Source organism: Phragmites australis, chromosome 1, assembly GCF_958298935.1.
Source record: "Phragmites australis chromosome 1, lpPhrAust1.1, whole genome shotgun sequence".
Taxonomy (NCBI): Eukaryota; Viridiplantae; Streptophyta; class Magnoliopsida; order Poales; family Poaceae; genus Phragmites; species Phragmites australis.
Window position 1 is genome coordinate 6,208,944 of NC_084921.1, and position 59,534 is coordinate 6,268,477.

Sequence of the window (59,534 nt, forward strand, 5' to 3'; positions counted from 1 at the left end):
GATGAAGTTGAGGAGGCTGAGCAAGGCGAGCAGCCAGAAGAAGTAGTCAAGGTGGCCAAGGTTGAGGTTGTCCGGGATCCACCCGAGCTTGCCGTGCCTTGTGGTGATGCGCGTCACGATGGTCACCAGCACCGTGCTGAGGTAGTTGCCGAGCGCGACGGTGGTGAGCGACAGCGCGGAGCACATGCTCCTCATGGCGTCGGGCGCCTGGTCGTAGAAGAACTCGAGCTGGCCGACGAAGGTGAAGACCTCCGCGGCGCCGATGATGAAGTACTGCGGCACCTGCCAGAAGATGGAGATGGGCACGATGTCCTTGCCCCCGTACAGGCCGTGCCGCGCGACAGTGCGCAGCCGGACGACCTCGAGAGCGCCCGCGGCGAGCATAGAGAAGATGGAGATGACGAGGCCAATGCCCATGCGCTGCAGCTGCGTGAACCCGCGCGGCCGCCCCGTGACGGAGCGCACGGCGGGCACGATGAGGCGGTCGTAGACGGGCACCCAGACGATGACGCTGAGCGTGTCGAAGATGGAGAGCGACGCCGAGGGGATGCTGAAGTTGGGGCCCATGCGCGGGTCCATCGTGTTGCCCTGCAGCACGAACATGGTGGTCATCTGCGAGTACACCGTCGCAAACACGATCCCGCTCGCCCAGATGGGAAGCAGCCGCACCACGCTCTTGAGCTCCTCCACCTGCGTTACAGTGCACAGCCGCCACGCGCTAGCTGCGCGCTCCGCCGCCTTGTCCTCCGCCGTCTCCACCGTAGCCTTGTCAAGAAATCTGAACTGATCGGTGTGCTCCAGCTTGCGGCTCCCTTGGATGCCAGACTCCTTGTCCACGGTCTCGTGCAGCAGCGACTTGTCGGCGGGCACGGTCACGTTCCACTTGCGCGCCGACGCAACGAGCACCTGCGCGATGCGCGTGATCGGGCTGCCACCGGACCGCTGGTGCCGGTACAGCGGCGTACCGAAGAAGAAGCTGGCGACGGCGATGGCCATGACAACGGCGGGTATGCCGAAGCCCCAGCCCCAGCCGACGTGCGTCTGCACGTACACCAGCACCGACGACGCCACCAGCGCGCCGATGTTGATGGAGAAGTAGAACCAGTTGAAGAAGGAGCTCTTGCTCTTCTTCTCCCTCTCGTCGTTCTCGTCAAACTGGTCGGCGCCGAACGACGACACGCACGGCTTGATCCCGCCCGTGCCCAGCGCGATAAGGTACAGCGCCACGAACACCGCCGCCGTCTGCGGCTCCGTCGGGTGGCACGTCCCGTTGTCGCACGATGGCACCAGCCCCTTCACCGACGACGCCATTGTCAGGAGCGTCAACCCCTGCAGCCAACCGATGAAACAAACACGATAAGATGATATTTTCCTCTTCTGGCTGGCAATGGGGGCAAGAAACCAAGAGATCATCATTGGGCTTGCTTACGAATATGTAGATTATCATGAAGCTGGCAATGGTCCAGTATCTCCCCATGTAGGCGTCGGCCAAGAATGCACCGATGAGTGGCGTGATGTAGCATGTTCCCCCCCAGTTGGTGACGTTGTTGGCGGCGACGGTGTTCTCCTGGCCGAGGCGGGTCTTCATGTAGTTCACTAGGTTGGTGCTCATGCCGTAGTACGCCAGCCTCTCGCAGCACTCGTTCGCTGAACCATATACGCATTAGTTGCCATCAGTGGACGACAGCAGGCAGAGCATTGGAGCACGACGAGCAAGGAACAGAGGACTGTACCGAGGATGTAGGGGCAGGCGCGCCAGTTGCCGGTGCCCTTCTTCACGGCGGGGTTCCCCTTGATGTCGACGGTCCCGTCTTGCGTGTACATGTCTGCTGCAACCTCTCCCATGGCGTTGCTCCGATGCTGCTGCAACCTCTCCCTGTCCTGCAAGCGTACAACGATTATCTTACTGAAGATGTAATGGGATAAAGATGGTTTTAGATGACTGTGAAGGGAGCAACTAGCTGTGCATGAGATGGAATTTGTGTTGGAATTTCACAGAACACCAAGAGGACCAACAAGTTCTGGATTATCTGATATAGCAATAGTGTTTTGTATGATCGATAGACTTGAATACATCAGAATAGAAACGGTACAGGCTACTTCAGACAAATACCTGAACCCATTGATAATTCAGCTCAGAAAATCGTTACAGCGCACTTAGGTGGAGAGAAAAAAGTAACTGCATTGCTGAATTTCACTGTATGGCACTTCAATTTCCAATTTTCCTCACTAACACTTGAGATTCTCTAAATTCGAGCTGAACGTGCCTCAAAGAGGAACTGGTCATGGAGTTATGAACACTAAAGAACAGCAGACACATCTGCATCTAGGACCTCCCATTACCTAGCAGAACTGCCAAGATAAATCTTTTCTGAAATTTAACTCACCCACGAAACGAACATTTAAGGAACTAAACTACAGCAATCATTGATTCACTAGAGCGAACTACAGCCAGGAAATTACACGCATGCCAACAAAATAGGGGAAAATAAACTAGCTATCAGCTGTTTCAGAAGAGAGAGAGATTCAGAATCGCTGGATTATCCACTCAATCTGCTGTTGCAGATGCAAGGCTGGAATCAGGAAGACGTGAGGGCATTTGCTCGTACCTGCTAAAATGACTACGCCATGAACCAGACGACTTCGTCTTCTAGAGAACGAGATATCCAGCCAAGAAGAACAGACATCCAAATATCCAATCCAGCCAGGCCACCAAGAACTTTGGGGCCAAAGCCAAAGGGCCTCTTTTGATGGCTGCTTTCTACTTTTCCACTAAAGAGAAGGACGCTTTGCGCAAAGCTTAGCCGCGCAGGGCAGGCCTTGAGGGATCTTCTTCTCCGTCCAGCAGCTATGGCGACTGGTGTGGCTGGGTGACAAGAGATTGGAGAACACGTGCAGTGGCAGTACAAAAACACCTTTCCTTTTGGCGGCGTAGAAGAACCGGGAGATCGGTACAAAGGTGGCGCTCGCTTGGGGCGTGGGATCTTTTGATTGGAATCCTCAAAACGAGATGAGGTAGGTCGTTGTGAGTGACCATCTTTTCTTCCTATCATTGTTACTGGCTTGTTCCAGTTTCAGTGACACTCGTGTTCACGAGCGACAGAACTGAAAAGCTTCAGTGAAAATCCATCTGAGGAGAAAATAATGGTGCTGGCATGGTGCATGTGGACCAGTCACGTGATTAGCATCTTCATTTTTTTTGCCGAGCATTTGCATTTGAAAGAAACGCGCACTTCTTTTTATGGTTTCTTGGCAGGAGTATTTTGGGTGTACTGACTAGCTGATATTGTAGTGTTGTTCAGATTGTAGGAACAGTCAGAATACTACACTCATCTTCAGACTTCAGACCACGAGAGAGACCATGGTACAGGTGTCTTTTTTTTGAAAAATAGATGATACCAGTGGAGTCGAAACTCTGGCATATTTTAAGGCTGATAGATCTTGGCAGTGACGACGGAATGATCTAGCTCTTACACTGCTGTGAGCTAACTTTCGTTGTTATAAAACGCGGGGAGACGCCTGATTAGCAAGAGGAGGATTTCTTATATAACAACTGGCCAACTACTACGTACTGCAAACGGAGAGAACGCTCACGCAACGACACCCAAGATAAACAACGCAGTCTTGGTTCCCACAGCGAGAACGACTCGGAAAACGATGGACTTCGGACTGTGACTCGTTGGAAATCTTTCCTTGGAAAATTCTTCATGTCCTGTAAGATCCAAACAGAAAAACTGACACGACCACGACGCCGGGTCCGGATCAACATCGGATGGCGTCTCACGTGACGGTTGATTGGCAATACTGTTATGTAAGAAGTTCTTCCGTTGGCGATCGAGGTATGAGGTGAGCCATCCAAGAAAACAATCTTTTTCTTTTCTTTTCTTTTCTTTTTTTGAGAGAGAGAGTTCTCAGAAAACAACCTAGCCTTGCTTTTTTAACACCCAAAAAAAGAAGAAAAAAGAACGTAGCGTACATCGATGGTGAAGGGAACCTTTCGGTCTATCAATAATGCAGGCTGTGGCCAACACTCTTCTTTCTTTGGCTTGAGCACTTAACTAATGGTCTTTCGCTGCCGGATTGCACGCTGGATTAGCATCTAAAATACGAGATTCTGGTCCATGCATGCATCAGGTGAACAGCGAGCAGTACCAAGAAAGCAAGCAACACGAGGCGACCATTTAGGGGGGGATATGTTTTGGTCACCCTGACATGCATATGATGGAATTGATTAAGATTCAGTAGTGGAATACTACCAGTAGATACAGACAATGGTGTGGAATAAAATGTGTGATAGTTGGGCGTGAGCAAGAACGGCTGGTTTGTTGTTGGACAGCTAGAGAAGTAGAGATCGATGATACCCAACCCAACCTTAATATGCACCTGGATACCGACAATGAAGTACAACTGGAGTGATTCCCATCTTTAACTGAACAAGTAGATGCAACCAGAATCTGCACCTCCCCTGTACAGGCGTAGAGCCAGCCAGGTTCATCGAACATGGCTTGGCTGCATGCAATGCAAGTGTGGTCTGTCAGTCTCTGAAACGACTACACGTGCCAACAAGAAGAAGAGGATGTTTCATGCTGACATCTGGATACCACTATCAGGATCTTTGAGTATCCAACACATATTAGGACGACAATCGTTCATCGACGCGTGCAAAGTCTCAACACACGGCTGAACTGGCACCAAATTAATCGCAACCCAAAAAAGAAAAAATGTCCCTCGAAAAGAAAACGTCCCAAACGAAAAACGCGATCATCAGAGAGCAAAGAAGATGAAAGATAAAAGATGACACTAGCAATGCGTTCGAACGGTGTAGGTAGCTATCTGTCCGGGCCAAGGCTTCTGGGGCATGCACGGAGGACGAGAAGGATCTTGTCCCGAGTCACTCAGGACCGACGCAGCGCATGAGAACGGGATACGAGAGCAGAGGAAGGAAGGAGGAACCTGGGCGTACCTCGGGTTAGGCGAGGTGGACGGCGCCGGCGGCCCCGCTGCTGGAGTATCTCTGTGCCGACTACTCGTTTGTACTTGAATCTGCGGTGGTCTCTCTGTGTCGTCGGCAGGGGAGGAGGAGGAGGAGGAGGAGAGGAAGACGGGCGAGAGGAGCGCACCGAAACGTACAACCGCCGGCCTTTGACCCCGTATTTATCGGCAGAGCGCGGCGGCAGATCGAACCGAGCAGCCGTGCCGCTCGTTCGGTCCGCGGGCGAGCCGAAGCGCGCGGGCGGATGGATGGGCGTCGCCGCAGCCACGCCGTGGTTAATTTTCGTTGGGATGTGGGACGCCAGAGGCCAGACTGGACCACGGCGAATTGGAGTAACTGCGCACGCTAGACTCCCATCTGTTTTGTCGTCCGCAGTCCACCCGGGGCCGGGGCCGGCACCAGCCGTGTTCGTTCGTGGCTTGTGCGCCTGCCCTGCCCTAGGCTATCGCTGTTACCTCGTGGCACGCCTTCTCATGCCTACCATGTCTAGGCGTCCCGGGTGCTCAAGGCTCATTTGGACACGCGGATTTTTCTCCAATTCATATACTAGTTGCTTGTGAAATTTCTAGGTTTCCCCTTAAGCCAGGCCCGGCTACCACGTAGAAACCGGTCGTTTTCGGCTAACCAGGCTTCGCGTATGCAGGGAGGGTGCGCAGTAGCCGAACTAATGCAGCCTACATCCATCATGCGCCCCGCTAGACGTGCGAGGGTTACTTAGATGAATGCCGTGTGTTTCAACAGGGCAATAATCATGCATGCAATGCACATATTATTGTTAAATTTGTAGATGATTGTGTATAGCATCACACATGTGCAATGTGCATATTCATGCCAATCAAAATATCTAAATAAGTTAATGACGTATATGGCCTACCTTAAAAGTATTTTATATTTATCATCAATCAAGCTATTTTACCTATTTATCATCAATCAAACTATTTTACCAATAATAATAATAATGAATGGTGCTTACGCAATATACTTAACTGAATTGGAGTACAAATAAGTATTTGCAAACATTTTATAGTTTAGTTATATGATACAAAGATAATACAAATTTTTTAATTGACTGAACTCGTAGAATGACTGTGTGTTGCAATGGCTCCTAAATTTAACACACAATACCGATTTTACTTCTCACACGAACAAATTAAACTATGGTGTTAAAGAAAGAAGGCATGTACTTACACAAACATGTTTACAAATAATCTTGTGACTAAAACTCCGAAAGAGATATAGTGGTGAGACATCGGCTTGGTGGCTCATCGTGCTTGATGCCTTATCTCGGTGACTTAGTATCTCAAGAGTCCTGACCAGAAAAGACTTGATGATCAAGAGTATATCCTTTGTGAAGCTCCAACGTGGACTAGATGTGGCTTATGTAACACCGATACTACAGTATAAAAAACTCTTATGCTAAATTTATCTTTCTACCTTATTTACGTTTCCATATTTACATACTTACAATTTATCTTACTAGAGTAGATTACAATCCTCTTAAGCGGTAGAGTAGACACACAAAATAAATTTAAAACACATTTAGATAAAAATTAAGATATATTTATCTTAGTTTTTAAAGTTATTAATTTTTAAATATCCTAATTCACCGCCTCTTAAAATGTTACCATTCCTCACGATAAGTTTCTTCTTTACATCTTCACTATTGTTGAGCGAGGATAGCTTTTGGCATGGTCCTTGAGACATCGAAATTATATTGCCCATACATCATGAACAAAATTATTCTACTCACAAAATTATTAGCCTTGCAATGAAGTTAGACGTGGATAATGTCAGCTGATGGAAACCATATAAACAGTGAGGGAAAAATTGACGCACCCAAAATTCAGCTTGAATTGTAGTGCAGGATGACACAGGACTGCTATAATAGGGTATACATTGGATACGGTAACATAAGCCAAGAACGAGTCGTTGCATGATCTGCACTTCAGAGGCGCGCGGCAAGAGCAAGTCAGAAAACACGCGTTTGCCGCCGCCGCACCGTATTCCTGACTCCTGTATATGCATCGAAGTCACAGCTGGTACACTCTGGAGTCTAGACCGCGAACTGCAAAACATCGCAGGTATTCGACTCAGGAGTGAGCATACTGCACCATGAATCTCCAAATATCTTACTCAAGGTCAAGCACAAATCTTAGCTCCGTCGTTGCAATGATTTACATAAATTTATCAGAAACAAAACTCCGAACTAAACAAACGTGTTTAGATTTCGGTATATCAGTTACCCCAGCAATCCTGAGGTGACAGCAGATGTCATACATAAGCACCAACACACGTTTCAGAAAGAAGCAATTAGCCACTCTGATTATTATTCTGGGCATGCAAAATCAACAAACCATCTATTAGTTCCAACTATTCAAAACATTCTATGTTACGGACTCACATAACACAAATACAAAATTACCTAGATCTTTATATAGTAGAGATTTGAGCAAACAAAGCAGCATGATGCCATGATGTTATTGCAATTTCTGGCAAATACGATCTACAGATCAATGGTGCTATGTGCTAGGACCTGCACAATCATTTTCTAACTATCATTCTCAGCAAGCAATACAAGCAACAGGACAGGTCTAGAGCAGAACTGCTGGAAATTCCTCACTGGATTTTCTCCATTCCGTAGGTATCTTCAGCGCCACTGGCTACCTTTCTTCTTCTCTCTGCTATCATCTCGGTGTATGCCTGGTAAATCAAAAGTCAGGTGCTTGTGAATTTAGTAATTGCTACCCCACACCATGCAATGTGAATTTTTTCTGGAACACGCAGGAGAGCTACGTGTCATTATATGAAGTAAAAGAGCCATCCGAATACAAAACCGTCCCAACGGCCGGGTTAGATTTTGGTTACATGTGCGCCATGCAAAAGACTACGACCTCAAACAGAAAACTTAACCTAGCAACAAACTCAACCCGTTCGCTCCTGTCGTTCCCTAGAGGCGGGCCGCTACGAAAATCTCAATGAGAAGCAGCGTTACCCCGTTACCCCGTTACCCCGGGACGACCACCGTCAAAGACACAGCGGTTGCGATGTTTCCAAATGGACCATATCACCATGATAACCAAAGAATTGAGCCCCTTCCAAGCACCCTTGGGAGTTCCACGTTGTGCGTTCCACCACCAATCTTGGAAGCTGTATTCAAGGTCATGTGGCGCCAAAGACTGTAAGCCGACGCGCCAGAGCGCCTTGAACCACACTTCCCTGGAGAACACACACCCAACGAGCAGGTGTTGCATTGTTTCGTCCGTCTGATCGCAAAGCGGACAACATGCTGGGTGTTGTAGGCCTCGGCGTGCAAGACGGTCCACCAGCATTTGTTGAGTGTAGCTAGCTAGAAAAAGAATTTGGCCCGCAACGGCGCCCAGGTCTTCCAGATCCTCTTATATGGCTCGAAGACGATGGAACCCGTAAAGAACCAACAATAAGTCGATCAAGTCGAGAACGTGCCTGAGGCTGAAGGCAACCACAGATGTTGGTCGGGGCGGTCCTCCGTCAGGACCATCCCCTCCAGAGTGTCCCACACACAGAGGTAGTTAGCCAACGCCGGTAAAGATAGATTGGTCCGGATGTCACGAATCCAAAGCCGATTCTGAAGAGCCTCATAGACTGTGCGTCTTATGATGGCCCGCTTCGCCACAAACTGCATCTAGTGTGGCGCCAAATCCAGCAATGAGCGGCCGTGTAGCCATCGATCCGACCAGAAGAGAGTGGACTTCCCATCCCCAACAAGCGAGATCACAGAAACGGCAATGAGCGCATGAGCATTTGCGTGGACCGAGAGGGCAAGAGCCGCCCATGGCCGATCCGGTTGCACCTTTTGCTGCCAAAGCCACCTCATCCGGAGCGACCAACAAAGCACCTCCAGGTTATGAATACCGGGTCCTTCGAGCTCGCGCAGCTGACAAACACGTTGCCAAGCCACCGCACAGTGGCCGCCTTGCATGTTGTGTCGCCCCTTCCAGAGAAATGCCCGCCTTCGTTTATCGATGGCCTTGATTAACCCCTTCGGTATCTCCAAAGCGAGCAGCGTGTAAATGGGGATTGCCGTGAGCACCGTGCTAACTAGGACCTGTGTTACCCGGACACCCGTGTCCAAAATTTTTTGATTCCAAGTGGTATTTGGCGTGTCCCAAATTTTTTTGCCGAATCGGACGCCCCGACACAAGTCGGACTCCGAAACCCGCACCCGTGTCCATGTAACATAGACTTGGACGGCTCTACCCGCGAGATTCAACGACCACGCCTTCCAGCTAGGTAGCATATCGGCGATCTTGTCAAGAATCGGTTGAAGGTCCGCCTTGGACAGCTTACAGATCAATAAAGGAACCCCCAGGTACTTGCAAGGGAAGCTCGACACCACGCATGGAAATTCCGGTCGCACCAGGTCCAAGTTGCTCTCACTGCATCGAATTGGGATGACAGAGCTTTTGAGCATATTGGTGCACAAGCCCGATGCCGAGCCAAAGCGGTCCAGGATGCCCTTGGTGATTGTCAAATCCTGGGACGACGGGTGGATGAACAGCACGACATCATCCGCAAACATGAAGACCCGCCTGCGCGGCTTTAGCAAACAAGGCATTCAACACATCCATGACCAGGATGAAAAGTAGCGGAGATAACGGGTCACCCTGGCGCAGGCCGCAGCGGTGCTCAATCACCTCGCCAGGGCATCCATTGAGGAGAACACGGTCGATAAGGAAGCCAAGAGGTTGCACAACATGTTCTTCCACCGAGGTCCGAAATCCAAAATGTTCGAGCACCTCAAGTAAGAACGACCAAGACACAGAATCGAACGCCTTCATAATGTTAAGCTTGAGCAGGATTCGAGGCTTCCCTTGTTTGTGTAGGCACTTGGCCATTTGAAACTTTGCATACAGGTTGTTCCTACTTTGCATATAGGTTGCGAGGTAAATCTGCTTCAATTAATTTCGAGAGAACAGGAGTTTTGCTTGACCAAGTAAGGACCAAAAGTCTTAAGCTACAGAACCCCGAAGCAATTTGACCGACACAATAAACATTCTTTGTGCTGAGTACAATGCTACTACACAAGGTGTATTTTTTTTAGCAAATGAAGAGGATATAAGGGTAAGAAATTTAAATTTGGCATTGGTAGCTTGAAATCACCCCATGCTAAAGCTGATGCATAGTGTGATATTTCCTTCTTTTAAATAAACTAAGTATGATATTTCTTGCAACTAAAACTATGTCAGAGAACATGCTGTAGCTACATGACTTGCCTAAGTAACGAGGTACATTAAATCAAGCAAAGGTATCATCTTCCTTGATTAAAATTGAACATTTTCATGATTTTGGAAAGAAACTAAATTGAAGCCTTTGTTACAAAAACCTTAGGGTATGAGTATAGAAATATGTACCACCATGCACATATTACAAAAGAAACTCCTGCAGTAATCACAATGGATTGGAGTACCACCCAACTACAAGCAGCTGCGACAGTTCCAGAAAGCAAGATTGTCCAAGGTTGACACCTGAAGAGGGCACAATATAGTTGTGACAACCAGACTCGAGTACAGCCAAACATACGGAAGATAGAGCTGTAGTCGCAAAAGTTAGCTGTAAATGGTAGACAAAAAAAACAACACGAGAAGAATTGAGCAAATCCCAATAAGTCCCTTTTAAACTTGTATCTGATACAACTTGCCTAGCTCCATAACATTATGTTTACTTTTTGAAGTTGGAAAATGTAAGTGTACCAGGAAGGCAGCAAGGAAGTAGTAAGAAAATTGAACAGCTGGCACACACCAACCAATTCATGACTCGTGTACAGCAAACACGGAATCAAAATTTGACAGGTTGGAGCAGACTCGCTTACAAAATTCAGTGTACCATTTAAAAATATCTTCTACATTGAACACAAACATTTACAACAGTAGTAATGTATCCTACATTACTACTCCTTATAAAAGACAATTCACAACAATAAAGATACCAGATTTGGTTGTTCTTTTTTATTTATTTGGGCTGTGTGCATCTGGCTAGGAGCGAACTCTTATGTGGTTGTATCAATTGTTTGCGCCATAATGCTCGCCAATTCTAGTTTCTAAAGTTTTTGCTCAGCCCCAATGGCCCAATCTCTCAACACAAACTGAAAGAAACGAGGCGAAACAAAGAGCAAAGAAACGGACCAAACAGGCTTGGTGTCCCAGACGGAGTCGTACTCGAGGGACAGGTAGTCGAGGTACTCGTCCATATCCTCCACCACCCTGTCCTCCTCAAAGAACGCCGCTGCACCGCTCTTACCCGCCTCCCCGTCGCCCCCATCACCGGCGGCCTGCGCCACGCCGGCGCACCTCCGACGGGCGCCTGAGAGCGGCAACTGCGTCGCGGAGGGGGACGGCGAAGGTGCAGCCGCGAGCTTGAGTGTGCCAATGAGTCCAGCACTGCAGGAGCAGCATGGAAGGGTGGGCGGGGGCAGACAGAGCGGCACGCCCATGCCTTGGCCTCAGGGTTCCGCTCACTGAGGCTGTACGGGCGGACGGACGGTCCCCTCTTGATGCGTCCTGCTGCCGCTGCTCCCTCCGCGAGCTTGCGTGCGAGGCAAACACGGACGCAGTGAGATGACTGAGATCTGGGCAGGTGGAGAGCTGGGAAAGGAGGGCCACGAAGCCCCTTCTGTGATCGCCTATTTGCAACCATGATGTTGAACAAACAAAGCAGCATGATGCCGTGATGTTGTTGCAATTCTGGCAAATACGATCTACAGATCAATGGTGCTATGTGCTAGGGCCTGCACAATCATTTCCTAACTATCATTCTCAGCAAGCAATACAAGCAACAGGACAGGACTGCAGCAGAACTGCTGGAAATTCCTCACTGGATGTTCTCCATTCCGTAGGTATCTTCAGCGCCACTGGCTACCTTTCTTCTTCTCTCTGCTACCGTCTTGGTGTATGCCTGGCAAATCAAAAGGATCGGTTCTATCATTCTGTGCACATCGTTCAGACCACAACAATTTGGCAAAGAAGAAATGCTCAGTGTCGACGTGTATAACTTATATGCACCAGTTGGAACTGATATCACAGTCAATGCTCCTAATTCTATAGCCATTTTCAGTTTAAAAGGAAAAAAAATCAAAGTCTTAGAAAAGAAATTGTGCCTGTGAAATCATCTTTTAGTGACGGATTTCTTATGCATATAGTACAATAACTTCAACACAATAATAGCATAAGAACTACGAAGCCACAATGTGCATTCTAATATCATCCAAAAGAGCTTATAGTATGTAAATGAAGCCAATTTCTTTTAAAAAATATATATCTTTACAGTTTACACCACCTACTGGACACGAAAACCTACATTCGGAATCTACTGCTAAAATTTCCCATATTTCGAGCAAATCTTTGCAAACTATCTGAACCAAGTAAGAGAATTCGGTCGTGTGAAGAAATTCCTAAAGTTACAAGTTGCATTGATCGTACAAAACCTAATAGATGTAATAATCTGGCCTAAGAAAATAGCACTGATAATCTGAAATTTCAGAGAGAGAGAGATCATATCAGCGACCTGTTTGTGCAGTAGATCGCCGGCAAGCGAGTAGAACAGTAGCCACCAGGCGTCCATGCCGACAGCCACTGACACCCCCTCCCCCCCCCCCCCCTCGGAGACGTCCTTCCCGGCGAGCGGGACCCACTCCACGGCGGAGATCCGGCCCTCGTCGGGCCCCAGCGCGGGCTTCACCGTGACCCCGCCGTCTCTGCCCCCGGATACCGGGACGATCACGAGCACCGACCGCGCCGCTCTGGCCACGGTGAGGGCGCGCGCGCGGAGCCCGAGCGACGGGAGAACGGCGGGGTCGTCCAGCCAACCCTCCCGCTCGCCGGTGCGCGCGGCTGCGTGGTCCGCCGAGGCGGACTCGAGGAGGGCCACCTCCGTCAGGTGGTGGCCCCGCGGTGCCATGGAGGGAGGGAGGCGAGAGGAGATCGTGCGACGGTGATTTCGGCGCGACGATCTGGGAGGGCGCAGAGCGGTGATTTAGGGATCCGGATCCCCTGACTTCAGACCTCTGAAGTCACGAGTGAACAGTAAAGTGTGAGTAGGTGAACAGTTCTCTGATGCCAATTTACTGTAGCAAAATACTGTAGCAACGGTTACGCCAATTTACTGTACCTTTACTGTTCCGTTACACTGTAGCAGTACATCTGATCCATCCATCCATTATCCAACGGTGCACGGAAGTTTGAAGTCACCTGACTTCACCCGTGGGTGAAGTCAGAGGATCCGAATCCGTGATTTAGGGGGATGGAAAATCCTCTGATTTAACGGCCGGTGTGAACAGTAATGTGACTTCAAGTTTTATAGTACAATGTATCATCGTAAAAGTACTGTAGCGGTATTGTAGCATATCTGATCTGTTTATCTCAATTCTAACTGTTCACGTTAATTTAAATTCACCTAACTTCACCAGTTAGAGATCCCATTCTGATTTAGGAGGATGGAGGCGGCGGGGCCGGGTGGTTGGGGAGGATAAGTCAGTCGATTTTTATCTGTTCTTAATAGTTTTGTGTAGGTTTTTATCTTATTTTTTATTAAACAATATAGGAGAGAAGGTAGCTGAGAGATAATATACGATCAACTCCGATTTTATATAGTAGAAATTTGTCCTCTTATTTGCGCCATCTCTCTTACAGCTCTCACTCTCACCGTCTCTCACTCTCCCATCAATTCTAATCCGTTAGATTTGGCATACCGCATGCACCCATGTTTATCTAAGCTAGTTGTTCGATCGATACACGCTGGTTCTTGTTTCTGCTCGATCTGTTACATCTAGCAAACGGAATTGATAGTCTCCTTCTCTGCTCTTCCTCTTCGTTCACTGAGCCCTCTTGCATTTCTAGCGTTTTTTGCCTTTACCTGGTACAATTTTACCCTCTCATATTGCTATTTGCTATGTTCTATATCTTATTCTTCATTCCATATGAACTTTTCACATGTTTCTAACCATGTGAACTTATCATACTTCTTGATACTCTAAGTACCATGCTTGCACATTTTTATTGCCTATACTTGTATATTTGAAAAGGATTCACGTATTATTGAAGTGATATAGTTATGTTGAATAAACTTTATTACATGATCGATAATGAATATACTTATCGCTGGGAGGCACATCTTATGGGTGTCGCAGTCATGACGATTTTTTGATAAAGTGTAGCTAATATCACAGAACAATCATCGCAACTTGTCACTAATAATTGTGCCTTAATTTGCTTATAGACATGGATTTTGTATTGTCATGTTTAATGCTTGGACACCTTATATGCGCTAAATATTTTTGTGTGATGTTTTGGGATTGATGCATGTGTCGCTATTGTTGTTGTCTATGATGCTTTGATGTTGTGACGAGGTACACAAATCTGATGCAACATGCAGTAAAAATATCAATGATACGAGGCTTTGCATGGTGCAAATGACTGTATGTTACTATCTTTAAAAAATTAGAATGTGGGATAAAGTCCGATGTCAATAGAAACAAGTATAAACTGATTATGCATTCATGTAAGCTAAGCATGTAGCAATATGTTGTTGTGATATTTTTTATGCCATCGGCCTAATCACCTTAACCATTCGTATCACACCTTGTTGCCTGGTAAACTAAACTTATTGGTGGTTTGTTTCAAGTTTGCATTGCGCTTTGATTTTATTTTTAGCCACCAGATGTCTACTCTTGATGCCTTGTGTTGCCTTGGCTACCAAACTACATGCTTGATAAATGCTCATAGAAATTAGGGCATGTGATGTTCTTATGTATGATTGAGGCTAACATCTATAAATACACACTACTTTATTATTATTTTTTCTAGCTTGAATTGTTACTCTTACTGGTTAGCAACATCTAGCCAGTCTTGATGATTGGAGGTGTCTTAGTGAGCTCTTAAAGTTCTTATAGGAGCCTCAAGAGGAAGCTTTATGCTTGGTTTGAAGTCAGCCAATCCGGAGATAGAGAAGTGGCTATCACTATGGAGCACTTGAGTCTTGGTGACTCAAGGGGGAGCGATATCTTTAGTAGATGATCCAACAAGAATTAGAGGGGAGTGCCAAATTGATATCTTGAGAAAAAATTCGGTGTCTTCTTGCACATCTCTTTACTTCCCCGTATTTACTTTGAGCATTTACTTTCTTGCAAGCTAATATTCCGTAATTCTCTTCTTGTTGTAGCTTGTATGTTTTTTTTGCTTAGTATTCTATCAAATTTGATTGTTGTAGTTGCTTTACTATTCATTTGGGATAAAGCTATTTACTTGTTCTAGAGTTCGCTTAAAATAGTTTTAGTTAGGGCACAATTTATCCTTCCCTCTTGAGCCATTCGATCCTTACAGTGGCCATCAAAAGGACCGGATGACCCTCCCTTCGAGTCACACTTATCTGGCTAGGTTGAACCGATCGAGCGCACCCATCATTGAGTTCTCCTAATCACTCCTCTCTCTTTCGAGCCCAGCGACAAAGGCAATGGCAACCACGAACGCTCCCTAGCCCGGCGACCAGCACATGTTAGGAATCAACCTTCTCTCCCATTTCCATTTGTCTTTCCTGTTTGCCTCGGTCTTGAAGCATTTCCCATACTTGTTTGATGGGTGAAACCCTAGCTCTATGATGTTTGCGGGGAACAATTCATGAGCAGTAGCTAACCGGCTAGCGGCATGGACCTCGACCTAATGTTTTCTGAATAATCTATCTGATGTACCCAATGATATGTTTGTTCAGTGTCATGACTGTTATATTTGTTCACTGTGATGTATTTTTGTTTAGTGTATTTAACTGAGATGTGAACTCAGTAGTACTAAGAAACCTACTTGTATGGATGAATTTCAAACTCCTATTCAATGAGATATGAACTCATTCAACATTAATTTGGGGTTGCTATTATTTTTGTGATGTCTCATTCACCATGTTGCAAATGGCATACATTGCATTTCATTCCATTGCATTGTCAGAAAATAAACATTGCAACTACTTTTCACAGCATACATTGCATTCCATTCCATTGCATTGTCATAAAATAAACATGGCAGTGGTCTGCATTATATCACACAATCATACATTTTGCACCCAAAATGCTTACATTACTACCTAATTTTCACTTGACAAGCATCACTAACAGACCAAGGATATCAAGCACAACAATTACTACATTGGTCAGCACCAAAATCTGCCCCAGCTTGACCATTCCATTGACCATCAGATTGAGCCAAAAAGCTCCCCTATGATATCTGCGAAGAGGGGAGGCATGGTTGCCAGGTTTGGGACAAAGGAGAACAGACGAAGAGAGAGAGATGCGGTGGGGAGAGAAGTGACTCGGTCCAGCCACTCGGTTCGACCCAACCAGGTAAGTCCGACTCAAAGGGCAATTTAGTTCTTCCACGGGGTTGCAGAGTTGAAAAGAAAAGGAAAATGAAGAAAAAAAGCTAAAATGGCAAATTATCAGAATGTCAAGGAAGAGTGTGACATTTTAAAGTGTGAGTGACAATTTGCAAAGCCCATTGCCGAGAGGGGCAGTCTCAGTTTCCACGACCCAATTACAGCATAACTGGTGTTGACAAACATGTGGTCACGCGTTCAGAAGAATCCTTCGTTGAAAGCATATACAGAAATGCACCGATTAGATTATGCTAATTACATGGCACAACGAAACTTGACGTGCATTGGAATTGCAGCGCAACCAAATTAAGTACTGTTAGTACAATTCCAGTTTCAAGATCTATGCTACATCTAGAATTTGTATCATAAATAAAATAATTTAAATTTAAATTTTTAATTTAAAATAAAAATCAGATAGCTCAACTAAATACACTCAATTCATCCACAATTCCAAATTTAAGATTTCTTGAAGCTATATTTAACCAACTTTAAAAAATCTTAGAATTAGAATAATACCAAACGGGACAAAGAAACGGGAGGCCAAAGCTGAAATAGCCCTTGCCGCGTTCTTGGAGCTCATGCTCAAGGAGAGGCCAGTGCATAAACAAATGAGCACGGCGACCCAGAGGAGATGTGCAATTGTGCGAGCTAATCAGGAGAAGAAACCCAACTAATGCAGCAACTTGCATGCAGTGGCTCATGGTGCATCGAAGAGCCATATATTCCTCCTCGTCCCTCTGAAAACGCCCCTATTGGTTCTATGACCCCTAACCCATGTGCGTGTTCAGGCCTCAAGTCTTGACAACACTACTAACTGTGTACTTTCCTGAATAATTGTGAATTATATTTACTTAAATGGTACATGCTAGTACAGTTGACTCAGGTTACGTTAAGTTTGTGAGTCAAATAAAACTGTTTGCTCTCCCAAAAAAATAAGGTCCAATGCCAATTAATATACCATAAAAAAGCTGAATCTGTGGCGATTTGCGTGATCACATCTAATGATTCATATAGCTGATGCAACATAGGTAAAGTTTGCACCCCAAGTTGAGTAGGTACGGATTTGTATAAATTTAAGTTTCTTTTCTTTTCACCTGAATAGTTTATTAGAAGATGATCATAATGAAATAACCAGAAACATCGCCACTTGCAGATGAAGCAAATATTTATGTCCCTGAGAACCATCTCTGCGCTTTTCTATTAAAGAACGAAAACAACTATATTAATATTTCAAGGGATATAATTATAAAACAACAATATAATGTGTAGTCTCTTTTGCACATCCGATAAAACTGGAGCGGCACACAGCACGCGGAAATACATCGTTGTCATATTTGCGTCCCTTTCCTTCGAGATTCCACAGCATTTCTCCTGCCCATGCTGCGTGAATGCATGATCGCTCAGGGGCATCAGGTGAGTAGTATTGAACTCTGTAATGCTAGTAGCTTCCTGACAGCCTTGCTTGAATCCCAAGCGAGGTGATTTGTTTAATTCAGATCATAGTTACATAATTCCCGAATCGGTAGGGTTAAGAAATGGGATCAAGAAACATGGTATGCTACATGCAAAATATTTTAACAAGACGGGAATTAGATTATTCCTACGTTCCTGAACGAGACGACATTCCTGCGACAAAAAAACGCGAGATGGTTCCACGTTCCTATGATTCAGATGTGCTGGTTCCCTCTTCTTCTGCTACGTGGGGTGGAGATCTCGACATGCCTGCGGGCTTTGCATGTTCCTCAGATGCAGAAAGCTCCCCCTCCTCCTGCTGCTGCTTCCGTTGTACTTCCGTAGTATTTTTTATGGTTCCTGCTCCTGCTTTTGTGGCTAGCTCATTTTGGTTTTGCAGTCAAGCAAGCATGTGCCACAAACTAAGAAATGAACGAAATAAAAAAGGGAAGTTTGTACTTGTAGTACAAGTAGAGAAGAGTAGGTCAGCTCTCGTCTGATTCAAATTGAACTGCAAATATGGATAAATTACAGGCCGATTAAGCCTAGTCAAAAGAGATGATATTTTATTTTTGTCTTGGGAGAATCCAATGAAAATAGCCTGTCAAAACAGCGGGACAGAACTTCTGCTTCACTTCATTTTCTTCTCCTTTTGCTTTCAAGATGTCACGTGCAGAGATTCTGCAACAAAGTCTGCAGCATGAGGGTGCTGCAGTTTTCAGAATTTTGTCACCTTGTGAAAGCAAGGCAACATCTCAACGAGCATGAAGTCAAAGGAGCAATTTAAACCTAGCTAGTGACATAGGGTAATGTTATTCAGCAAAAGGATATGCTAAATAACATTTCGATAAACTCAAATACGAGCATTTCAGGCCCAATCCCTTTTGATGTATTTTATGAACTTTGAACAATGGAATGTGGTCTCATCATGGAGCAGATGTCATGCGTGAAACGATCAGGCGAGATGGTATGGTGCGGTGTGCAGCTCCAATCATTCTGGTCAATGTTTTGAGCCTGACAAAATTCAGACAAACCAAGAAGAAACCCACACCAGCTGCCAGCAGCTCGGACGACACTTACTGCAATGCTTTCTGCAATAAAACAATGACCGCCCGATCCCTGGCCAGCAAATCATGTGTGCGCATTACCAAACGGCTGATAGCAACAAGAGAATGAAAAAACCGAAAGCCATGCCCTGATGGCCACCCCTCTCCCTCTGCTTGTCAACGGGGATCAATCATCCCTATCTCACTCTGCGCAAACAAACTATTGATGCCACAGCTCGACCACTTCCAAATCCCAACTAATCAAAACCACACAAGCAACTAAAGCACACAGCAAGAAACTATTACTCCTTCTGTCCATATATGTAAGACATATTTTAAAATGAAAAAAATCTTCAAAAATATACTTTAATATTTAATTTCTCTTATGATATGTTATCAAGTGTTACAAAATTAACATCATATTATAAAACTTTGAAATATGAATCTATTGATACAACTTTAGTAAACTAAACATATATATAATTTGACTAATTATTGGTTAAACTTTACAAAGTTTGATTTTTTTTTTAAATAAGATTATCCCTTATATAGATAGTCAGAGGGAGTATTATTTTTAAAATTTAGTTGAACACCCAGCTACACTTAGATTAAAAAATAGCTTTAAGAAACCACGAGGAGTTAGACACAACCAGGTTTTTTTCCAGGTAAATTTTATTTATCGGAGGTCACCAGTAAACATGATTTATTAGATATATCGGATAAAATTTAAACAAAATTCAAATAAAATACTGGTAACATGATAGTTTTGTTGGATAGAGGGATCCAATTTCTTGTTTGATTGGATGGATAGAACTTGGATGGAGTTAGTTAAAATTTTATGGGACTGATTTTTTATATATTTTGTTTTTTATCAAAATATAATCATGTGAGATCTTGTTTTATTGATTTAATTAAAATGAATACAATAGTACAATCAGGTCAAAAATTAGATAGACAGTTTAGAAGATAATATCATTTAAAGTGTGCTAACAAAAAGTATATTTACTCTAATCAACCAGAATATAACACATCAGCAGACATAAAAGCTCATTCAAAACATAAATGACTCCGTATAGCATTTTTTTTGATGAATGAGCTCATCCAACATCTCATAGAAATATTCTCCCAATCTAGCCATCCCATCCAAACTACCCTTCAACCAAACACTTAAAAAACTGAATGATCATATCTCATTAAGTGATATCTCATGAACTAAACACACCCTGAACAAAAAACCTTTGGGCCAAGTTGGTAGTAGTTGAGGTGAGACCATCTCTAACGTTTTCTCTTCGCGAGTCATGTTCCCTTCGTAGAAAGTATTCTCGTTCTTTTTAGCGCTTCAACGAATTCCCTTCACAGTTACTTTCATGAAAAGATTCCCTCTCTCATTCCCTCCACCTCGGAATTCTCTCTTATTTCTCTTTACAAATCTCTTTGAAGGAAAGTTGTTAGATATGAGAGAAATAAAAAATATGAGAACAAAGAAAAGAATCAGAAAGAGAATGAAATAAAAAAAATATGGTTGAAGATGGTCTAAAAGCAAAAAGCTAAGAACACCTCCAAGTATGCACACATATATATAGGTACCATTTGAATAACCTACGATTTCAGAGCTTCTAGTTAGCTAAGAAAATAACTGTGACGGTTGAATTTTAGTTGTTGATTTTTAAATAAACTTTTAGTTTCTTAGTACACCAAAAATTAGAAAAGCTCATCCCAACATATTTTTTAACTTTAATTTATTTTAACTACACCCACTTTATCAACCAATCAAAAATCACTAAAAATCATAACTAAAAAGCCGCTCTTAAGACCATCCAAACGGGATATACGGCCTAGCTACGCGGGTATGCTTTGCTAGTATATAAATATCGCAAAAGTCGGCCACAAGCTCCCAGCCACGCCCCAATCGCCGGCTGGCACTCTCAAGAACCTGCCTCCCTTCGGATCGCTATCTGCCTCCCTCTGGATCGCTATATCTTTTCTAGTGCTCAGGGAAAGCTAGAGCTGGAGAGGCGCGAGAGACCAAAAAAAAAAAAAAAAAAAGTCCTTACAGAAGTTGAGCAAGAACCGAGGTAGATCGCTTTTTGTCCTCGTGCCAGGGACTAGCCTGCTTCAAGAGATCAGGTGAAATTTTGCTTCTTTTGGGTGGGTTTGGAGCTTTTTGTGCCGTTTGGCGATGCAATTTGAATTGGGATTTGAAGGAAAATAGCTGCTTTGCTCGTTTACGTGCGGTGGGTTCGTTAATTTTTTGTTGCGGTGGTTAAATTGTTGGGGGAGATGTGATTTTGGGGCCACGTGATTCACGATTCTGGTTGTGATTGGGGGCCAGCTCGCAGGTGTTCTTGAATCCAATCTAATTTGTTCTTAAAAGTGACTCCTTTTCAGGTCGAGTAATCAAGCTCTTTGCAATCGATTCCAATTTTTGCTCATAAAAATTCCACCTTTTCTCCAATATACTCTCCAATCCCATGCTCATCTTATTTGATTTGCATCGACAGGAATTCCTATTCTGAAAAAAACTCCCGAGCTGTTACAGTGTTCTTTGAATCTTATCTTGTTCCGAGATGCCCAAAAAAATCTCACCTTTTGAGTCCTGCAATTCCCTACAGTGATTCGAGCTGAGCTGAGACAAGAAGAACGTCAAGGGAGCCCGAGGTGATGCGGGAGGCGTACATGGAGGTGCTGCCGCCGATGCAGCACTACGCCTCGCGGAGCAACTGGTTCCTGGCGGCGGCGCGCAGCTGGACATCGGAGGAGAACAAGCAGTTCGAGCGGGCGCTCGCAGGGGTCGACCTGCGCTGCCCGGACTGGGAGAAGGTGGCGCGGGCCATCCCCGGCAGGACGGTCGGCGAGGTCGTTAGCCACTTCAAGAACCTCGAGGTCGACGTCCAGCAGATCGAGTCCGGCATGGTGCCCTTTGTCTACGGCGGCGGCGGCGCCAACTCCTTCACCCTGCAGTGGGACGGCAATGGCGGCCACGGCACCGGGGACTTCAGGCACGGGTACCGGTTTGGCGGAGGATGCGGGAAGCGGCACCCCGGCCGCACGCCGGAGCAGGAGAGGAAGAAGGGCGTGCCATGGACAGAGGAGGAGCACAAGTGAGTATACGACTTTTGAGTTTTGAGAGCGATTGCTCTGCGTCATGTAGAGGACTTAGTGAGATTTTCGTTCTTGGCTAGTAGAATTCACCATCATTCAATAGAGTTTACATCATCTGATGGGCATGGTAAATTTGCAACTTGCAATTATTCAACTATCAACAATTAATTGCATTTAATCCTGGAAATTTTCTTTGTCCACTAGGATCTAACTATCTAAGACAGTCATGTAGCTTGATGTACGATTGCTTTAGGTCTTAGTAGCTAGTATAAATCAACCAAGGTGAATCAAAATTTGATCAATAATTACTGAACAAGATCAAATTTTTTTAGATAATGGAAACATTGTTTCTGGCCTCTGCACCATGCGGTGCACAAAGCCTTGTTCATTATTACGAACAGCGAACATCATATGAATTGGAAAAGCATAAAGATAACACTGTTGCATAAATATTGCGCCATCAAGCGCTGCAAAGTCTAGTATTAGTTCGCAACCCATTCTTGGCGAAGATTTCCATTGTAACGGTTCCAATTGTTGGCATGCCCTGTGCAGCACCCCTCTCTCTTTTTCTTTCTACAGTAAGATCCAGTGCTCAAGCCAATATGCCCCTCTGAGGAGTGCCTGTGAAAAATTAGTACTTGTTTTATTGTTAAAAATAATATCATTACGGCATAACCATACAACCCAATATAAAGCTGCCACACCAACAAAGATGTGATTCTTTTGTTTTTGCCCAACACCCTGAAGCCAATTACCCATCATGTGCGTAATGTTTACTGGTGCGTTTATATTTAGGGCTATTTTGACCACTCGCCAGACTGATTTAGCAAACGGACAATCAAAGAAGAGATGTTGTATACTTTCGTTGTGATTACAAAAGCAACACTTGATATTGCCGTTCTGATTCCGTTTTGCTAGGTTGTCTTTGGTCAGGGTGACCCCTTTGACCATGTACCATAGAAAGATCTTTATCTTCAATGGAATTTTCAGTTGCCACAAAAATTGTTCTTTTGCTCAGGTTGTTCCTCTTAGGCCTGAAGAAGTATGGTAAGGGAGATTGGAGGAACATATCGCGCAACTTCGTGCAGACGAGGACGCCTACGCAGGTGGCCAGCCATGCGCAGAAGTACTTCATCAGACTCAATTCTGGTGGCAAGGACAAGAGGAGATCAAGCATTCATGACATTACCACGGTTAGCCTGACGGATGACCGGCCACCCTCGCCATCCCAGTCCTCTTTGATCACCAACCAGTCCAACGCATCAGCTCCGACTGCTGCTGTAGGCCAGTTCTCCTTGACAGCCGATGCAAAGCAACACGGCGCTGTGAATTTGCCTTTCAATTCGCCAGGCCGGACTCCTGGGATGCCGACTTATGGGATGGGTATGCAAGATCAAGGTCTGCAGTGTGGTCCTCTACATGATCAGTTGGTTGGCAACCTAAGCATGCTGTTTTAGATGCAATCCACTCTGCACCATGGATAAGATGTCTAGTGTATAATACAGTCCCGCTGTAGCTTCAGTACCTGTATTGAAGTAATTAGTCATGTGAATTTTTAGGAGCGTGACAGAAAGGGATCTTTGTGCCTGGTGGTCCATAATTGTTGGTGATACCTATAATGTTACGAAAAGAACGTCAAGAATTTGATGCCTTGGTATTTTCAGACGGTTACTTGAGTGGTAGCGCTGAACACAGATCATGCATTCTATGAAGTGGACTTACATTATCATGGATCCAACTTTTCCTTGAGGTGGCTTATCGAATTCTAGATTCTTCTGGTCAACTGATGTATTGGGAACCTGCATGACCATCTGATTGTAAGGATGATGCCTAGTATTGAGGGTTTCAGATCATGCTGTACTTCAGACATTTATCCACAGTAATCAATTTACCTATCGGTGCTCGCCCCATCTATGTTTGGATGAGTTCTATTTTCTTGGATAAACGAAAATGAGTTTGCAACGAGTCACTCAGCATTACATGTCTTGCTCATATAGTCAACTTTTTCTTGATTGCAGATTCATTGTTTTTATTAGAAGAAAAATACTTTTAAATCTGTGGATTGACCCTGCATTGTTTGTGTGCAATTCAGTCCTACGTGGCATAGCTGTATTGATGATGTTAGTTCCACCAAAATATGAGATTGGATATGAGTCAGAGTTCCACTACCTTGGCATCTCATGCTTTCTCTGTCTTCATTTCCATCAGCTTTTACAATTCTTTCCCCTCTTCTTTTTGGCCCTGTTCTTTCCCTTCTTCAGAAACCCATCCACATGTATGAGTCAGATCCTTGTGACAACAGTACTCCGAACCCAATTGCAGCCAACTTCTGTGGGTGCTTGTGCTTTTCTATGTCCTGCCTCACTCATCACTTTGCAAATCGCAATGCAAAAAACAAAGGCCACTCACTGATGGAGACACTGTTGCATAGATAGAAGCTTCTGGTGTGATGTGGCTGCTGGCTTGCTGAGTTGCTGCTGCTTCAAGCCTCCCTTGAGTAGTGTAGCACACTAGCACTCTGCGCTTCAGGCTTCTTGCCATTCCATGACTAACAGATTTGGTGACAATCCAGTTTATCAACATGAACAACCTAAAGTACATGGTTTTAATTTTTGTTGACGGAATGAACTTCTGATGGCGAACTTTTTGACCGTAAGACATGTATTTTCTGTCATGTAATTTGTCATTTTCCAATAGCTTGAGTACTACGGAATCAAGAACACATTGGTAGACGCCGTGCCGAACATCCCTTCGTCTTGATTCAACTGGAAGGGACTCCAAATCTTTTTGCATACACTTAATCGGTAAGTTTCAGATTTCTTTTAGCCGTCATAGTCTTGACAGCTCATCAGAAACTACTCTGGAGTGAGTCGGTAAAACATTTCTACACAACAAAAATGGCAACCTCTTTTTCTTTTTGTAAATTCAAAGATTAAACTGGTATAAAGAAGTTGGATGCTGCACAACACTTTAAGTGCCTCCTTACAAATTACAGTAGTTAGGGTACTGCAAGACCTCCCCAGAAATGATCTTCAACTTGAGAAGAAGAAAAATAAGGAAAGTGAAAAACTGAAACAAATGAGAGATACAAAGCGCAGAGAAGGCAACACTGGTCACATACTTATCAAGTTCTGCAACCTCTACTGATCCAAGAATAGCATAGTGTCGTTATCCATCTAGATGAGTTTAATAAGAACAAAATTGTCAAAGATGGGTACGGTGATGCTCTGAGCCTCTTAGTCACGGACCTGTTTGGAAATATAGCACTTTCAGATTTAATATAATTTAATTTCTAATATAATATAAACAAGAACTACAAATAATCAATTCTGATCAGCTCCAACGAGTACCGACTAGATTTCTGACAAGCCTCGACTAGATTTCCGAGTAGAATTCCAACAAAGTATCTACTATATAATAGATTACAATGTACGTACCCGAACGACAACATAAGTCGCAAAAGCCCCTATGATGGTGATACAACAGATGATGATGTCATAGATGAAGTAGATCACGATGATGTAGAGGAAGCAGATCGTGAGCGATCGCACTGAGCGTTTTCAAAAATCTTATTCGTCCTCTCTCGGTGCAGGATCCCAAGAGTGACGAGTTTCGGAGACATGCTCTCCCGTTCGTCGGTGTACGCCGACATAACGAGATGTAGTAGACTACATGCGACGGTGCAACAAAGAGAAAATAGATAAAACTCTAATTCGTATATCTTCTTTGTGGTAGCGGCAGGTAGATATATACAGAGAGAGAATTGCGCGTTTGAGACACGCCACGATCGGACTCTATTACGTGCCACAGTTGAATTCTTAACCGATACGATTTTTATATATTTATCAGTTTGTCTATGCAGCAAAAAGAATAAAACTGCAAAAGGAGACTAGACATGCACAAGCAATTAGATCTGATTTCGATATACCATTCACGTAGATGCCGTGCGCCCCTGATGTGACGAGCGAGCGTAGGCATGTTCTCCTAGCCATCTCATTCTTACATGCTAAATGGATAGAATAGACAGTTTATTATAGTTGGTATTCTTTCACCTCCATTAACAAAGTGTGATTAAAAGATACATACCCACCTTCACTTGTTGGACCTTTGAGATTTATTTGAATTTTTCTCAAATATATTACGCTAAACCGTATATCTAGCAGAACCGCAGCAGCATCACTCAGATTTCATAGTGTGTAGCTGTTAATCTTTTGCTGTTTGCTGCCACCTTTCAAGGCAACATTTCCTTGCCGTCCTCTTTCCATAGACCTCTATAGTCCTTGTTCCTAGCTGCTCCCTCCATCGCCATTAAAATTGGTAAAGGCAGTCTCAAACTTTTCGTTGGTGACGAACAGAGAACAAGACAATCTACAGCACAGAAAAGCGAAATTACTGACAGGCTCTCAGAAGATGTTGGCAGACAGGCTCAGTTCTCACTGTTCTGCTGCCTCTGTGCCGAGATCTAAGCCTGATTTCAGCATCAACAAAGTATAGAAAAGAAGAACAAAACACAAGCCGAGAGATAATTTCTAATAACATGTAGTGGCGACGCATGATTGAGCAAAGCTAGAGAGAAGATGGATTTGCTTTTCCTTGGGCCAAAAAGGGGCAACTTGGAAGGCCGTCTGGCTCCTCCCGAGATTAGCCTTATCGGGAAAGGCGAATGGGCACCACTGTCGCCTGACAGAACTGGAAGAAGGAAGGAATCAAAGTAAGTAACCGAGCATAATTAAACAAGTGTCAGGCCATCGGCACTTTGAGCTTATGAATTTGTTTTCACAAAGTCTAAGTGCAAGGCGTCATGTGCTGGTCAAACGTCGCAGGCGCTAGCAGGGGGTGGCGGTTGAGGGAACCGGATCCCAAGGAAAGTCACCGGTGAACTGTGCAAATATATCATACATGAAAATATTGTAGCGATTGTACTGTAGCACGGTACTGTATCAGAACTGTAGCGATCGATCTCATTGTTTATTTCCAATCCGACGGTTCGCAGAGGATAAAGTTACGGATACTGTTCATCACGGATACTGTTCATCAGTGACTTCACCATGTTAAATCAGAGGATCTCAGTCCGCGGTTGAGTCGGCCCTTGGCCGTGGTCGGGGTTCCAAACAACGAAAACGGTCACGGCCGGGTTCAGAAATTGGCTTTGCTGATTCTGATTCACCATGTGCAGGGTGCAGCTGCAGCACCGTTGAGGTGAAGGAAGAGTGGATACCGGTACTGATCGATTACTGCATAGCATCACTTGGGATCGACTAAACACGTCAACTGATTCGTTTTTCAGATCTACGACTTGTTTCTGGCCACGATTTCCTTCTTATTGCAGAAAGGGAATAGTACACAGCTCTTAGAGGGAAAAAGAAAATACTCCGTCCGTTCAGGAATGTACCGTTTAGGAAGGTAAGGTGTATTTTTATTTTAAAAAAAATTATCAAAAAATAAACTTTGACCGTTAATTTCTCTTACAATAAGTTATTGATTGCTATAAAATTATATACTAAACAAGTATGAAGAGAATACTACGCATGATTTGCACGGTCCAGTGCATTCCAATTCAAGCGACTACCAGAGCCAGTTCAGGTGCAAATAGTACACAGCTCTTACAGGGAAAAGAAAAAAAAGAAGAGGAGAGGGAGCAAAAATATCGCCCCGTTGCCGGGGATCGAACCCGGGTCACCCGCGTGACAGGCGGGAATACTCACCACTATACTACAACGACTTGATGCTAATATCTTATTTATAATTCTAAGTCTGTTGAGGAGTTGATGACAAAAAACAGAGCGTTGCTTGTACGCAGATCAATAGTCTGTGCTTTTAATCTATAGACTTGTAGGGCTGTAAGTTTATTATTGCGAGTGTAAGAACACCTTATATATGTGCTACCGCATGTGCCAAAGAATCAAACATGCTAAACGCCATCAAATGCCCGTGGTTCAATCAAACAGGCAGCCAGCAGAATACATGCATCGTAGTTGAATAAAGACCATGGCCATCAAATGCCCGCCCAGCGAGCCAACGCAATCGCTGCCAAACCAATCCAGGAGCGATCCCCGACATCTCCAAACACTAACACAACCCTAAACGCACGCCAACCAGATGGAGTATTTTAGTAAAAATATGTTGCATATGGTGTAGTAATATCATGTGAAAATGTAGTGGGTTGTTATATGAGAAATCATTTAATAGTGATGTCACAAAATAAAATATCCCTTAAAAATTACAAGCCCCTGCACGCGCACGAGTTGATAGACTAGTATGTACAATGTACTTGTGCCACGGTATTTTGGATCTATTTGCGTGGCTTTCCGCCTTGGGTAGAATAATTTTGAGTGTGCAAGTTTTATACTGCCGCTGCTGTTGAGAGTGTTGTCGAACTCTATAGCATGTCAACGCAGCCGTGTTAATGGTTTGAAGATGGTGCTTACTCTTTAAAGCGTTTGTAGGAAGGAAACAAGATGATGCCTTTCGGCGCCGGGCAGAGGATGTGCCCCGGGTACGCGTTGGGCATGCACCACGCTGAGCACTTCGTGGGGACCCTCGTGAGGAGCTGCAGTGGCTGCTGGCGGTGAAGGGGGAGGCCGTCGGCATTGCGGAGACGATGGATTTCACCACCGAGCTCCGAGCTCGCATCGTACCAAGGAGCTCCGAGCTCGCATCGTACCAAGGAATCGATGGCTGTCATGTTTGCAACTGAGCTTTCATGCATAATTCCACGAGCTGATTAGTAGGGCTGGCAACTGGGCGGGTCAGACCCGGGTGCACCAAGAACGTACCCAACCTGAATAAAAAACCTAACCTGCTCCCGAAACATTTAACGGGTGAAAACTCAGCCCCATCCCGAAACGCCTAATAGGTGAAAACCTAGCCTTAGTCCTGAACCCGGTGGGGACCCAAAACCTGACAAATCCCCGCGAGTGGCACGCAGCGACGAGCGCACAAGGTGGCAGGGGCGGGCAGCGGCAGGAGCGCGCGGCAGTGGGGGGCAGACGGTTGTGCGAGCGGCGGCGGGAAGGAGTGTCAGCCGTGGGCAGGAGGTGGCGGGAGCACACGACGACAAGGGCAAGCAGGAGCGCGCGGCGGTGCAAGCAGCTGCGGGGTCACGATAGGTGTGGATGGCGACGCAGGACGGCAGTGCTGGCGTGTTGCTGTTGGCCCATGGTCCTCGATTTGCCCATCGGTGCAGGACGACGGGGCCATCACAAAGCTTCCGCGAAGCTTCCTCATCTTGCCCCAATGCTGGCAGGCGGGCAGGCGGCCTGACTTTTTGGGCACCTGTGGGTGCTCGCGGGTGAATATGAGCCCCCAGCCCCGACCTGAACCTAAATCGGAGCCCCGACACAGGACCCCACAGGGCAAAATTTGCTCTAGCCCTACCCCCATAGGTGTAAAACCCACGGTGACCCGACTTGGCCCACTTTGTTGCTAGCATTAATGATCAGCTCTTGATTTCATGCACAACAGCATCATCATGCGTTGATGGCGTGATCATAATAGATACACAACAGTTTAACGTGCCTGGTCCATCACGACAACACATGTAACACCTAAAAGTTGAGACGTCGTTTTTTTAGTCGTTCGGTTTTCCAGTTCCTAACGGATCAGGTAAATAAATTAAAACAAAATAATTCTTTCATTAACTAGCAATTGTACACGTGTTCCACACACGTGGAATCAATTCAGGATAAAGCAATGTAAAAGTAAATATTAGACGTCTAGATATGAAAGATAAATAATAAAAGGTTGAGTGCATTTTTAGAATACTAGGTGAATGCCTGTGCGTTGCAACGGTATCAAAAATCTGCACGAGATAATATCGTTGACTTGATGAAGCATGTGCAAAATAATGACAGGAGATAACAACCATCTTTTCCTTGACTCGGAGGTTGTATCTACTCCAACATTTTGTAGAAGACCTTCAATACAGAAAAAGGTTTGCTCTTAGCATTATATTCGTTTGCTCAAATTGATTAAATGGTTACGTTCTAGCAAAAAAATTAAATAGTTAATTGTTTATTGTTATAACTGAATGCTCGTTCTTTGCAACGGAATAATAATCTTGCATTCATGTGAGTGGGGGCTATAACGAAAATCAATTCATGCGAAACGATATCCATTATTCAAATTTATATTGACAGCATCGCACATGTTCTGTCTTCATATCAGCCAAAACATCTAAACCATGAATATTTTCTGCCTAAAAAATATTTAAGCAATAGAGATAAGACTTAGTTTTTATTAAAACAACAATCCATACAGTAGTCATTACAAACACAAGTGTAGTCTACATGAACAAAACATAAATCTCAAGGTTTAACACAGCCAGGTAACCCCATACCAAACAGCCAAGTTCTGAGCTAAAAGCAATAAAAGACTCAAGATTATAGACCATCACAACTAACTAAACTGAAAAACAAAAGCACATGTCACAATCTCATGAGATGTTTTATCAGAAGTAGATCATCCATCATGTTTTAATGATCGACCCGTCAGTCTTCTATGTAGGGATTGATCCGTAACGATATCTATGAGGCAATTGCTGAGCTTGAAAATTTCTTTAAGGAAATATGTGCTAAAATATTGAAGGTGGATGCTTTGCATAGACTAAAATATGAAATTCCAATAATTCTATGCAAATTTAAGAAAATTTATCCATCTGTATTTTTTAATGTGATGGTACACTTGGTTTTACACTTACATGATGATGCACTTTTTAGAGGGCCAGTTCAGCATGGTTGGATGTACCCTATTAAAAGGAGACTATGTACCCTAAAGCATTATATGCGAAATAGGGCAAGACCTGAAGGTTCCATTGTAGAGGCCTACATAGTTGATGAGTGCTTGACTTTTTTCTCAAGATATTTTAGTGATGTGGAAACAAGATATAATAGGCAGGGAAGACATGACATTAATATAGACAAAGGGGTACCAGGAGATGAACTATCTATTTTCAAACATACAATGATGCTGAATATGACAAATTGGTGTGGTATGTACTCAACAATTGTTCATATGTTGATGAATACAAGGAGTATGTTCTCACATTCACGTTGATCTTCTTTTTCATATTTGTTTCTTGGCTGCACTTTTGATCTATCTATTAATTAATTGCAGGCTATTCAGAGCAGAGTTGGAAAGGGAAAATGCACATGATGTTGACCAGAGGCTCGAGAAGGGTTTTGCAAATTGGTTGAGGACCAGAGGCTCGAGAAGGGTTTTGCAAATTGGTTGAGGAACTATGTTAGTTCCTGAACACATGTAACAAATTATGCATTTTTCATATGTTTCTTTCTCTGCATAACTTGCTTTCTTTGCATAACAGATTGCAAAGTTGATTTTTCACGTAGTGTTTGGATCCCAGGACATCTCATCAATTCCCTGTTCTTCTGTCTAGTCTACATTATGCTGAGAGCAAAGCAAATTAATTGGCTAGACCTATCTCATACTAGTCTTATTGTTGCACTGTAAACACAGAAAGGTCACCCCACGAACCGGTTCTTAGATTCGAGTAAGACTATCACATTCCAAATCGTACATCCCGTATCGATCTCCTCATACCAGATGCTCAAATACCTATGTCATGTTGCTACAAAATTATTCTATTATATTTTATTATTATTGCATAGGACCACTATCAAGTTCGTAGAGCTATTATCATGATCACCATCCAAAAGCAACACTAAGCATCATCTACCCTTCCATAACTCAAAACCATAACTAAGGCAACAAGGATGATAAGGGAAAACTAGGGTAAAACCTAACTCTTGAGATTCTCGACAAAATTATCAGCATGTATGTTTATAAAACAAAATATTTTGAAAACAAGGATAAATATGATCTAGAACACAACTTGCCTTCACTGAATTCAGTTGGGTCTTTGAAATCTTGATCGCGTCTACTTGCAACATACGCGAAAAAAGGTAACACATAAACACTAAGATCCAAAAAGAACCAAATATCACACAACAAACAACATCAAATACAAGATCACACTTTTTCGAACAAACCGGCAAAAGAATAGATCAAAACAGAGCTATGGTTTCCCATCACAAGTTGCTGTCAGCAGCACTGGCGCTACACCAAGGGGCGCTTCTACTACTGTATCAGGCACCAGCGCTACACCAGGGGGCGCTTCTACTACTGTATCAGGCGAGGCAGGCCTTTCTCCTGCTGCCCCTGTCGGCCTCTAGCCACAGGTTGTTGCCAGCAGGTCACGGCCTGGCCGCCCACCTAGTTTTCCCCTTGGCTGGCCAAACTCACATTCCTCCAACCCATCCAGTGGATGCTTACGCCAGCACAACTCGGTTTGGGCCGATCGCTACCACGCCCCAAGATGTCAGCCCAGTTGGTGGCGCTAATCCACCTTTGGCGCTTGTGTCGAACGAGCTATAGGTGCCCACGCCTACTCAGGAGGTCGTGCCTGTTTCCCATCAGGCGCCAGGTCCTGCGGCCCCTCTTTCTGGTTCAGCTACCCCCGTGACTCGGGTTGCTGCCAGTCGAACCGACAAGGAAGTTGCTATCTCCATTCCACCGGTGGCCAACCAGCACCAGGTGGTCACTCGCGGCAAGACCGGGTTTCATTTCTCGGTTAATCGCATGAACCTTCATGCCTACACCCTCTCACCAATTCCTAAGACATACCATGGCGCTCTATCGGATCCTAATTGGCGCGCTGTTATGACTAAAGAATTTGAAGCTCTCCAGGCAAACAACACTTGGGATCTCATTCCTCGACCTCCAGGCGCAAATATTGTCATCAACAAATGGGTCTTTTGTCACAAATTTCAGCCAAATGATTCTCTTGATCGCTACAAGGCTCGTTGGGTTCTTCACGATTTCGCCCAACGTCCCAGCATTGACTTTGATGAAACTATTAGTCCTGTCGTCAAGCCCGCTACTGTCCGCACAGTTCTCACATTGGCTCTCTCCCGTGCCTGGCCAATTCATCAGCTCGACGTGAAGAATGCCTTCCTACATGGAATGCTTTCTGAGACAGTATACTGTGCGCTGTCCTCTGGTTTTGTTGACCCTGCTCGGCCTGATGATGTGTGTCAATTGAACAAGTCACTCTATGGACTCAAGCAGACACCTCGAGCATGGTATAGTCGATTTGCCTCCCACATCTTGTCTCTTGGTTTTGTGGAGGCCAAGTCCGACACATCCTTATTCATTTTTCAGCATGGTTCGGATACTATCTACCTGCTCCTATATGTCGAAGATATTGTCTTGATAGCTTCATCTCTAAGTCTTCTTCGTCACACTATTGAGGTTCTTCAGCAAGAATTTGAGATGAAGGACCTCAGACCTCTTCATTATTTTTTGGGGATTACGGTTAATCATTGTGATGGTGCTCTTTTTTTCTCACAGCGATAGTATATCCTAGATATCTTGGAGCTAGCAGGGATGTCAGCATGTAAGCCCTGCAGCACCCCAGTCGACACACATGCCAAGCTCTCCGGTGATGGTGCTCCCATGGATGACCTGGCTCACTACCGCAGTCTGGCAGGTGCTCTACTATCGCTTATGCCGTACAACAGGTTTGCTTATTCATGCACGACCCTCGTGAGCCTCATCTTACCTTCAAGGGACTCTTGATTATGGTCTTGCTCTTCACCGCACCTCCACCACTGTTTTGACTATCTACACCAATGCTGATTGGGTTGGTTGTCCTGACACTCGGAAGTCCACCTCTAGCTATGCGGTCTTCCTCGGAGATAATCTTATCTCTTGGTCGTCCAAATGACAGAATATAGTATCCCGATCCAGCGTTGAGGCTAAGTACCGCGCTATTGCCAATGGTGTTGCAGAGGCTTATTGGCTGCACCAGTTGCTCATGGAGCTCCACAGTCCACTTCAGCGTGCCACTGTTGTTTATCGTGACAACGTCAGCATGGTCTATCTCTCCAGCAACCTGGTCCTGCATCAACGTACCAAGCATGTGGAGATTGACCTGCACTTTGTTCGAGAATGCGTCGGCCTCGGTGACATCTGTGTTATGCATGTCCCGACGTCCTCTCAGTGCGTCGACATCTTCACCAAAGGGCTGCCCACTTCGATCTTCCAAGAGTTTCGCTCTAGTCTCAACGTTCGGCAAGCTCCCATCTCAACTGCGAGGGAGTGTTAGACTTGTTGCCCATTCACACGAGTATCTCTTTGACTTTCCTCTTTTACATCTTCCCATACATACATGAATGCATGCACGGCGTGTTCACACTCTTCCTGCCCGTTCACAAGAGCATCTCTTTGGCTTCCCTTTTTTACATCTTCCCATGCATGCATGCATACATGCACGACGTGTTCACACTCTTTTGCGTGATAGCTTAAGTGCTATATATTTGTAAGTTATAACCCTAAATATTCAATCAACAAAGATCATGCGATTCATTCTACTATCACTACAAACTAAGCTTCACCAAAGTGTGTAGTTGCCAAAACACTAATCAAACTGGAAGCAGACCAATCCAAGGAAAATAGGAAATAAAGATTTATTGTAGGTCATACACAGGACAATAAGATCACCATCTCCATAACAATCAAAAAGTTACCTCTTTCTTGGTTCTTGCTACAACATCCCCTCTTCCACACTTCAATTATTTCAGAAGAAACCTAAAAAGGCAGAAGGGAAGCATTCAAGCATAAACAAAACGAACACCAGATCAAGTAAGAACCAGCAATTTACTACAACTCCTCATGGAAAAAAACACAAGTTACTACAACATCAATCGTAGAGTAGGAAAAGAAATATGGGTTAAACAAGCGGTATTAGTAGTTAGAAAGTACTTGAGAAAAGGGAAAAGTCATGAGCGTATACCCTTCTCCAAAGCTACAATGTCAAGCATCTTGCAAAGATCCACTTGATTCTTCAAGTTTTCCTCCAACCTCCTCTTACCCATGTCCATACAATTGCATTGTTTGCCTGCAATAAGGAACAAACAATTTATATCAGCTAAGTGGAATTCAGAGAGATTGATTTCAGTTTGTAAAACTGGATCAGAATAGGCAAACTCACGAGCAATTTTAACCTATCAAAGTAATGCAAGAACACACAAAATAAATACAGATATCTCCAAAAAGTAAGTCAGGGACTTACAAAAGCTTTGAATGCGGGCCTGAGAGCAGTCATTTCATATATGCAGCGTCCTACGAAAAAAATCAATGAGTATTAAATCACAAGAATGCTATATTAGTGCAGAGACATGATTTATGACATTATAATGATACACACCTAGAGACCAAATATCGAACTTGGTACCATATGGTATATCAGCAAAAAGTTCTTGGCACATATAACTTGATGTTCCTACCACCTTTGTTAGAGCAGTACAGTAATAAGCAACACCATCAAATACATGGAAGAAAACTCAAAATTTCAAGTCCACTTACATAAGACGCAAGATCATCTGAAGTCAATATTTTTGCAAGCCCAAAGTCACCTACGTTTGTACATATATGGAATTAAATCATCACCAGGATTGCTGAACTCATACATAAAGTATTGTTCTTTTCTTGAGACTAAGTCACATACCAAGGCGTATGCTTTGATCTCTTGCAATAAAAATATTGGAGCACTGAAACAAATTGAGCACTTTTAGTTGGCATTACTCACATAATTGCATGCCTTACAAAGATAAAAAAGTATCATCATGTGCTCCGAATCAAGCACTTGTACTACTGACCTTCACATCTCGATGAAGAATGTGATCTGCATGCAAATAATCAAGAGCCATGAGAAGTTGCATAAGCCACTTGCAAATTTTCTGGAAAATGACAAAACAGGTAAGGGTGAATTCTTTGCTTGCAGCAGAACCAAAAAAAAGTCGGAATAAAAGCAAGGTCAAGAACTGCACCTCCTCAGAAAAATGGTTACCATTGGCTCTTTTGATAGTCTCAGCCCTGGACCAATATAGATTAGGTTAGCTAGGAACAAAAGGTTTGTGAACAAACTATTTCAAAAGATATTTAACCTCCCAGAAATACATACATGTCTCCTCCCTCACAATAACCTATAACAATGCAAACTTAGCAACCCTGAAATTTTAAAGAAAACGAATGAGATGCATAACAACAAAAGGTTATCAGAAAAGAAACTGGAGTCTGTGTTGTTGAAAGAAAAAGGAATAATAGGAGTTTGTACAAAGTGAGGCCATAACTGAACTGGATAGATGAGACAGGACATTTTTAGCATAATTCAGACATACGCACAAGCCTGCTATTCTGAACCGAAAGGCTGGTCGAGCAATATATGTACCTAAAACAAATTTGCCAGCGAGAAGTCGGCGCCTCTAAGATCAGCATCGGAGATATCAGCACCTGAATTCATCAGCAAACATATCGAGCAAGTCACACAACCAAAACCCAAAATCACAAGCTTTCCAATCAGAAAGAATCTCTGAAAATGCTGGTTGCGGTCTTTTTCGAGGATGGCAAACAAATGCACAACTTGTGAGGTCTGCATCGAAGAAGCTCACGCCGAGCAGGTTCGCGCCTTTGAAGTTGGCTTGCCTCAGTATAGACTGCAGCAAGAGAAGGTCAAGAATCGCCAAGCAAGCATACACAAGACTCTAACCACAAATCACATGCTTTTCTGTGCATAGAAAGTTCGAAACTTTCATGCGTTTCCTCACAAGGAGAAGCATGCTATCTTATCAAAGCGTGAGAAAATAGCACAAGGCAAGGCCAGATTTGCAATCACAATACCGTCTTGAAGTCCTGCTTGATGAGCGTCTGGCCGCTGAAGTCCTTGCCGGTGAGGTCGTACTCGCGCGTCACCTGCTTCCCGTACGGGCCTCCTCCCTGCGGGCTGCGGCCACACACGCACACGGCGTCAACACCCCAAAATCTTGCGAGAACACGAACCAGAGAGAGAGCGAGAGATGGCGGACTATGAATGCCAGGGTTGGGTCGGCGACGACGAGCGAGGCGGCGATGAGCTGGTTGCCGCGCTGGCATTGGCGAGCTGGAAGTGAAGGGATGAGCGCGCTGGCGTGGCTGGTTGCGCGGCGACGGCGGGTGGGGATGGGGATGGGTCCCATGATGGCGAGCGGCTGGCGGTGGCACGGGGGGAAGGGGAAGGCACGACGGGGAAGAGGTCGGAGGCGGTGGGGTCAGGGGAGAAGTCAGCTGCTGAGACACAGTCGTCGAGGGTGAAGATGGGCGGGGGCGGCAGCGGGGGACGCGCCCGAGGTGAAGCGAGAGACGCCGTGGTGGGACGGGATCGGGGAAGCGAGGTCGCGGAAGAAGGGGGACTGCCGTGCGTTACGACTGCTGCCGCCGCGGAGGGAGTGGGAGGGGGGGAGAGGGGGAGGGGTGGATGGGAATTGCGGCGGGAATCGGCGGTGCATCGGGGAGCGGAACGGGAATTGAGCGGGAAACCGGGAGTGAAACAGGAATCGGCAGAACAGGACATTATAGCTCTTCTTTTTCTACAGCAGTTTAAGTTTTTAAGAAAATTTCCTTAAATGAAAGGCACTCTGAACAATTCCTATATTTAGCAAGGTGGCCAGTATTAAGCCAGACGCACAAACCCAGCTGCACCCTTGCACATCACGGAATGGGATCTTCTGATTTTATTAGAGGTAAAGTAAGAGTAATTTTAAATGGATGTGAATCGTTGAATTTGAAATGAACGGATGAGATTTAATAATATTGTAATACTATAGTATTTTTTTAACAACAATTTTACCTGCAGTACTTATGCTGCAATAAATAAATTAAGAGATATTGGAGATTGGGCATCAAAGATCTCAACATCCAGAGCCCCCCTTCCAATTATTGCAAAAGAAAATTGCAATTTGGCCGTCAAAAAAATTACTCACTCATCAACCATGAGAGGAGAGGGGAGATCTTGCAAGAAGAGCATATGCCTCGCAAAGTTCCCAACCCAGCCGTTCCCTCCAATATTCTCCTCCCCCGACGGAATATCCCCGCAATTCCAACCCAAGCCCGTCTTCTTCTTCCTCCCCAACTTATATACGCAACGGCGAGCTCGCCATCTTCCTTGCTCCAACACATACACGCACGCGCAACGTATACGCTTACACAAACGCACAGCGAAGCGAAAGATTGCTCTTTTGTTCCTGGTCGCGGCGGATGGTGGCGGCGGCAATGGCGATTGGCGAGAAGGAGATCAAGGATGACCTGGAGGAGGCACCCCCGCTACTCCTGGACGAGGCCGCGCGCCCGCGCCGCGTCGCGCTCTTCGTCGAGCCGTCGCCGTTCGCGTATGCATCGGCTCCTATCCCTGTCGTTTCTTTTCTTGATTGGGTTCTGTGGGGTTCGTCCTTGGCCTTGTGCGCATTCTTGGCTGGATCGATAGGATTTTTCTGTGAAAACCTGAAAGTTTCCACTCTGAGGAAGCTCTGATACGGTGTCCTTCCTAGGTTTCATGTAGACTGATTTTTCATGTATGTTTTCACAATTGGAAGTAACTTTGAGTTCTTCATGTTTGCAGCTACATCTCTGGGTATAAGAACCGGTTCCAGAACTTCATCAAACACTTGCGTGAAATGGGGGATGAGGTACAGTTTCTTTTTGATGGCAGGGGCGGTTTTAGGAGAAATAGTTAGAAGGGTTGAGAATAGCAGATTAGTAGATATGGCTTAATTTGGCTTTGTGGTGTGTTGCGCAGGTCATTGTTGTGACTAACCATGAGGGAGTTCCTCAAGAATTTCATGGCGCCAAGGTTATTGGTTCATGGAGGTAAGCTTTTGAGGATACTTGTATGTACTTCTGTCTTAAACTATCTACAGCAATTTAGGCAATAGGCTATGAAGGCCTCGAGTTTTCTTGCTGTTTTCAAAAAATGAAACGGGGAAACCTACCGAGTACCAAAAGCTACACTAAAAAGCATTTCCAACTAGTATCTATGAAGTAGAGAGTTAGTTCAAATTATAGAGCATTTTTTATGAATAATTATGGAGCATCTAAAGTGCTATTCCTTGGGACCATTTCTTTTACTACTACATTCAGGTTGGGTGGTTTTGGACATAATAGGTTAGTTATAACTGAAACCAATAAGTGAGCAGAGGCACCATGTTTAAAAATACTGGTACGAACTTGTTGAATTATTGAATAATGCTACACAATCAAGCTGGTTAGATTGGAGGCACTGTATTCTTTTCTATTGAATACATGATATGTAGTGCCTTTCAGTGGCAGATCCTTGTGCCTACCAGCTGTTTTCTCATCCTTTACAGCTTCCCATGTCCCATGTATGGAAAAGTCCCTCTTTCGCTGGCACTCAGTCCTAGGATCATATCAGAGGTTGCAAAGTTCAAACCTGACATTATTCATGCATCTTCACCTGGAATTATGGTAACTTTATTTTGGCAATCAATAATGAATTATCAAACCTTTCCAATTATCTGTCACGGAGTATGATGAAAATCCGTTGCAGGTTTTTGGGGCTCTTGCTATTGCTAAGCTGCTCAGTGTCCCCCTAGTGATGTCCTACCACACCCATGTCCCAGTGTAAGTTAACTGAATTATACTGCAACAAGTTTTTACTGCTCAAGCGTGAGATATGTGACCAGCTTACCATGATTAACAAGGACATAAGCTCAAATTTTTTAATTGCTGCTGAATCATATTTATGTTTTTCGCAGATACATACCAAGATATACCTTTAGCTGGCTTGTAGAGCCTATGTGGCAAATCATAAGTAAGCATTCTAGACTTCTAGTCCCACTTCTTCTCTGCTTTCCTAAAGAGTCAACTTTTAAGTCAGTATGTGACAAAAAAACTGATTCGATCCTGTTATTCCCAAACAGGATTCCTTCATAGAGCTGCTGATTTAACTTTGGTGCCATCTGCTGCTATCAGCAAGGATTTTGAAACTGCCCAGGTTATATCAGGTTGGTCTATGTCTGTGCACGTTGTATTAGATGTTCATATGTTTGTACTGCTCTCCTGTTATGATGCTAACGATGTCCTTTCCCTCCTTATTCAGCGAACAGAATACGCCTTTGGAACAAAGGTGTTGATTCTGCAAGCTTTCATCCTAAATTTCGCAGTCATGAGATGCGAGCTAGGCTAAGGTGATATTCTATTTCATTTCTTCCTGAATGTTCTGTATACAGTAGGTTGAGATAGATTGTTGACGCTTCTGTTGTATAATGTATTCTTTCAGTGATGGTGACCTTGAAAAACCACTGATAATTCACGTTGGACGTTTTGGGCGCGAGAAAAATTTGGATTTTCTAAAGATGTAAGCTATTACTTTTTGTGATTGACATAATCTTTGATTTATAGTTAGCAAACATAATGCATCTGAACTAGGGGGACGAACTGCGACAAATACCATAGTTATTTTTTATGCCTTGCATTATAGTCTACTTAGAAGTTGGCGCTAACTTTGCTTTACGATTGATCAGGGTAATGGATAGGCTGCCTGGAGTAAGAATTGCCTTTATCGGTGATGGACCATACAGGTATATCCAATATGACGCCTCCCTCTTTATTTGTCAATCTCTTATGTTTTTGTCCCTTTCACACATCTCAACTTTAGTCAGCATGTATGCACTCATGCTGTAGCTTATACCACAATGTTGGCTTAAAAAAATCACTGATCATCTTGTACTGCAGATCAATGCTCTTGAGTTTTTGCCACCTTTTTTTTTTTGCGAGGATACCACAAGTTTGTTTACATTCTTCTCTGCAATTACATGACAGGACCGAGCTAGAGAAGATGTTTGAGGGGATGCCAGCAGTGTTCACCGGAATGATGCAAGGCGAGGAGCTCTCGCAGGCGTACGCCAGTGGTGACGTTTTCGTCATGCCGTCAGAGTCCGAAACGCTTGGCCAAGTGGTGCTGGAGTCCATGTCATCGGGAGTCCCCGTCGTCGCGGTCCGTGCCGGCGGGATCCCTGACATAATCCCAGAGGACCAGGAGGGCAAGACCAGCTTCCTCTTTACCCCGGGCAACCTCGACGACTGCGTCGGCAAGGTCCAGCTGCTGCTGACGAACAGGGAGTTCAGGGACGGCATGGGGCGGACGGCCAGAGCCGAGATGGAGAAGTGCGACTGGAGGGCGGCATCCAAGACGATCCGCAACGAGTTCTACAACGCCGCCATCTGGTACTGGCGGAAGAAGCGCGCGGAGCTGGTGAAGCCGCTGCAGTGGCTGGCGCAGATGTTCCTGCCGGCGCCGGAGGTCAGCAGCATCACGCAGTGCTGATGCCTCGGCCTCCAGGGGAGGGGGATGGTGTTGCAGCCATGATCCAAACAAGTGATGTTAGGAGGGAAGGATGGATGGATTGTCAGATGCGTGTGCATTCCTTGTACATTTTTGATCCATAGTGCAGTGTCAATAGGTGTGATAGTTCCTCGTTTTTGTATGGAAATTGGGATTGTGATTGGTGTGGCAAGGCCGTCGATTGCATATATTGTGTAGCAGTAAAAAAAAAAAAAACTGGAAATGTGCTGTAATACTCCGGAACCATGAAAACCTGAGATGTCACTAAACTAAACTACAAGAAGCTAAACTACAAAATTTCGGCAGCATATATATATAGATATTATTCAAGTTGAATAATATAAATAAGTTAAATTAAATAACTAAACAACAAGTCTAACATCACTATGGTCCTATTAAGTAAATTATCATCTAGGTTTTTACTACAACACAACATTAAAGGATTTAGGTAATGCAACAGTGAATGACGTGCAGCTAATTCTTTCCTTTCATGTTAGCTTGAAGCAGAACATCTAGGGGAAAATTGCAAGAGTGAGATTGGAAAAATTCAGCAAGTGAACTACTTTAACAAGCTATTTAAACCATAATTATTAAAACATCAATTTAATATTTTAACAAGAATACAAGATAATAAAAGATATGATCACTATTTAGCAGGTTCATCCTATATAACTGTAAAGATGCACTTCTTCATATATGAGCATTAGATGATCATAGTAAAACAACAACAACATAATATGCTAGAAGTAACACTCCTGATATATGACATTAGCATGAAACACATAAGTGAAAAACCAATCTTCTAAGACTTAAATAAGTATGACATGAGGATCACTCAGCAAGGGCATCATGAAAACAAGATTGAAATCATATGGCACAATGTATATCAACTCCATATAGATCATCCACTTATAACCGCATACCATCCATAAGTAATAGTATTACTTAAATAACTGTATGTGATCCATCAGAACCAAAATCAATGTAAAGCTCCTGCAATGCAGTATGGTGCATGTAAATGCTATGCAATGCAAATCAACATATAACTTCATCTTCCCTTAAAATCCATAATTTAAACCAAACTGCATATGAACTTCTGAGAAGCATCACTTCTCATATTCACTTCCGTAGCAACTTCGATATGTAACACTTCGACATGAATAATATTCAATTATTGTAAATAAGATGCACATGTATGCAGTGCAATGCGTATGTCCACTGCCTTCATACCCAACAAGGTATGAAGCTACATCATATTACGATGATATACGATTCTGTACTGGTACATCGCAACCATCGGTTAGCGACGTAACTTCGAATGGACATGCAAATGCAATACAATGCCACAAGATGAATATCATCTTCATAAATCCATATACCCATGAACAACTTATTTCAAGATGAAAATAACATAAGTCATTATTTTTAATATAAAACAATACATAAAACATCTCTTCACCACAACCAGCGTCAGCCATGAATAAAAGAGAAACTGTCACCGAAAGAACTCATCAACAAGATGAATATTCATTCGATGTCATCCATAGTTCAGCCCCCTTTATTTTAGCATGGTTAAGACAATATGTAGTCATTATCAACTCGGATGAACTATGTGTCAACTTCAGGTTATAGCGTCTACCTCTAACACTGCTACCTTACTACAACAACTTAGGATGTTCACTTCTATCACCACATACAACCCCAATTTACTATAATTTAAGCAAGTTAACCACCGAGAAGCATAAATGTGTAAATATGCTACAGGTACTAGAACCACTGACATCAACAACATAGCCACTAGACTAACTTCATCACCCATGAAACATTTAAAAAAAATCTAATAATCATTATTATCAGAATTAAAGCAAGTCACGGCACACGGATGGCTACATAAGCAAGTTTCACGCATAAGCAACATGTCAACAACCACATTCTGAATTTCTAAAGCCATCATAAAGGAGTATTATCCTAAAAGTATGAAGCAATGTACTAACAACATAGTCACAATTCCCACTTCTTTTCCAAACCTTCAAACATAAATGACGCAGCAAGTATAATACCTTAAATTATTGAATATAACCATGTATACTGCATTTTAAGGATGTAGATAGTAAAAATACAAGTTAAAGTTGTAGCAACACAATGGCTATGTTCACTTGCCTTTACCGATGACGAGAACGGCAAGCCTCAAGTGTGATCCAGAGCACCACCACCTAGTTCACAACCACATCTTAGCACAAGCACTCCAAGTAACATGCACATATAGAATATAAGGCGCTCCTATGCCCAAAACCCTCATACAAGCAAGAACCGTTAAAACAACACACCTCGCATTCGTTCGATAAGAGCAGCAGTGCTTCTCTTTTTTATCTATTTTTACTGTATATATAATGGCAAATAAATACATTCTTGAAATATAAAGAATAATACCTACACATTTTGTAGAAAAATATATTTTTATTGTGCCATTAAGGTGACCTAAATGGCAAATATAAACAGGCTTCGTCACTACAAGAAATCTGAGTATCTATGATGAACTACAATTTTCATAGAATAATGCCATCTTTGTCACAGAAAGCATTTAGTGAGGAAAACCGATGCATTTAGCGACAAAAGTACCTTCATCACAAAATAGGCATCATAGATTGTACGTAGTGACGGTCTAAACTTTTTCGTCAGAGAAAGATAGACATTCAGTGACGATTACAACATCGTTATTCATTGTTGCACATTCAATGACGATTATTTGTGTCATAAAATATCAAAAAATCATCATTGATATTTCATTTTCATCACTAAACGAAAGAGCGAACCACCTTTTTATGAAGAAATGTGGTGCGTCATAAAAAGGTGCTCTTTTCGTCATTAAAAACTTTTCTAGGTATGACATTTCGTGACAAAAATTTATGGTCACTAAAGGTTTGACATTTTTGTGATCGTAAGTTTCGTCACAGATAAACTACATAGCGTCACTACTAGGCTTACGGGAACTGACAGTTTATGACAAAATGTTCATAATTGAATAATAATGTCATACATCTTGTAACACCTAGAACTGACAGTTTGTGACAATATATGATTCTCATAGTGATTTTCATCGTATAGAAAAGCTTCATGGAACTAGAAACATCACATGCATCTCATAACATAAGTTCATCACACAAGGTTCCACAACATTAAACGTCTACAGAACTACCAAACTAGAAATATAGTTCAAAAGATTAGACACCCAAATTTACAAGACCACTCAATCATCACAGACTGCAAAAGGTACCCATTCAGATAAGTGTTGTTTAGATATTTAAAGAAGGTAGACCTGAAGCGACTTGTAGTGATTGGGTCATGAGGCGTATAAGAACGTTGTCAGTTCTCTTTTGCTTCTCAAGCAGAATGGACACATGTTCTTCAATTTCCTTGTTTGACTCAGTTGCTACTTCAAATCGCTTCTTCAAGCTCCCAATTTCTTGCTGCTGAGAACCAACAGTTGCACACAGCGCTTCCTCATTTCTAGCAGAATTCTCCACCTATAGTATCTAGTCTAGGACAACCCCTTCAAGCTCTCTTATGCGTGTAGTAGATGTAGCAGCAGCTAGGCTAGCAGATTGTGAACGAATGCCAATGTTATCCAAAAAGTTGGCTGATGTACGACTGAACTCCGATGGAACATCACTAATAATGTCATCAGCACTTTTTGGTTCTGCATCTTGTTCTGGCGGTTGATCCCTTGCAGACTCCATGGCATCCTGAAAAAGAATGGAAGGGATGTGAAGATGCATAATAATTTTTGTGTATAAAGAATGTATACCAAAGTGCATGTAAGTATTAACAAATGTTTTTATACAATTCAAAATATAGGAGCTATATTAATAGATGTTTTTATACAATTCAAAATCTGGGAGCTATATTCAATAAATAAGCATGTGCAATGCATTATAGTTCATGTCCTTCAAATTCAAATGAGAGCATATGTCATGCATCATCATAAATTGTATGACTCCATCATGACAAACACACCCATTGTACCACAATCCAATTGTATATAGCATACTTACAATTGCTTCCTGCACATAATCACTATAACCCTTTGTCTTGCTGTAGTTGGTTGCCTTAAAAAGATCAATGAAATCAGTTTCTTCCCCATGTTCTTGGTCCTTCTGCAATATAGATTACATTAGTTTAGAATTCTAGGACTAGCTGTGTAGTGCAATAAAGTGTTGTACAATTGAGGTTACCAAGGAAAATGTTTGGGCAACATAACACCGAGAGCCCGTGGTTTGGTGAAGCCTGACTTTTCCACGATTATGTTTGTTCTTTTTAGATATTTCCTAGAAAGGGGGGTTGCCCATGTATCAAACTTTGAGAGGTACAAATTTTACATCCATTATTTCATAGATACCTGATGTCTCGATTCAGTCCACTTCTCCACAAGCTTTGCCCGATCTTCTTGGCTAACACTTGGTGGTTTCCTCAAGAGAACTTCATTCTCTAGAACACCATTGAAATATTTCCTTTTGAGCCTATAGCGTTGCTAATGCAGCCTACTCTTGAGCATGTCAGAAAATACTTTTTTTGCAGCTGGATCATCAACATTCATGTCAAAGCGTACCTATTCAAGTAAAACCCTAGCATGAACTTAGTGTGCTGAAAACAGCCCAATGAATAAGTTATTTAGAAACCAACTTTGAAAAAAAGGTGACTCACATCAAGATAGCTCATGTGATCTTTCACAAAGTTTCTATCAGCATCCTTGTACTCCTTCGAATGTGTGTATAGTGGTACATGGTCGCGCACCACAATACCAAACTCTAAAGCTAGCTTTGCTGCCTGCATTGGTTGCTCTGGTCATTTCTTCCCTTCAACAAAAGAGATATGAAATTTATGACCCATGGATCTGGTAAGCCTGTTAATCCCTCTCCCCTAGGTGGGCTTTCGATGGTCCTTGTGCATTGGTGGTGCAACTAACACAACAAATATACACTGGATGAGAAGTAAGTTTGCAAGTTAGACAAAGTAATGAAAACAAGTTGTAATTTCATACCTTCATCAAGCAGTGGCAACTCCTCACTGTGTTCAGTGCAATGGTCAACATCCATGCTGCAAGATCCCTCATTTGTTGTTTGAATTGTAGAATCTAGTTCCTGCCCTTCCACTCTCGCTGCATTGTTGCCTTTTAAAGTGCTTGTCCTACATCATTTGCACTGGTTGGTGGTACATGGTCTTGTACCCTAGCTTCACTCCGTTGTTCAGTGACAGGTATGTTGGTTGATGGTGCAACCTCATATATTGTTGCTGGATTCATTGCTTCATGAACCTGTGTGTTGACTGGTGGAGAAGGTTCCCTGAAATGTGGAGACTTTCTTATTGCCTTTGGGATCCTTGATCCGGGTGCCATTGAAGCAACATTGGAGGCCTACATAATAGAAACAAGAATAGGCATTATATCATCAAACATATGTAATTTCGTCAACTTAAGGAAAAGAAATGCATATATAGTACAAATAGTGATGTGCAGGACATACACAAAATTAACTAATATGAACACCCAATATCCATGCAGAAGTTTATAAGAATTAGTAACTAAACCTTGGACCTAGCAGATATTTTCGACATCATCGGCTCTTCATCCTCTCCTTAAGTGGAATCACTTTCTTCTGACTCCTGGTTGTAATCACCAGGGTCATAGTCCGATGCTGATTCATCACTATTAATTTTCTTGCTGGGCACAATTCTGTAGTCGTTTTTCTTTTTCTTTGAGGTGACAATTTGGTTGTATTCACATGTTGTCCGAAGCATACCCAGTTCTTGCATTTTTTCAGTGTTCCTTGCAATAGTGTTATGCCGCTCGGCCTCATATTTACTGACTCGCATTCATACTAAGTTTTGTAATTAAGAAACCTAGTTTAGCATATGACCTGAGCTATTTATGAAACGTTATTTTATATTCTTATAAAGAGGTAAGTGATAAGAATGAATAACTTGGCAATTTTTCAAGGCATTATTGTGTTGCTTTTGTTCTCCATCAGTATTAGAACCAGAAACAAATGCTAATCTACAGGCAGCTCACAATCAGCGGCAACTAGTAGGAACAAAAATATAAAACTCACATCACACACCACCCTAAAAGTGGGAAAACTAATCCTGCTCACACTCAAACACATGATACAACTCGAAACCACATCATGGAAAGACGTGAACAGGATGCAAACAAGTATGGAAGAACCAGGAGGAGAAGAGAGGACAAGTATGGAAAGACATGAACAGTGAACCTTTCCACTGGTTGGGTCACTGCAACTGCTCCACACACCGCTGGTTCGCACGCCGTTGCTCCACCCGTCGCCGGTGGCCCACACGGCGCTACAACGCCCACCGTCGATGACCCACCCCCGGTGGCCTCACACTGGATCTAGGGTTTGGGACTAGGGTTTGCGCTGTTGATGGCCTGGTGAGGGAGACGATGGCTCTAGGGTTTGGGACTAGGGAGGAGATGATTTGGTGAGGGATGAGATGAGAGCGGGGAGCAGGTAGAGGGAGGAGGTGAGATGAGGAGAGGCCCTTTGGTCTGCCAGGAGAAGGGAGGGGATTAATTAGGATGGGCGAGGACGATAGAGGGGAGGGAGGGGGAAAAGCACCATGAGCCAAAAAAAATTTGTGCGCCAGGGCCAAAAAATCTCCAAATTTTTCTCTAATTGTATTTTATAATATATATAATTTGGAATGAATTTGTTAGGCTATGAATAAAGTTTGCAAATATTTTGTAGACTTTATTGGGATTTGACATGGCTATGTATGTACTAACATCAAAATCATGAGAGTTAGATGAATTTGTTTGAATGTATGAATTTTGGTCAATCTCCGACATGGTTGTTCACATCTTTGGCAAATGTATTCGTGCCAAGTTTTCCATGTCATTTACATCATTAGGGCTCATACATCTGTACTGAGGGGGTCAAAGAAGCAAGGCGTCGTATGCGTAGATCAGTGACTCAATGTTAGCGACATAGGTGTAAGGTCAAGCTCTAGCTTATATGAGATCAATGGCAATATGTTGAACATCCTGACCGTCTGACTATGACATGGTGGGCCTGCTAACAATGACTATAACCCAGCAGGAATGATTTGGGCCCAAGCAATGGAGAACTGCTATCAATGGGGAAGGACCATGAGGAGAAGAGAGGGTCGATGGTTGAGGTGTAAGGTCAAGCTCTAGCATGTATGAGATCAATGACAATATGTTGAACGGCCCGGCCGTCTGACTATAACATGGTGGGCCTGCTAAGGGCGTCTCCAATGTGACTAGAAACTTGGTACTAAGAGATTGAATAGAACATGATCCTATACATTGCAATACTCGGTCATATGAAAAAATATTATAGGACTGACCCTATGCATGGAACCTAGCCTCAAGGAATAAAAACTTCAGTCCTCAGTGCTTCCTTCACAAAGTCGAGCCCAGGGATCGTCGGGACGGTTGGTGTCTGTGTTTTTTAATAACACATGGGCCCCACCTTAGATCCAACCAGGTTTTAAACATTGGGTGAGTTTCAACGAGAAAATATCAGTACATGTAGGGCCCATCTTAGGACCAACCTCGGTTCCATACATTGGAGATGGCCTAACAATGACTATAACCCTGTAGGAATGGTTTGGACCCAAGCAACGGAAAATTGCTGTCAACGGAGAACGGTCGTTTTACTATGACATGGTGGGCACCATCGATCTATGGCACATTGGCCTGGCTACATATGACACGTGGGCTTGGCTATATGTGACATGTGGGCCCGGTTATATGTCACCTGCCCGAGCGGGCGCTGGTCGAACTCACGTGCACGCTCGATCCCTTTCTTCCTTATCTACTGGCCACTGCTATCTCGATCCCTCAATACGCACGCCTCCTGAGGTTTGCGTGGTGGATCTCCCCCAGGCTCGTCGTGGGCGGGGGGCATCAGCGAGTCTGTGCCACAGATCTCCCCTGGTCTCGTCGCCGCTTGAGGTTCATAGCGAGGGGGAACACCGGCGGGTCTGCGCTGGCAGGAGCTCGTCGCCACCTGAGGTTCGACGCGGGAGGGCGCGACAGTGGGTCTACACCGCCAGGAGGTCATCGCAAACTAAGGTCCAAGGTGTGTGCCGACCCGCAGCTCCTATGGCTGCCAAGTTGCCTCCGCCACCGGGTTCACGTCGCGAGGTCAGTCGCATAGGAGTCCCCGAAGCAGAGATTTCCTACTCATCCGTAACATGTAGTAGGGGGTCCAACCGTACGTCATTGTCAGAGGTGCAGCTAACGCCGACCGGGTAGCCGTTGATCCAATGCCCGGATTGCAAGGTGGAGAAGGTTATTGAGCTTACCGCTACTACTTCGGCCAATTACAGGAAGAAAATTTTCAAATGCCCCCATAACCAGTAAGGAGTGCTATTCATGTGGAATCAAGTGTGTTTTTTTTTGGTTCAATTTCTGAAATTTCCCTTCAATTGCATATGTAGGTACCCAATTGCTGCAAACTTTTCATGTTTCAATCAGAGTATGAGAAGTATCTTAGCTTGATTGGAGAGTTGGTCGTGGACTCGACCTTAGTTGGAGATGTCGTGCCTAAGATCCTAGAAGCAAATAGTAGCATGAAGAAGAATTTGATTGCCAGGAGGAACAGAGCACATCCTATGAAAGGTGTTGAAGCTATGGTTGGGCAGATCCACGGATGGGTGAAAGCTCCGTTGATTTTGGCTTGCATCAATGTTTTTCTTGTATTGTTGTCCATAGTTGTGGTTCTTGTGAAGTAGACCACTGAACCTGGAAACTGAATGAAATGTAAGCTATGGCGTAGCATGATGTTGTGTGCCCATGATGTGGCTTTGATTTTATTTCTATGTAAGCCACACCTGTGATGTTGCATAGCACTGAACCTGGAGACTGAATGAAATGTAAGCCATGGTGTAGCATGATGTTGTGTCCCTATGATGTGGCTTTGATTTTGTTTCTATATAAGCCACACATGTGATGTTGCATAGCACTGAACCTGGAGACTGAATGAAATGTAAGCCATGGTGTAGCATGATGTTGTGTGCCCATGATGTGGCTTTGATTTTGTTTCTAAGTAAGTCACACCTGTGATGTTGCATACCACAGAACCTAGAGACTGAATGAAATGCAGAAATGCTTTGAAATCATCACCGGTAGTTCATAAATCATCACCGAATATTTCAAAAATCGTCACATAATATTGTGCCATGGCTGAAGAAGTCGATACCCCAACGGAGTTGCCAAAATGTGTTGGCACAAAAATATGGATCCTCGCGCCAACACACGAGCACCTCATGTGCAATCCATAGCACCACGCGCAGGGCGTTCAACAATGGAGATGACTTGCACTTTCGCGGCAATGAGCGACCGATTTACGAGCAAACTGGCAAATGATAACTAACCTAGTGAGCAACACTTGGGAAGCCCAGTCTGGTACTGCAACGACGGATCTTCATCAGCAAATCGCACCCGGGAGGACCCTGTCAGGGCACGGTTAGCCGGCGGCTTGAATCGAGCTCAAGAACGAGTAGCAGTAGGAGGAGGAAGAAGGAGGAACAGGACTACAAGAGCTAGGTAGAAAAATAGTAAATGCATGTTGGTATTTGATCGATTGTTGTTTCTTTCAATCGGCTATGACCCTATCATATTTAAAGGGCAGCAGATCTTAGCCGTAAAAGATCAGGACTCCTAATTCAAACCGAACAAGACTTACAAATATGGTTCGATTATGCCTACTTGATCTCCAAACTTTCTATAATAAACATATATTTCCTATTCGAACATGTAAAACTCTCATATATCTACCGAATACGCTTTAATGTAGTTTTGCCTTCTTAGATTGTACCAACTCTTCTATTTGTCTGGAGACCAACTATAGGAATAAACCATGATCACTGGTCGTCTGGTCATTGGTCACGACCACTGATCATGTTCACTAGTCAGCAATCACTATTCACTAATCTGAAATCACTGTTCACTGGCTGGAAACCACTGTTTATCCAGTCACGTCACTGTTCATCCAGACGTGTTACTATTTGTCTGGTCGCCCATTAAATCAGTTATCGCTGTAACGATCACTATAAATATCAAATCTTATCATCAATAGACATATCATTTTTTCTTTGTATTTTCAGTAAGACAAATGTAGTATTCGTAACATATGCACATGTATGCCAGTACTAGTAATAGTGTTTATGATCGAACTACTGTTAGCTGAAAATGGCAGCCATGTTTGTTTGCTTCAGTACTACCAAGGTGCACAGTAGGAGGAAAAACAAGCTGTTCTGTCAAATGATGCCAAATCCTAAAAAAATAACGGGCTTCAGAGTTCAGACTATCATCTTTTGACAATGTCTTGTGTCAGAAGTATGAATTTAAGTATTGAGATTTTGCTTGTTTTTGACAAACTTCTTTTGCTTGTTCCAGTGCTATGATAATATGACTCAGTAGTATATGCATCAGATGTGTGATCTGTATGCATGTGTGCCATTTTAAATCTCAACACCGACATGTAATTATCGTGTAATAGAGGCAGCTGGTATCTCAGTGTTTAAATTAATATTGTGTTTTAATACTGACACACGTTTTAACTGTGCCACATGATTAGCTATACCTCTGCCCATAAAAAAAGTACTTTTGGATCTCCAAATACCAACCGCCCACTATCGGATTTTAAATAACATTTAAATAACACGTTCTTTGCAGTACACACTGTTGCTACTACCAGAAGTGATAGCAAAAGAACTTGGTACACATCCCAAATGATGCAAACAGATCAAGAGATTAAATCCAAGGTGAGAGTGGATTGGGTGGTGAGAGGGGAAAAACCCAATCCCCATATGTTTGATATTTCTTTGGGTTGTCTTCCACAGAGGTCAAACTAGGCCTTGATTTGTTAACCTCTTACATGTGATCTTTACTTCCGTTCACTGAATTAGCGAGAGGAGTATACTCTATTTCGATAACATTTGATGGTTGCATCCTGCATGCACGGGAAAATAACAAAGGTTACTGTGAACCACCATAGTCGACCTGCCGCCTGCAAGCGCTCCTGGCCATAGGCAGCGCCATCAGAAGGTTGCAGGCTGGCCGGTACCATTTAATGGTTGAGTGGCCTTTGGCCATCTCATCTGCGCTATAAGGGTGAGCCAATGGTTTTTCTTGGGGAACAAAAAATCTCGTCGTGAAGCTGATTTTTTTCAGCACTTTAACAGTTTCTCTTCACGGTTTTTTTCACGACGGGATTCTCAGGGTCATTCCATTCAGGACGGGATTCTCTCTCCTTTCCCTTCGCGATTCCCCTCGAAGGGAAGCTATTGGAGATGAGAGAAAATAAAAGGAATAAGAACGGGGAAGAGAATAAGAAAGGGAACGAAATAAAAGAAATATGATTGGAAATGGTCTAAGACTAAACCTAACTGATTCCCTTCACGATCCAGATTCTCGTCGTGAAAGACTTTTCGTTCTTTTCAGCACTTCAACGGTTTCCTTTCACGGTTTCTGTCACAAAGGGATTCCCAAGATCATTCCTTTCAGGACAGGATTCTCTCTCTTTTCCCTTCGCGATTCCCCTCGAAGTGAAACTGTTGGAGATGAGAGAAAATAAAGAAAATGAGAACGAGAAAGGGAATCGAGAAGGGAACAAAATGAAGAGAATATGGTTGGAGATGGTCTAAAGCCACTTCGAATATTAGTTTTCTAATATTATTCCATTAAAAAATAATGGGATAAGTAATTTAAAAATAAAAGAGAGAGAATTTATTTAAAAAGCAATCCTATGTAAATGTGAGATAATAAATTGCTTTAAAAGATATTACAAAACTAACAAGTCACATATATCAATTAGATACTTATTTCTTAACATCAATTTTTTATTCCCCTCTTCTTTGAATATCACTTAAGAAACAAGTATTAAAAGTGACATAAGTTGAAAGTTCTAAACCACGAGTGCAAAACATGTGGTGATGTAAGACCATCTCCAGCGGTGAAAGCAAATTTGCAGAATCTAATGCTACAGTACTTTGCGTGGTACTGTACACTGGAAATCATCTCCATCCTAGTGTGATACAGTACTTTACGTGCTACTGTAGCACTGGCAAATCATATCTGTTCCTAGTGCTACAGTTCGGCGGGTACTGTAGCAGCTTCGTAGCAGCACTGTATCAGTGCTATTCATAGAGGCTGACAGCGGAACCGGAGAGAGAAAAAGATGAGTAGAAGATAGAAAATGGGGTAGCTGTTGGAGATGAAAAAATAAGGAATACTATAATAGTATTTTTAGGATAAAAATATAAAATAGCTATTGAAGATAGTCTAACCCTCTAATTTCTAAGATTAAACCTCGGGAAAATAACAAAGGTTACTGTCAACTCATAGAGCCATAAGGCTCCTGCAGAGTTCCTTGTTGTGAAAGCTGCAATCAGGAATTCATTCGAACAACACCATTGTATATGAGTTCGTAGATGTATATATGGATATATAATATATGTGTTGTCTAACTTTAAACTGTCTTCTAAACTAGTTCTTAGCAGCATAGTACTCTCTTTAGTGAAAATATATACCCGACCACTATTTCTATTAAAAATATATTTCAAATAATTTTATAAATTTATGAGAATATGAAAATATTTTTTTCAAAATAAATACGAACTAAATATTTTAAAAGTTATTAATACTGATTTTTTTTAAAAAAATCTGGATCTTTTACAAAATATAAAACATTTTTAATTGAATGTAAGACCAACCGGCAGCATCCTCGAAGAAGAAAATTGATAAGATTCAATGTCACCAGAAAGTGCACATATAGTTCATATTCTATGGCATAAAATAAAGTTGCATAAAGCATGAATCACGAATCCATTTCTTGTATTGAATACATTAAGGGCGCCGCAGAATAGAAACCTATAGGGAAAAATGCACAAACCCCCCCATAAGTCACTCCATTTTTGAGATTCACCCCCATAAGCCATTTTGTTGCAAAAACCCCCCCAACAGTAATTTAGATTTGCAAAACCCCCCAGCAATTGTTTAATGCAGAAAATAGGTTTTCTTTAATATAAAAAATATGTAAATTCTTTAATAATTTAGATAAAGGTTTTAAAAATGATTCCTTTGGTGAAATAAATAAAATAAAATATTTTTAATTCTATTAATCTTATATATATGTTTTTTAATGATAAAATAAATATTTTAATTATGTCCCTTAGAGGAATAAGGATATAATTTTATTTATTATTTATGTTCACAAATAACGATAAATCAATGGAGACTGATGCTAAATCTTGCCGAACTCTCTGCATCTACGGAAGAGAGGCCGAGCGCTGGAATGCGGTCAAGTGCCATACCAATGGGTAGGCCGGCCGGACAAATTAGAGAAAATTCCCTTTATACCATTGCAACTTATACATTTGCCTTATGTGTTATCTAAAATTAAAAACATAGAAAACCTAGAAAAATTAAAAATTCCCTTTATTTTCTAATTATTTACCATTTTTCCATAATTAAAAATATAGAAAACCTATTAAAACATTATTCTAGATTTTCTAAATTTTTCTCATAATTAAAATATTTATTTTATCATTGAAAAACATATATATATATAAGATTAATAGAATTAAAAACATTTTATTTTATTTATTTCACCAAAGGAATCATTTTTAAAACCTTTATCTAAATTATTAAAGAATTTACATATTTTTTATATTAAAGAAAACCTATTTTCTGGATTAAACAATTGCTGGGGGTTTTTGCAAATCTAAATTACTGTTGGGGGGGTTTTTGCAACAAAATGACTTATGGGGGTGAATCTCAAAAATGGAGTGACTTATGGGGGGGTTTGTGCATTTTTCCCAAACCTATAAGAACGATGACGCAGCATACTGTTCATGTGTTACTGTTCATCCGGTACCGGTGTCGGTGTTACTGTTCATTATGCACAGAAAAAACGCTATGCGCACCCGGCAGGAATATAATCCATTTTTCAACCTGATTTTGGCAGTAGTATGACTTCTGTACTGAGCTCTTTTTCGGTTGATTTTGCTTAGTGCACGTAGGGATTTTTTCCATATGGCTTTTTTATGTATGATTTTTCGCTGCTAGATAAGACATAAGGTTTTTTTTTATAGCAAGTTAAGATGCGAATAGTTTTAGCGTATACTGATCTGGATGATGTCTTTAATAGTTTTGGCAAAAAAGATTAAAGATCTTGATCCGATAAAAAAAAGAGAAATAATCGTTAGGCTTTGTTCTAAATTCATCTTCAACTATCAAATAATATTTTACAAGAGGTTTGCAGGAGAAAACTACTGATGTTTTATGGCTAAAGCTAGAATCAATATACATGTCTAAAGATCTGACCAGCAAAATACATCTAAAGATAAAGTTGTTCACGTAGAAATTGCGAGAGGGTGGTTTAGTGTTGAATCATCTTTCGGTCTTCAAGGTGATCGTTGCTGACTTATAGATTGTGCATGTAAAATACGATGATGACTTGAGTTTTATTCTTTTGTATGTGTTCAATGTATAGTTCTTTTACAAATTTTAGAGATACTATATTATACAATTATGATACTCGAACCCTAAAAAAGTTTATGCGGCCTTACATGCAAGGTGACGATGAGTAATATAGAACTATCATTTTTAGACACTATATGATTTTTCATCATTCTCGGGGTATATCTCTATCACTAGAAAAGCAATCTCTCGACGTATAGAAACTGCCTACATATACCCAGAATATCTCGTAAACAGGAAATTTTATCTTCAAAAATGATGAGAAAAGACTCCATAGGACATACAACGACCCCCTATATATATAAAGAGCTAGGGGATCCTGCAGAGAATAAGCCATTAAAAGTCAATACACCTCCATTGATACCATTCAAGCTTGCGGAAGCTCTGCACCTTCGAGCCTTCTGCAACATAGAATTATATTAACTACTCTTCCTGACTACGTACAAGGAAGCCCTCCCGACTAGGATTAGATCTATATAGGCTAATACAAAAAATGTTATGATTAGTAGGAGTGTTATCTTTAATGAATCTAATATGTTAGCTAATGCTCCTGTTTAGAGTTCGTAGAGTTTTAGCGTGCATGTAGAGTATTTTATTGATGCAATGCTACTATCCAAGATACATCTATTGCTGAAAATTTAGTTATTGATCATGGTTCATATATTGTTACACCGTCCTCTCCTATTATGCAGCTTACACAACATTCTATTGCAGTTGGTAGGTCTATGAGAAAATTAATCCACCTAAGAGGTTAATTGAAGAGTTTAATATTGTTACTTCTGCTTTGAGTTGTGCAGAAGACGTTGAAGCATATGCAGAACCTTCTAATTATAATGAGGCTATTATTTCTGCTAATTGCAACAATTGGATGACTGCTATGCAATATGATATTAAGTTACTTGTGATTTAGTCAAATTATCAAAGGAGAAGAAGCTTGGTCGTTGCTAGTGGATTTTCAAAAGAAAGAAGGGTACTTCTTCTAATGAATCAGTAAGGTATAAAGTAATATTGGTTGCTAAAGGTTATAGCCAGATTACAGGTATGGATCAGAAGATGTCTTTTTTTCTATTGTGAAGTATAGTTCTATTCGCACTTTACTCAATATTGATGATATGCAGATTATGAACTTGAGAAATTAGATATTAAAACTGCATTTTTTTCTGGGGAGTTAGATGAAGACATTTTTATGGACCACCTTGAAGGTTTTGTTGTTCCTAGAAAAGAAAACATTGTCTGTAGATTAAAGAAATCTCTTTATGGTTTGAAGCAATCTCCTAGACAGTGGTACAATAGATTTGACTCATTTATGCTCTCTAATGGTTTGAAGTGTTCTGATTATGATAGTTGTGTCTATTTGAAGAATGTTAATAGCTCAGCTATTTATTTATTTATCTATGTTGATGATATGTTGATTGCTGCAAAAGATAAATCATAGATAGTCAAATTGGAATCACAATTGAGTAATGAATTTGAGATAAAGGACTTAGGTGCAACAAATAAAATTCTTGGTGTGGAGATTATTAGAGAGAGGAAATCTAGCAAGTTATACCTTAGCAAGAAATGTTATATTGAGAAGATCTTTCATCGTTTCAATATGCATGATAAAAAATCAGTGGGTACTCCATTAGTTGCATATTTCAGATTATCTTCAGCTTTATGTCTGAGTCAGATTATGATATTGAATACATGTCTGGAGGTCCATATTCAAGTGCAGTTGGTTTATATATGTATGCCATAGTTCGTTGTCATTGTGATTCATCTCATACATTGAGTGTTTTTAGTAGATAAATGGTTAATCCTAGCAAAGAGCATGAGAAAGTTATCCAATGGATTTTCAGATATTGGCGTGGTACTTCTAATGCTTGTTTGCAATTTGAGAAATCTGAAGATGAACTTGTTGGTTATATTGACTCAGATTATGCTGGTGGTTTGGACAAGAGAAGATCTTTCACAGATTATATTTTCACAATTGGTGGTTGTGCTATTAATTGGAAAGCAAGTTTGCAGGCTACTATTGCTTTATAGACAGATGAAGTTGAATATATGACTATTTATTAAAACATGCAAAAAAGCTATTTGGTTCTTTTTACAATGAGCATTGCAGATATAATTCTTTTATTACTATATTATGTGATAGTCAGAGTGATATTTGTCTTACAAAGGATCATATGTTTCATGAACAAACAATGCAAATTGATGTGAGGTATCATTACATCCGAGGTGTCATTGCTCAAGGTGACATTAAAGTATATAAGATAAGTTCTTATAATAATCCTGCTGATATGATGACTGAGTCAGTTCTTTCTACTGAGCTTTGCTCAAGTTTAGTTGTTGTTGCAGTTTAAGTCCTAGAGACTTTTTTGCGCTGGTGAAATTTATTTTATAAAAGAAGTTCATTGATGATCCTTCATTTACTACAAGATGAAATTCATCTTAAGCTTGTGTTTGTTGAAATATGATCCGAATTCCCAAGTGAGCCTTGTAAGGGATGTCCATTTGACCCATGTTCCGGATTTATCCATATTAGACTTTAGTCTTCTTCGTCTATCCTATATATACATCTTGTAAGCCGAATGAGAAGAGTAGATGGCTATTGTAATTCCCTTGTGTTTGTACACAACTCCTCATATAGTGAAGATTGTCGATTGGCGCCCGTAGTTTTTTCCCGCAAATGTTTTCCACGTTCGATCTCTATCATGCAATATTTATAACAAATCTAGTAGGTTCACTAACAGTCATCATAGTCAGTTTTGAAAAACTGGCTGTACAAAGAGCTATCGCAATATGTTCTTTTCTCTATGGCATTGTAAGAACGTCCCCGCGGACCGGTTTTCACCCCACATCACAATCGGTTTTTGATAGGGCTAGCTTCGAGGTAGACCGGGTTGGGTCCCCGTGGGTTTTAAACCTAGCGGGGGCGGGGGCAAATTTTGCCCCATGGAGGTCATGGGTCGTGGGCCCGAGTTGTGTTCAAGTCAAGGGCGGTAGCAGATATTCACCTGCGGGTGTTGTCGGTGACACAGGAACCAGGGGTCCCTGAGTCCCGAGGCTAGAACAGCAGAGTGCCACATGGCGCCCTCCCGTGGGGGTTATCTCCCTAAGGTACGAGAAGATCAAGTCCCGGGAGAGGATGCTCGGGGCCACGAACAGTGGTCCCCGTGTACCCGAGTTCCCCGATGACCCGAGAAGACCAAGTATCGGGAAGAGAGTGCTCGGGGCTGCGAGCAGCGGCCCCCGAGCACTCAAGTCCCCCGATGATAAGAAAAGCCAAGTACCGGGAAGAGGGTGCTCGGGGGACCTAGCTCCCACCCGAGGGGTCCCCGCTGGGTTCTGGGCCGAGTTGATTTTTCACTTGTTAGCTGTCTTGGGCTAGGGTTAGCTTTCAAGTTGGGTGCATTCTTGTTGCACCCGGCCCTGACCTGCCTTATTGTCAGGCTTACTTTCTTATTAGAATTGACTATAGTTGGTTCCTGAGGACATCTGATTGAACTAACGCATTAATACAGTCAGCTTTATATACAACCCAAGTACTCCACATTATGGGTCGATGTATGCACGATGAGAGAAGGAAACTTAATTTTGAAAATGAAGGCAGGATCTAAAATCCCATTTGTTATCCTCATCCACTCGTTTGCATCCTCAACCCGCCCCCCTCCCCTCTCCCACTCTTTCCAGAGGAGCCATGTTGGAAGGACCATAGCAATTTTTTCGGTCCTGTGAACACCTATAATAGACGGGTTCTAATTGGAACCGACTATGAAAAGTCATTATCACATTCAGTTTGTGGTATGAACCATCTTTAATTACTATTATCATAATCGATTCTATACTCTG

At 42.7% G+C, this 59,534-nt stretch overlaps 5 protein-coding genes and 1 non-coding gene across 16 annotated transcripts in view; 2 read left to right on the top strand and 4 right to left on the bottom strand.

Annotated features, from left to right (window-relative positions):
* The window catches only part of LOC133893586 (protein NRT1/ PTR FAMILY 8.1-like), a 5,623-nt gene extending 305 nt beyond the window's left edge, over nucleotides 1–5,318 (bottom strand). Inside the window, exons 1-4 of one of the 3 annotated variants that reach the window (XM_062334809.1) lie at nucleotides 5,121–5,318; nucleotides 1,734–1,881; nucleotides 1,430–1,647; nucleotides 1–1,329 (exon numbers count right to left, since the gene is read on the bottom strand). The exon at nucleotides 1–1,329 is cut by the window's left edge and continues 305 nt beyond it. In XM_062334809.1, coding sequence (XP_062190793.1) covers nucleotides 1–1,329; nucleotides 1,430–1,647; nucleotides 1,734–1,845 — 1,659 coding nt within the window. In that variant the 5' untranslated portion in view covers nucleotides 1,846–1,881; nucleotides 5,121–5,318. The other 2 variants (XM_062334757.1, XM_062334682.1) reach the window with 2 other exon arrangements.
* Nucleotides 5,319–7,434: 2,116 nt separating this feature from the next.
* LOC133893851 (uncharacterized) lies at nucleotides 7,435–13,016 on the bottom strand. Of its 6 annotated transcripts, none has more exons than XM_062334827.1 (3): nucleotides 12,533–13,016; nucleotides 11,844–11,923; nucleotides 7,435–7,693 (listed from the first exon to the last, which is right to left on the bottom strand). In XM_062334827.1, the coding sequence occupies exons 1-3, from the start codon at nucleotides 12,923–12,925 to the stop codon at nucleotides 7,678–7,680; spliced, it is 489 nt and encodes a 162-aa protein (XP_062190811.1). In that variant the 5' UTR covers nucleotides 12,926–13,016; the 3' UTR covers nucleotides 7,435–7,677. The 6 variants fall into 6 exon arrangements, with proteins under 6 accessions (XP_062190811.1, XP_062190845.1, XP_062190837.1 ...); XM_062334861.1 differs by lacking the exons at nucleotides 11,844–11,923; nucleotides 12,533–13,016 and adding exons at nucleotides 10,387–10,497; nucleotides 11,155–11,837; XM_062334853.1 differs by lacking the exons at nucleotides 11,844–11,923; nucleotides 12,533–13,016 and adding exons at nucleotides 10,384–10,497; nucleotides 11,155–11,837.
* A 7,745-nt stretch (nucleotides 13,017–20,761) lies between these two features.
* LOC133894530 (transcription factor DIVARICATA-like) lies at nucleotides 20,762–23,898 on the top strand. The gene is made up of 3 exons (XM_062334872.1): nucleotides 20,762–21,009; nucleotides 21,495–21,983; nucleotides 23,003–23,898. The coding sequence occupies exons 2-3, from the start codon at nucleotides 21,544–21,546 to the stop codon at nucleotides 23,439–23,441; spliced, it is 879 nt and encodes a 292-aa protein (XP_062190856.1). The 5' UTR covers nucleotides 20,762–21,009; nucleotides 21,495–21,543; the 3' UTR covers nucleotides 23,442–23,898.
* Nucleotides 23,899–27,632: 3,734 nt separating this feature from the next.
* On the bottom strand, nucleotides 27,633–27,706 carry TRNAD-GUC (transfer RNA aspartic acid (anticodon GUC)). Its single transcript has one exon. It is a non-coding gene; the product is annotated as a tRNA-Asp (tRNA).
* Nucleotides 27,707–29,594: 1,888 nt separating this feature from the next.
* Nucleotides 29,595–37,136, bottom strand: LOC133894687 (serine/threonine-protein kinase Nek2-like). Of its 4 annotated transcripts, XM_062334950.1 has the most exons (13): nucleotides 36,867–37,136; nucleotides 36,682–36,777; nucleotides 36,453–36,497; nucleotides 36,233–36,294; nucleotides 35,832–35,877; nucleotides 35,661–35,741; nucleotides 35,510–35,552; nucleotides 35,368–35,417; nucleotides 35,210–35,291; nucleotides 35,075–35,124; nucleotides 34,796–34,900; nucleotides 34,530–34,590; nucleotides 29,595–29,900 (listed from the first exon to the last, which is right to left on the bottom strand). In XM_062334950.1, the coding sequence occupies exons 1-11, from the start codon at nucleotides 37,014–37,016 to the stop codon at nucleotides 34,847–34,849; spliced, it is 759 nt and encodes a 252-aa protein (XP_062190934.1). In that variant the 5' UTR covers nucleotides 37,017–37,136; the 3' UTR covers nucleotides 29,595–29,900; nucleotides 34,530–34,590; nucleotides 34,796–34,846. The 4 variants fall into 4 exon arrangements, with proteins under 4 accessions (XP_062190934.1, XP_062190873.1, XP_062191082.1 ...); XM_062334889.1 differs by lacking the exon at nucleotides 29,595–29,900 and having other exon boundaries at nucleotides 34,431–34,590; XM_062335098.1 differs by lacking the exons at nucleotides 29,595–29,900; nucleotides 36,453–36,497 and having other exon boundaries at nucleotides 34,431–34,590; nucleotides 35,661–35,686; nucleotides 35,852–35,877.
* Nucleotides 37,137–37,825: 689 nt separating this feature from the next.
* Nucleotides 37,826–41,411, top strand: LOC133887285 (sulfoquinovosyl transferase SQD2-like). The gene is made up of 11 exons (XM_062327226.1): nucleotides 37,826–38,204; nucleotides 38,435–38,501; nucleotides 38,612–38,682; nucleotides 39,180–39,297; nucleotides 39,380–39,453; nucleotides 39,588–39,643; nucleotides 39,753–39,836; nucleotides 39,932–40,019; nucleotides 40,112–40,189; nucleotides 40,356–40,412; nucleotides 40,654–41,411. Exons 1-11 carry the CDS (start codon nucleotides 38,074–38,076, stop codon nucleotides 41,156–41,158), a joined length of 1,329 nt encoding a protein of 442 aa, XP_062183210.1. The 5' UTR covers nucleotides 37,826–38,073; the 3' UTR covers nucleotides 41,159–41,411.
* Nucleotides 41,412–59,534: the final 18,123 nt, after the last annotated feature.

Bases quoted from the DNA above. Each gene is read 5' to 3' on its own strand.
- LOC133894687 (XM_062334950.1), bottom strand. From the start codon at position 37,016: ATGGGACCCATCCCCATCCCCACCCGCCGTCGCCGCGCAACCAGCCAC. The intron at 36,498-36,681 runs GTATTGTGATTG...CTCTTGCTGCAG, and splicing joins TCAAGCAGGACTTCAAGACG to TCTATACTGAGGCAAGCCAA. The intron at 34,901-35,074 runs GTAAGTCCCTGA...TCCTTATTGCAG, and splicing joins GGCCCGCATTCAAAGCTTTT to GCAAACAATGCAATTGTATG.
- LOC133894530 (XM_062334872.1), top strand. From the start codon at position 21,544: ATGCGGGAGGCGTACATGGAGGTGCTGCCGCCGATGCAGCACTACGCC. The intron at 21,984-23,002 runs GTGAGTATACGA...TCTTTTGCTCAG, and splicing joins TGGACAGAGGAGGAGCACAA to GTTGTTCCTCTTAGGCCTGA.
- LOC133887285 (XM_062327226.1), top strand. From the start codon at position 38,074: ATGGTGGCGGCGGCAATGGCGATTGGCGAGAAGGAGATCAAGGATGAC. The intron at 39,298-39,379 runs GTAACTTTATTT...AATCCGTTGCAG, and splicing joins CATCTTCACCTGGAATTATG to GTTTTTGGGGCTCTTGCTAT. The intron at 40,190-40,355 runs GTAAGCTATTAC...ACGATTGATCAG, and splicing joins AATTTGGATTTTCTAAAGAT to GGTAATGGATAGGCTGCCTG.
- LOC133893851 (XM_062334820.1), bottom strand. From the start codon at position 11,462: ATGGGCGTGCCGCTCTGTCTGCCCCCGCCCACCCTTCCATGCTGCTCC. The intron at 10,498-11,154 runs GTCCGTTTCTTT...TGCCCTCTTCAG, and splicing joins TGGGACACCAAGCCTGTTTG to GTGTCAACCTTGGACAATCT. The intron at 7,694-10,355 runs GTTTTTGTAACA...TTGATTTACCAG, and splicing joins TTCTATACTCATACCCTAAG to GCATACACCGAGATGATAGC.